Here is a 72,089-nt window from a genome sequence, read left to right as displayed (position 1 = left end):
ATTGGGCATTAGATACTGATATGACGGCGGTCTGTTCAACATAAAAAGACTCAGGGCAAAAACACGTACAAAATTTATCACAGAACTTCAATACGCTGACGACTGCACTCTAGTTGCAAACACGGTACAACAATTACAAGAAATGTTGAACACATATACCTGGGCATACGAGGCTTTGAGCCTTAAGCTAAACATCGACAAAACTAAAATCATGTGCACTCACCCGGAAGATCACAACAATGCTATAAAAATCGGAGAAGAACTATTGGAATATGTGGCGGAATTCAATTACCTTGGCAGTTTGATTTCGGAAAAGGCCAATATTGACTCTGAAATTCAGCACAGGATTAGTAGCGCCTCAAGGGCATTCTGGAAATTAAAAGACAGGGTTTTCTACAATCATGACTTGAGTACAAAAACAAAACTTGCAGTATACCGAGCAATTATAATCCCCACCATGATATATGGGAGCGAAACCTGGGTGCCTTACCGCCGACACATGAACGCATTGAACAAGTTGCAACAGAGACACCTTAGACAACTCTTAAGAGTCCGGTGGTTCCATCATGTCTCAAACGTATCGGTCCTTGAAAAATCTAACTGCGAGAGTATTGAAGTCATGGTCACAAAATCCCGCTTAAGATGGGCTGGTCACGTATGCAGAATGCAAGAAAACCGCATACCAAAATCTCTGCTTTACGGTGAGCTTGTGGACGGTAAGAGGAGGCCGGGTGGACAACTGAAAAGATACAAGGACATTTTCCACGAAAATTTAAAGGGAATTAACATGCAGAATGAGTGGGAAAAAGCAGCTCACAATAGAACTCAATGGAGAAGGGTTGTAAACTCAGTTAACAGCGGCAACCAAAAAGTAGAGAGGCAACAAAGCAATGAGATTTTTGAATGTCCGGAGTGCGGTAGGCAGATAACATCACGTATCGGGCTTTTCAGTCACAGAAAAGCTCATGAAAGAAAACGCCTTGCGTGACCATTTTCTTTATGTGTGTCAAATACTCGTCAGCGAGTAACGGCTGTATGTATGTATAAAATATTTTCCTGAAATACATCCTGGTACACACTTTAGGTTTGCACTTAAACAAAATTCTCAAGTTTTTTATTCTAGGAGCTACAGATGCCCGACGCACTATCGCCGGACCCTGTATGCAATAATTTTGGCCATTGGTGTATATTTAGAACGATTACATTATAAGATCATCATGAATGCCACTTCAAGCACTTGCAAATTGAATAACCATTACGAAATAACCGTCATCTACAGACCGAGCATTTACGTTTAAGCAGTCGTTCACCTAGACTCAAACACGCATTTCGTAAATGAAATATAGAGGCAGGACCTGTCGGGATAGCTTTATGCTCCCCGGGTCTCGTTGTGGATCCCGAAATATCATAAATTAGAGATCTCCTGGGAGATTTCAATTCGTATTACGAGCGCTATACCTGCTGGCTCGACTTTGGCCTCGTATGTTACTGCCATTGTTGGTAAAAGTTGTCGATAAAACGTGTCAAAAAACTTGTTTGCTTGCCACACAATTGTACACTTTTCAGGTAAAGCCAAAATCCGTGACTAGTTTTTTTTTTAATTTACTCCACCCCATGTATTCAATAATAGATCATAGGGTTTACAAGTAAATTTGAGAACATTCCAATATTCTCCTGGTTTATTAATTAATTTAATTTTTAATTCTCTTATTTTTTTACAGGGCACAGGGCAGATTTTAACAATGCAAAAATTATAATGACAGAAGCCATAGCCTCTAAAAGAAAAATAAAAGAGTCTTTTTTAATACAATCTAATAAAAATAAATGTATTGCTCATGCATCTGTAGATGTTAGTAATGTATGGCAATCGCTTTGGTTTAAAAAAAACATAACAAAAATAAACATAACATACGTAAAAACTAAAAACAAATTAAAAATAATCTATACTAATATATAAAATTTTTAAGTGACTGACATACTGATTAATCACGATCCTGCTCAAACCACTCAACGTAAGAAGCTCAATTTTGGCATACAGGTTGATTTTAGGCTGTAGAGGTTCGATAAGAAGGGATTTTTTGAAAATCCAGTTCCAAGAGGGTGAAACCACCCCTCAAATATTACAATATTTTTTATTTAAAAAACGGTCAAGTTTTCGAAAAAACGCTTAAACACGTATATTTTATTTTGTTTTTTACATATTTTAAGATTTTTTAAAAATGTATACAGGGTGTTTCGAAAAATCTGGTCATTGATTAATCACGATCCTGCTTAAAGCGCTTGACGTAAAAAGCTGATTTTTGGAAAACAGATTGACTTTAGGGTGTAGAGGTTCGATAAGAAGGGATTTTTCGAAACTCGAATTCTAAGGGGGTGAAACTCCCCTCAAATATTAAAATATTTTTTATTTAAAAACCGGTGAGTTTTTCGGAAAAACTCTTAAACACGTATATTTTATTTTGTTGTTTTACATATTTTAAGATATTTTATAAATTTATATAGGGTGTTTCATAAAATATGACCATTGAGTAATCACGATTCTGCTTAAACTGCTTGACGTTTAAAGCTGATTTTTGGCAAACGAATTGACTGTGGGGTGTAGAGGTTCGATAAGGAGGGGTTTCTCGAATCTCAAATTTTAAGAATTTCTTTTTCAGAGTAGACTTACAAAATATCCAGGCAGTTCCAATATTCCATGGACATAGAACAACTACTTATTTTTGAATGAAAATAAGTTAATTGCATTTATTTTCCATTATGCATCGTTTGTCCGTTAGAGCCCTCTCAATTACAAATACACTCGAACGTTAATTAATTTAAAACTTATTCATTTCTTTAAGATTTTTATGAAGTTTATTGTTAAAAATATGACCTTGTGATATTAACATAAAATTCCATATTTTCGCCAACTAGATTTATTAGGGCATAAGATATTCTATGCGCCTCCATAGAAGCTTGATGCGACAAAAAGATTTTTTGGTCAGTTTTGAAAAAACACTCTTTTTGCTCAAAAAGTATGCGCGGTGGCGTTTATTAGAAGAGGCAGGAAATGTAGTAAATACTAGAAAGACCATTTTACGAAAAAAAAAAATCGGTAGTAGGTGGTGTTGGAAAATATTTAAACAAAAATTTAGGCAGTGGTGGGGGTAGTTTCACCCTTTACGTACTTTTTCTTGATTTTTGTAAAAGTCAAATGTTAAAGCACTTTGCAAATCACAGACACCCAAAATCTTATTCAAGTCGGAATAACGATTCTCAAAATATCTGAAAAAATGTGTTTATTTTATTAAAGTTTAATGCCTTCTAACGGACAAACGAAGCACTTTTATAGAGAAGTAAATTCTGTCTAATAAACTTATTTTGATTCCAAAAATACGCAGTAGTTCTACGTCCACGAAACATTGGGACACCCTGTATATTCTATAAACATTTTTTTATTTCATAGTTCTTAATTTTATTGAATACGTTTTACAATTAATAGATAATTATTCATAAAATTATCTATTTATTATTTCGCATTATTATCTTTAATTATCCGATTTAACATCAGAGCGGTTTGGTTCTGCATTGCTTTCAACAACACGATCGATGGAACATATCGAAAATTTACTTCCGAATTAATTGGCTCGTAATGGGAATTAGATGGGATTTTGGGGTTAATTTGTGGATACTGCGGTTGTAATTTTGCTTACACTTTTCACTGTAACCATTTTGGATAAATATACTTCAATATTTATAAAATGATTTTGAAAATAACGATGGTTCTAGAATAATAATGTATTTCTTTTATATATGTATATCTTTATATTGTTAATTTTACTGTGTCATAAATCCACATTTATCTTAGGTTTGGTCCTTGAAAATAATATATTAATGATGTACAAAGTGTTTTAAAAAACCTGTGCGATATCTCGTGGGGAGATTTCTCACGTAAAATTAAGATTTATTTTTCCTAACAGTTAATCAACATAGGTCCGATTTTGCTTTGTTTCGTAGCTACAGTATGCTAAATCCTTTTAATCTTTCATTATTATTATTTATTTTTAATTATTATTTTCTTCCAAGTACTTTTAGTGATTCGAATGAAATTTTTAGGGTAAAAGTTACTATAAGTGAGTTATATTTTAATGCCAAAAAAGTGTCGACATATTCACATTGGACGTGCATATCGTCACCCTAGAAGTAGGTTGTTCTATATCCACTTTTGGGGTAAAATGAGTTACATACACCATTTTTTTTATGCAGAATTAGCTTGTTCTATTTCCACAAAAACAATATAGCCAAATTCACAAATAAAGAAAAAAAAGCTAATATTTTGTACTATATCCATATTAATTTGAAAGTCGCGAAACCATATAATGGCCTACATCCAAAAATCACTATTTAAAGCTACAGTAAAAAAATAGAATTATTGTGTTCTTTATCCTAAGAAGTGGATATGGAACGAAAATACCAGATCAAAAAATATGTTACTATGCATAAAAATTAGATTGTTCTATATCCATTTATTCTCGATCCCTTTCTCTCTAACATACAATGGATGTATCTGTTTTTATTTAAATTTAAGGCTTCTGTTTTAAGCGGGTGAAATTGCACCACTAAACGTTCGTTTGTCAAATAGGCGGTAAATCGGTTCGTTTGAAAAGCACTGATTGCCTGATTTGTTAGCAAATTCGAATGCTTCACACTTTGCAATTTCGTGAAACCAGCTGCTTCAGCTCAATTGACTGCTCAATCGTTCGTTTGAAAAGCACTGATTGCCTGATTTGTTAGCAAGTTCAAATGTTTCACATTTTGCAATTTCGTGAAACCAGCTGATTCAACTCAATTGACTGCTGAATCGTTCGTTTGAAAAGCACTGATTGCCTGATTTGTTAACAAATTCGAATGTTTCACACTTTGGAAGTTCGTGAAGCTGCTTCAACTCAATTGACTACTCAATCGTTCGTTTGAAAAGCACTGATTGCTTGATTTGTTAACAAATTCGGTTGTCTCACACTTTGGAATTTCGCGAAACCAGCTGCTTCAACTCAATTGACTGCTCAATCGTTCGTTTCAAAAGCACTGATTGCCTGATTTGTTAGCAAATTCGAATGTTTCACACTTTGGAATTTCGTGAAACTAACTGCTTCAACGCAATTGACCGCTGAATCGTTCGTTTGAAAAGCACTGATTGCCTGATTTATTAGCAAATTCGAATGTTTCACACTTTGGAATTTCGTGAAACCAGCTGATTCAACTCAATTGACTTCTCAATCGTTCGTTTGAAAAGCACTGATTGTCTGATTTGTTTACAAATTCGAATGTTTCATACTTTGGAATTTCGTGAAACTAACTGCTTCAACGCAATTGACTGCTTAATCGTTCGTTTGAAAAGCACTGATTGCCTGATTTGTTAACAAATTCGAATGTTTCACACTTTCCAATTTCGTGAAGCTGCTTCAACTCAATAGACTACTCAATCGTTCGTTTGAAAAGCACTGATTGCTTGATTTGTTAACAAATTCGATTGTCTCACACTTTGGAATTTCGCGAAATCAGCTGCTTTAACTCAATTGACTGCTCAATCGTTCGTTTGAAAAGCACTGATTGCCTGATTTGTTTTGGTTTGGTTGTGACTGCTTAATCGTTCGTTTGAAAAGCACTGATTGCCTGATTTGTTAACAAATTCGAATGTTTCACACTTTGCAATTTCGTGAAGCTGCTTCAACTCAATAGACTACTCAATCGTTCGTTTGAAAAGCACTGATTGCTTGATTTGTTAACAAATTCGATTGACTCACACTTTGGAATTTCGCGAAATCAGCTGCTTCAACTCAATTGACTGCTCAATCGTTCGTTTGAAAAGCACTGATTGCCTGATTTGTTATCAAATTCGAATGTTTCACACTTTGGAATTTCGTGAAACTAACTGCTTCAACGCAATTGACTGCTTAATCGTTCGTTTGAAAAGCACTGATTGCCTGATTTGTTAGCAAATTCGAATATTTCACACTTTGGAATTTTGTGAAACCAGCTGCTTCAACTGAGTTGACTGCTCAATCGTTCTCTAATACTATCAATACTTGAGATAGCTGAAAAAACATTTAAATAATCCAATGTAAGTTAAAAATCAGATTTAAAATCTGAATGACTTATTCTAACACTGTACATACTAAACAAATAGGCGGAAAAATGATAATTTTTAATAAAAAATGCAAACGAATAATTACTATTATTCTATTTTAGGTTATTATTTTTTTATGTTGTTTTTAGTTAATGTCTTAATGTCTCCACTTCAGATATTTTGTGTTGAAATAATATTTTGAAATACAAATAAATCAGCTTAAAATTAGTATTATATTATTCTATATCCCCTTATTTTGTTCTATATCCCTAAAATCGGCTCAATGCACAGCTAATAGACACATTTGTTCTATATCCAAATATAAAATCACTAATATTTTTTAAATAAAGCTTCTAAAAGTAAAATAAATACATATGATTGATAGGTTTTTATATTATCTTTAATTTATATGTTTAATAGAACCATTTTGGTAGATAGTGTTCACGGATATCCAGTTTAAACTTTAAACCTTGTTTTCTCAGTTTCATCGAAATGGTCTATGGAACAATCTTATTCTAGGGTGACGATATGGGTTATCACTGGAATATTTTTCAAAAAAAAACATGTGCGCCACGGACTTTTTTTTTCTTTTGTTATCAAAATTGTGTAGGCCGTTTAATGCGAGTTAAAAGTTATCCTTTGATATTTTGTCGAATTCGGCCTCCTTGATGAGATAAACGCAATTTTATTAATCACAATTAATAGAATTAAAATAAAAATAATAAATTATATATTTTACCTAATTTATTATTAAATATTATTACTCAGTAAAAATTACTTAGTAAAAATTATTACTATTAGTCCAACCTACAGCAATTCCAAATAAAAAAATAATGATATTTAAGGTACTTAATTAAAAAAACTTTTAAAAAGATTTAACATTCTGTAACTATAAAACTATGCATTTCCATACCCATGTTTGTAAGAACTTTTTTTCATATTTTTTGATGAAGAATTAATGAGTATATATTTAAAACTTTCGCAAGTTAAAAATTAATAAAATTGCGTTTATCTCATCGATGCTGAAGTCGATAAAATATCAAGAGACAACTTTTAATTGACATGCTTACACTATTTCACTAACAAGAGAAAAAAAGTCAGTTGCGTAGGTACATGTTTTTTTACAAAAATATTTTAGTGATACCCCATATGCATGTCACTGGTGAATATGTCGACACTTTTTTAGTTTTAAAATATGTCGCATTTATAGTAACTTTTACCCTCAAAATTTCATTCGAAACGCTAAAAGTACTTGGAAGAAAATTATAAAAAATCAAAAAAATATTAAGACTTTAACACCCTGTAGCTACGAAACAAAGCAGAGTCGGACCTATATTGACATAAAAAACAAATCTTATTTTTACGTAAGGAATCTCCCCACGAGAGATGGCACGCCTTTTTTGAAACACCCTGTATATCTATTAGAGCTTTTAGACTTTTTACTGAAAAACATGGATTAGAGTGTAGTATAACAATCCATTGTCGTTCAACAAAGTTGAAGAGGTAATATTTTGGCTAACTCTATATCAAACAATTTAATTGAAATTGACAGAAGCATACAAACGTTAAGGAAGAAGCATATTATCAACAAACTTAGGGGTGGTTTTTATTGTATGTAATTCCCAGATTTTTTAACAAAAATAGATATACTAATCACACTTTTCCCGTTTTTAAAAAGATCGAAACCACACTAATGACATTGTCACATCTTGAAAAAACTATTATATAAAGTATGTGGTCAAATTCAATTGTAAATAAACAAACGGTCTGTGTGCAATGTGGCTTGTAATCCATATCGGCAAGAGGAGTCTTTGGTCGGAATTTACATGTCTATGAGTGAATAGCTATAGCGATCTTGTAAATCGGAGAGAGAAAAATGCAGAAGAGTAATAAAAAAAGTTTTTATTACTCTTCTTCCTTTATTTAGTACAGCCACCAGGTACAGCTTATTGTCTTGAGCGTATTCACTGTACTTTTCCTACACACGAAAATGGGCACCTTAGGCATCCTAGGTCAGAAATGCCGATCGAGTATGTTGAGACAAAACAGATCAGTGTATGTATATTGGGTTGGTATAACATTTATACATATCTATGTATACTATATACTATATACCAATTAATATATTTGTACTTATTAAAGAAACTCAGATATTATAGTGTTGAAAATTTAATTTATCATTTGAATAACTAGTACAATTATACTAAAAATGCGAATAAAACGCAAATAAAGTATATTTTATAAAACCTTTTCAATAATGCATATTTTTTTCCTACGATCATAAATTAAGCATTTTATTGCCTTGCATACTTTATTATTCTTTTAATTATCGATAGATATATATATATATATTACCTCTTACATAACATTCATAAAACAAAACATGCAGAGCAAAACAAACCATTTAAAAAATTATAATTAATAGTAAGGGAGCCCGAGCCGGGATTTTGGGATATACTCAAGTGCGGCAGTATATACAGGGTGGGTCTTAAATAAGTACAAATATTTTTAAGGGTAGTATATTTGGACCCCAAAAACACGTCTATGAGGGTTTTTTTCGCAATTTTTTTTTGAATATTTGGAATTTTTGAAAAATTTTTGGGAATTTTTTAAGCGTTTTCAGCCTCTTGGAATTTGAGATTCGAAAAACCCCTCCTTATCGAACCTCTACACCCAACAGTCAATCCGTTTGCCAAAAACCAGCTTTAAACGTCAAGCAGTTTAAGCAGAATCGTGATTACTCAATGGTCATATTTTATGAAACACCCTGTATAAATTTTTAAAAAATCTTGAAATATGTAAAACAACAAAATAAAATATACGTGTTTAAGAGTTTTTCCGAAAAACTCACCGGTTTTTAAATAAAAAATATTCTAATATTTGAGGGGTGGTTTCACCCCATTAGAATTCGAGTTTCGAAAAATCCCTTCTTATCGAACCTCTGCACCCTAAAGTCAATCCGTTTTCCAAAAATCAGCTTTTTACGTCAAGCGCTTTAAGCAGGATCGTGATTAATCAGTGACCAGATTTTTTGAAACACCCTGTATATATTATTAAAAAATCTTAAAATGTGTAAAAAACAAAATAAAATATATCTGTTTAAGCGTTTTTTCGGAAACTTGACCGTTTCTTATATAAAAAATATTGTAATATTCCACCCCTCTTTTTACCTCCTTAGGGGATGAATTTTAAGAAATCCTTTCTTATCCCACGTAAACATCATAAAAGGAACCCCTGTGCAAAATTTCAGCTTTTTAGGGTCAAGGGTTTGGTCTGGGCGTTGATGAGTCAGTGATGAATCAGTCAGGACTTAGATATTTATATACAGGGTGAGTTTCCTACGATGTTCTCTATGGGTATCTCGGAAACTACTGGAGATAGAGAGTCGGTTAAATGGGGAAAGAATTGCAGTTTTGTGGGGTCATAAATATGCTCCTTTCAGATTTTTGAAAAAGTTCATGGCTTACTAGATATTTCGAAAAAAACAAATTTCGGATATTTTAAAAATTGTCCCTAACTCCATTATAAGCTATTTTAGACAAAAAGTTTTCAGATAAAACTTGTAGATAATCACATCCTTTATGAGACTGTGCCCTCCGTTTTCTTCTAAAGCCTGCCATTTTTGACATATGACACAAACATATGTTTTTTTAAAAGGAAACCATAGTTGGCCATGACTTCATAAAAAGCGCAATTTTTTAAGCTCTTCAGCGATATAAGCTATAATATGTTTTCTTCGAAAAATTATAGCCAATTCTTATCATTTTTAAACAATGTCACTTAGTTAGCCATGGAAACAAGTTTAATCGTCTTTACTCTCCGAAATGTGAAGCTGTCACATCCAAATTTTGTAAATTAAAACAAACAAAAATTGTAAATATGATTTTTTCACATGAAGAAAAGCGTGTAGATACTCCGGCATCAATAGAGTGGTTCCAACATGACTTTTATTTCGACCCCCCCCCTCATAATGAATGAAATGTTAAAAATTATTTTTATCATAATTATGCAAACTCAGGAATAGAAAGAGGTGGACCATTTGCATGGGCCTCCTCGATGACCTGACCTATCCATTTTAGTTTTTTTATGCGGTATGGCTAACAATAAGGTTTACAAAAGAATTTGTGAATTAAGAGAGGCACTCGGAGTGGCGGTACGAGAGAAGTTTAATTAAGTCCACGGGTCCTTCTATGAAAATAGATAGTAATTCAGTTTTAAAAAGATGCAACTCAAAACAGTGGCGGATTTTCTAAAATAACTTAAGTGTATGCAGTGATATTATTTTTTAAGTTTTAGTTTGTGTAATGTAAATTGTAAGGAATCGTTTAGTAATATATTCTAACTTTTTATAAGTTTTATAAATCAGAATAGAATAAGAATACCATGGGCAATCCAATTTAAATTAATCAAGAAAGATCAGAATTGGCTATAACTAAATGTAACTTTTCTAACATGTCTTGAAAAAAAACCGTTCTCTAAAAAACGGAACATTCACCGGTTAACGTATCCTCGAAAATGTATGGTCAAGAAAAGTTGAACCAATAATCCTACATGCTTTTCTTCATTTGAAAAATTTATTTTTACAAATTTTGCCAATTTTAATTTACAAAGCTTGGATGTGACAGCTTCACATTTCCGAGAGCAGAGACGATTAAACTTGTTTCCATGGCTAACTAAATGAAATTGTTTTAAAATTATAAGAATTGGCTATAACTCAGTAATTTTTCGAAGAAAACATATTTTAGCTTATATCGCTGAAAAGATTAAAAAATGGCGCTGTTTATGAAGTCATGGCCAACTATGGTTTCCATTTAAAAAAACATATGTTTGTGTCATATATCAAAAATGATAGGCTTTAGAAGAAAACGGAGAGCACAGTCTCATTAAGGATGTGATTATCTGCAACTTTTATCTGAAAACTTTTTGTCTAAAACAGCTTATAATGGAGTTAGGGACAATTTTTAAAATAGCCGAAATTTGTTTTTTTCGAAATATCTAGTAAGCCATGAACTTTTTCAAAAATCTGAAAGGCGCATATTTATGACCCCACAAAACTGCAATTTTTTCCCTATTTAACCGAGTCTCTATCTCCAGTAGTTTCCGAGATACCCATAGAGAATATCGTAGGAAACTCACCCTGTATATAGATTTATAGTGAATGTATAAATATTAATCATCCTTATTTCTATAATAATTATAATGACTTGGTGCTCTACTGTTTCCGTTACTAAGTAAATTTCAATAGTGTACTTAGAAACAAAGTATTTTAATTCGTAGAATAAGTTGTAATTACTACACACTCACTACAAACTATACTAGATAGTTATTATTTTTATTTTCTGAGCAATGCAAATTAAGTTTGCTAAAAATGGTTTTATGTAATTAATGCCTCCTTAAATAAACTCAAAAAGATACTCAACAAGGCTCTTATTGTCACACTGAATGACAAACATCGGCACGAATGGAGAGTAAATGATTGTATTTCGATTACTTTTAAACTGAAATTATTGACAGCATAAATCCATTAAATCCATACACATGTTATATGTTATCTTTGTCAGATCAAATATATCTGGAAAGTATTTAGCACAGAATGTTACAATAAGAAAAAACTATATATTTTAGTTAATTTAGTTAAATAATGAGTAAACATTTACTTTGTAATATACAGGGTGTTTCAAAACAAATGCGAAAAACTTCAGGGGGTGGTTCCTTGTTCAAAATAAAGGGTAATTTGCTTTATAAACGTTGGGTCAAAAGTCAACCATTAGGGAGATATAGTGGTACAAAGATGGCGGAAAAATAATGTTTATATTTTTTATCTTGAAAACGAAAAGAGATAGACTAATGAAATTTTATGGAAGCATTACTGTTATAAAAACACACTTTCTGGTAATTTTTTCACTTTTTTAAAATGAGTGGAAGGGGTTGAAATAAACTACCCCTATCATACTTGTTAACGAAATTTAAAGAAAAATCTTATCGAACACATGAAAAAAAAATAATTTGGATAGTTTAGTTTGTCTAGAAACTTTTTTATCTCTTGTGTTTTTTTGATAAAACTCATCGATTTGAAATTAAAAAATAAAATGTAAAGCATTACATGTCAGGACAAAAAGCATTTTTAGATAAAGAATCTAGTGGGCTGCTGTAATTTTTTTAGGAAAATTTAGTCGGCCTCTGTCACTTTTTAGGATGTTTCTAATGTTATTTTATTTGACATTACTCTACTGCAATATGTACTACGTTATTATCTTACGATCAATTAATTATTCCGAAGCCTTTTTTCTTTATCTAAAAATGATTTTGTTTTATTTTTTAATTTCAAATCGGCGAGTTTTATCAAAAAAACACAAGAGATAAAAAAGTTTCTAAACAAATTAAGCTATCCAAATTATTTTTTTTTCATGTGTTCGATAAGATTTTTCTTTAAATTTCGTTAACAAGTATGATAGGGGTAGTTTATTTCAACCCCTTCCACTCATTTTAAAAAAGTGAAAAAATTACCAGAAAGTGTGTTTTTATAACAGTAATGCTTCCATAAAATTTCATTAGTCTATCTCTTTTCGTTTTCAAGATAAAAAATATAAACATTATTTTTCCGCCATCTTTGTACCGCGATATCTCCCTAATGGTTGACTTTTGACCCAACGTTTATAAAACAAACTACCCTTTATTTTTAACAAGGAATCACCCCCTGAAGTTTTTCGCATTTGTTTTGAAACACCCTGTATATTAATTATAATTTTGTATTTGAAATTCTTCTTTTAATAAAATTTTTGAATTCTGGACCCTGATAGTGATTTCAATTAGAAAGAGGCCTTTGAAATATTTTTATTTTGACGGATTTTGAGCATACCTTGGACACAAATAGTCGGCTGATGAAATGCCGGCTGTAGAATTCGAACCCACATCCTTGAGATTGGTAGACGAGGGCTGTACATCTACGTCACCGGGCACCCCATCAATAACATAAAAACTCAAAAATGCAAAGTCTAGCAACGCAGTCTTTCCGCTATTCACTTGTTATATGACAATTATATTTTATAATTTGTTAGTATACGATACTCGTTTTGATAATATTTCCGTTTTTATAGTTTTTGTGTTTTTAAGTATAATAGAAGTGTGTCACAAAGGAGTTGTGCGATCTCATGTAAAACCAAGTCAGTTATTTAAGTTAGTATCTCTGGATACCAGTACAGAGTACCTAATTCCGACTTGTCGCAAAGTAGCGGTAAGACATCAAGTCCCGCAAGTTGTTGTTTCGCTCTGCGCTGTGTTTGTTATTTTGTGGAATTGACCCAAGTTCACCTGATGATGGAGTAGAGCTCCGAAACCGGTAGTGAGAACAGGTTGACAAACACACCACACCATATTATGACAAACACAGTGTAGAATTAAATTTCTATATCGTCTATCGTCAGTTAAATGGCAAGAATTCTTAAACAATACTATTATATACTGCAAGAAATTTGTGGTGGACATACGGATGCTGAAGATATCTTGGACGGAGCACATTTAAAGAGAGAGAGAGAGAGAGAGAGAGAGAGAGAGAGAGAGAGAGATGTGTGTCACAAAGGAGTTGTGCGATCTCACGTAAAACTAAGTCAGTTATTTAAGTTAGTATCTATGTCAGCAGTTATTTAAGTTAGTATAAGTTGTTATAAATTATTATCTAATATAGTGACCGTATAAATATTAATCATCTTTATTCCTATACTTAATAATAATTATAATGACTTGGCACTCTACTGTTTCAATTACTAAGTAAATCTAAATAGTGCACTTAGACATTTATTTAAAGTCAATTAAAGTTTAAGTTACGTAATCGAGAACGCGATTTTTAAAATCACTGTTGCCAACCATGGACAAATTCGGCGCCGCGTTGACTAATGGGAATTTAAATTTCGCGCTGGACATTCAGGTGGTAGCCCTGATGTAAAAAATGCAAAGTTGCTGCATTTATTTATTTATTTCCTGATATTGTTATTTGTTTTGACACTTTAGTTGCTTATTACGAGTTTTTGGTTTAAATAAATAGTGTTGTGAAACTTTAATAGAATAATAATTAGAATATTTTGAACGGGAAAGCGGTAGTAATGACCCTTTACGTCCCTTAAGTGGTGTTAAGAAGGTGAGCTTTGTTGATATAAATAATCTTTATATATTTATAATTAATTTATTTTTGTTTCCTCATACATTTGGTTAAAATAAAATATATATAAGTGGACACGCTGTACCGGTCAAGCTTAACTACGTGACTAAAAGTTTATTTGGTATGAACTGTAGATTTCAATTATCCTATATGCTTATTAATTTTATTTTCTGAGCAATTCAAATTAGTACAAATTAGGGTTGATAAAAATGGTTTTATGTAATTAATGCCTCCTTAAGTAAACCCTTATCCATAATTAACCCCCTTCATTACGTTCCCGTACGTATTTCCTCCGCGTCGAAACGGGAGAGTTCATAACTTAACCTCTTAAGTAAACAGGAAAATTGGAAAGCAAATTCGGTCCTTAGCCCGATTTGACACGAACCGACTGCCGGCTGGCAATCATTTCGAGTAATTTAAAGAGGCGATAAGCGGCGTGTATAAATTGTAAAATTTAGTCTCGGGTTGCGTGAGAAGGGCCGCTCGCGCTCGCGACACATACGGAATCATTAAATGCGCCTGATTGTTTTCCGTTTTGGCGGCCCGCTATATTCGAGTCGGCCGTAATGCTATGTTGTGCTACTCCATTTGGGTACTTCTATTCACCTGCCGAGTTTGGTTCCAATCTACCCAAAGTTAGGAAAAATCCTTAAAATTTCGTCCATTTAAAGGTATCGATTCGAAACGTCGAGGTTGTCATCCTATAGCCCGTCCCCAATTATGCTGAAATCGATTCACATTTTTTTCAATATCAAATTGTTAGTCCCATCAAACATTAAATATCATCATTAAAAAAACGAGCTCTAAATGCACTCGAAATGGACTATCTAGACTGGACAGAATTAGGAACTAGGAAATTAGAGTCACAGACAATAGTGGATAGAATCGAGGAAAGGGGCCTTAAGTAGTTTAGATATCTGCTGCGCATGGCTCCATCGGATCGACAGCTGGTCACCGCCTAGAAACAAAAAAATAGGAAGTCCTAGAAGATCATGGAATGAGGCCATTAAGAGGGCAATGGCGGACCATAACTTGGAACAGAAAGACATTCTTTCGGCGTTTAAGCGTGGGTATGCGATGTTAGTCTCGACAAACCTTGTAATAGATAGATTAGCTATTACTGTTTATATTCTTTGTGTCACAAGGGGTTAGGGTTTTGTTCTGGTTTTCTACGAAGCTCTCTATGGATATCTTGAAAACTACTTGAGCTAGAGATTTTGGTCAAATAGCTTGCATAGTTGCTAATGCTTGTAATGGTTGCAGTGGTTGCAATGGTTGCTAACTTGCATGTCTAAATAATTTCACTTATTTAGCCATGGAAACAAGTTGAAGTGCCATTAAGTAATTTTGTAGAATTGGAAATTTAGTTTCTTCCGCATCGCCAGACGGCGCAAAAGACATTAAAATACAGGTTTCTAATTTACATATGAAGATGACATGACAGTCTCTATGTTGACTACCGTATATGATCAGATATGGTCTAGTTTTGGTCTAGTTGACAAAATGTTGGTGATTCGTCAAGTTATTTTTAAATCATTATTTAAATAATTGTTAATTCGGATATTCCTAAAGTTCGGTGATTTGTGTTTATAGTTTGTGTTTTTATTAGTTTATGCATTCTGATATTTACAGTCGATCATCATTTTCGTGTTAGCTACTAAAGTTTTTTTATTAAAGTAATTTTGACATTTTAGAAATGATACATTTATGAACCAAATAAAAAAAAATAGTTTAATCATAAATAAGTAAGTACCTACATAGTCGGTAATGTATAGTATTTGTAGTAACAGTTAATAAGTAGTGTATACTACACACACCGGAAAAATCCAGGGATATCATTTTATTCATTTTATTAAAGTTAAAAATAAATGTTTTGAATAAACAACCACATATTTGTAGGCCGATTCTTTCTACTTCAATTGAAATGAAGTAGTCACACTAGTTATTTCTAAATTTGGGATATTTGCAGAAGTGTTTGTGCATTTTTTGTGAAATGTATAAAACGCACCTAGCATCAATTGTTCGAATTTTATCTGTACTGGCTATGTTTTTATAATAACTGGCCAGAATTCATTCAAATAACTCTGTTTAGTATTAAACGACATTATGGAGCGTAGACATCTTAACAGAGACGAAATGCTAAGGGCCATGGGTATGCTCGAAGCTGGAATGCGCCAAATCGACGTAGCTAGAGCATTAAATACAACGCAAAGTGTAATATCGCGATTAAGTGCACGCTACCGTGAAAGTGGTGATGTTGCTGAAAGGCACACAGGGCGACATCGCATTCCTACCCCCCAGCAAGATCATTTTTTACAATTAAATTCTCGACGCCGCGCCGACCGATTCTTACAGCACCAGAGCTTAGTTTAATTCTCCAAGAAACACATAATGTAACCGTTAGTCCTGACACTGTTCGCAATAGATTAAAAGAGGTCAACTTAAGAAGCAGACGCCCCTGGAGAGCTCAACCCTTAACGAGAGGAAATCGAGAGGTACAATATTTGTGGGCTCAAGATTATGTTCAATGGTTGAATGAACAATGGGCCAATGTTCTCTTCACGGATGAGTCACGCTTTGGAATTCATCCGGATTCGAGAATGCTTAGGGTATGGAGAGAACCGGGAAATCTTATTCGGTTAAACCATGTTCAGGAAGTGCACCCTTATCAAGGTGGAACATTTATGGTCTGGGAAGGAGTCCAGTTAGGCCGAAAAACCGATCTCGTTTTTCTTGAAAGGTTTCTAACAGGAATCACATATCGTGATTTAATTCTTGAGCCTGTCGTGCTACCATATGCCAATGATTTTGGGAGAAACTTCATTCTCATGCATGACAATGCACGGTCTTTTTTACCCTGGCCGGCACAATCTCCTGACCTCAACACCATTGAGCACGTATGGGACGCGGTCCAAAGAAGAATTTTGAGAATGGGTATGCCTCGTGAAACTCGTAGAGATCTGGTTCGGGCCGTGAATGCAGCGTGGCAGGCTGTACCTCAAGAAGAGATCGACAACCTGATCAGGAGCATGGAGAGACGATGTAGGGCTGTAATGAACAGTAGAGGAGGCCATACCCTTTTTTAAGTAAAAATGGTTTTATCTTTTTTTTAATTCACAGTTTAGAACAAAAAAAAGATGTGTGTATTTTTTTCAGTTCAATAAAAATCAAGGTAAATTTGAAAAATTCGGTAAATTTCGCATTTTTATTTCCAATACATATAAACTATTTGTCTATTTTAATTTTATTATATCAGAAATGCAAATAATAAAATTACTGACGATGGCTGGATAAAATTGTAATATCCCTAGACTTTTCCAGTGTGTGTATTTCTACTATATTATAATTTATTTGTTAAATAAAAAATGACATATATTAATAGTGGACCCTAAAATCTACATAAACATAGTTCCAAACTGCAGCAAAAGTTGCTTCTTCCTATATAAAATTCAGTACAATACACGTTACTGCAGCAAAATCCATCTTATCCACTTATACCGTATGATCGAAAAAAAACCGCGTCCAGTTGACTTGGAAATGACGATCGATGACATTCCCAATATAATTTTACATATAAAATGACAGTGATGTCAGCAATCTTCGTTTCGTGGCCATCGCCGACGCCGTTTTTTCTCGATTATATTGTATTTGCTTTTTATTGTCATTATTGTTGCAAATATCGCATTTCTTACAGGCTCTTTACACAAGTACAATATTACTCTTGACGTCTTATCCGTTTCAAATCCTTATTTAATTTTAACAAAATAGCATATTGAATAATTCCAAGCTGAGATGCCAAATTGCTGTAGCAAAACCCGCAATGTGCATCATACTGCAACAAAACCCGCTTTATCCGAATTATTTCTGCTTGAAAAATAAATATTAATTTTTATTTCTAGAAAAACGAGATTCAAAATAATGATTTCACTTAATCATATTATTTATTGTTGTATTTTGTAAAATAACGCATGAACAACATTTGCTGAAACAGTTTTGGCGCATTATCTCGAAAAAAAGTTTTTGGGATGAGACGGATTTTGCAACTTGACGTGTCATATTCATTTAATGTTTCGCTATTATTTTTCCCTTTTGTCTCGACAATGTGGTGAGGTGATACTGGTTTTCCCGTGAGTATTATTTATCGTGAACCACCCTCGAAATATGTTACTGGGTGCCAGTATTTTTGACATATGGTACCACCTAGTACAAAACCGCAAAGTAACCTCGTGTTAATAACCTTACTATCATATTATTAGTAGTAGGTACAGTAGATTTTGAATAATATAAGTTAATATTATTCATAATCAAATCGCACAAGTTGAAGCATAGTAGGCCGATCTAACCTAAATTAAGAGCCAAACAAGAGCGTAATTAAATATCGTTTAATTTAGATCAATTTATGTACCCCGATTGTTCGGGAAACTGATGGGACAGGATATTAGAAAGTGTATTTATGCACCTGCCCGACTGGAAACGCGTATCCATTTGCTTAATTATTTTCTCGGGGTGCTAGCAGCCAGCCACCGTCTCCCCCTCATTCGAATGCCGCTCTTGTACTTTATATTATTTTTGGTTTATGCCGACTTAAATGGAACCAATTCGCGTGCAAGAAATTAATATGTAACTTAAGTAGTAATGAGTCCTAAGTTTAGTGGTATTAAGAAATATTTTAGAACGCTACTAAAAAACGTTATAGTCAGTGGTAGTTTTTCAATAAGCGCAAATGTATTGTGCAAAGAAACCCTAAAATTTAATGGGTCTTCTTGAAAAAAAAAATTATGATTATCACGCCGTTATTAGTTTTACCGGGTCGTACATAGTCGTTGGAAAAATAAAATTTCCATGCAAATTTGGAACTGTGCCAATATTGGCTTCCCTGTGAATTTTGCACCGAAGTCTTAAATAGTTTTTTTAAGGTCTGCGTATACACAAGCCAAATTTTGAATAATTTTGGACAAGCCGATTTTAAATTAAGACTAAATAGGTAACAATGAAAAAACAGGAAAATGTCAATATACAGGGTTGTTCACCACATACGACACGGAGTATTGTAGCTAAACGATGAGATTTTTACAAATTGTAAGTTTGGGGTTCGTTGAAGGACTATTAGAGCTACAATTTAAAAATATTTTTACAAGATACAGAGTGTCCCGAATAAATAAAATATATCAAAGTTGTATTTTTTTAAATGGAACACCCTGTATATTATTACATTTTTAGTTTCTACGATTAAAATAAAGGTAAATTTGATTAAGGTTTATAATACTTAAACCTTACCGTTTTTGAAATATTTTCAATTTTGTGAAATTGCAGTAAAAATTTTAAAGCTTCATTTCTCCAAGGGTATCAATGTTTTTAATACTAAATATCTAATGAAGTTTATTTATTGATCAGTTATTATGTTGCAATAATAAAAATAATACTACCTTATACAGAGTGTCTAAAAATTTATTTTAAATAATTATTAGATTCAAACGGCAATAACTTCTTTAATTTAAATAGAATGCCATGTATATTTTAGGAGAATCAGATGCACAATTAAATTGTCTATCAAATTGTATTATACCATTTTTTACCTATCTCTTCAAGTTTTCGTAGAAAATGCATTTTCTTATAATTTAGACCTCATTTATCAATATATCCATGGAATATTGACATTTTAGATTGTTTTTAAAGCAACAAATGTACAAAATGTACAGACTAGTAATATTATCGTTTTTAGCAAAACGATAATATTACTAGCCCATTTGTATGCAAAATTTTTTTATAAAAGAGTATACCATTAATTAAATATAACACCATTATTTCCGCCCATATACTAATTAATTACATACTTAATTGTATTCGTTAATAAATTATTATAAATAAATGTGGATTTGAGTCAGAAATCAATATAATAATAAGTTATCAAATTAAAGTCTCTGTTGTTATAAATAAGCATTTATTAAAAAATTAAATATCATTATTAAGGTGTTACTTTTTATCACACTGTCTAATGCCCATACAAAATTCAGTTTTTTAGTATTTGGAGCAATTATTATTAATCAACGCAGTCAGTTAATGTAGTTTGAATACTGGAATCATATTAATTGGTCCTTTTTAACAAATATTTAAACAGTTTTTTTTTATTTTTTAATGAAATAAACGAAATATATCGACAATATTAGTATCTGTACTCTTTAAAAATTTGGTACATCTTTAAAAATAATCTCAAATGTCAATAGTCCATGGGTATATTGATAAATAAGTTCTAAATTACAAGAAAATGCATTTTCTACGGAAACTTAAAGAGATAGGTAAAAAATGGTATAATATAATTTGATAGATAATTAAATTGTGCATCTGATTCTCGTAAAATATACAGGGTGTTCTATTTAAATTAAACAAATTATTGCTGTTTGAAGCTAATAATTATTTAAAATAAATTTTTAGACACTCTGTATAAGGTAGTATTATTTTTATTATTGCAACACAATAACTGATCAGTAAATAAACTTCAGTAAATATTTAGTATTAAAAACTTTGATACCCTTGGAGAAATGAAGCCTTAAAATTTTTACTGCAATTTCACAAAATTGAAAATATTTCAGAAACGGTAAGGTTTAAGTATAATAAATCTTAATCAAATTTACCTTTATTTTAATTGTAGAAACTAAAAATGTAATAATATACAGGGTGTTCCATTTAAAAAAATACAACTTTGATATTTTTTACTTATTTGGGACACTCTGTATCTTGTAAAATTATTTTTAAATTGTACCTCTAATAGTCCTTCAACGAACCCCAAACTTACAATTTGTAAAAATCTTATCGTTTAGCTACAATACTCCGTGTCGTATGTGGTGAACAACCCTGTATACTCTGTTTTTTTTTTTCTCAGGTAAGATTTAGACAGACGATGACAGACGTTTAGACACCCGATGACGTCCCATACCAATCTATTTATTTTACTAAAAAAAAGTCTCTAATATTTTTTAAGTTAACTATGGACGGGTTTAAATATAAATCCGTCATGCGTCGTCTCTTGTTGTTTTTAACCAGTTTTATTGGTTTATTTAAAAAATGACCGATCATGTTCCAATTTTATTAGTTTGATGGAACGATGAACGACAAACGGACGCCGATGCGTATGAACTCGCTTTTAGATTTTTGAGGCTTGTCAAAGTCTTGCAAAATTATAGGTTATAATTTTGTGTCAACTTATGTCAAATATCTGCGTTTCAGAAGATGATACATTTTGATTCGTGTTATTACGTTTTGTGTCTTTTGAAGTCAAGTGGAGGAAAAATCGAGGGAAAATTAATTGTAAGCCCAGAGCACAGTTTATAGTTAATACTGGCTGCCCAGGCAGAAAGTCTTATACACCAATAAAGTTACCATCAATAAAGTTTACCATCTCGTCGTAGAAAAGTGCATCTCGTATATTGCTACAAGGATCGTACTAAGTACTACTGGAGTAGCTGTAAAATATCGACATCACACGATAAGTAAATAATGAATTTTAGTACGGCAGAAAAATAATACCAAAAGGTTAATTAATCAATCTTTAAGGTATAAAATTTGGTAAGGGTTATTATTAATAAAATAGTTTGTTTTATTTATGTTGTTTTATTTATTCCTGTGGAATATTACAAATTTTTATTTGTACGTAAGTTTTATTGATTAATAATAAATGCGGGAAGTTTCTTGAAGCTTGAAAGTAAGAAATATTTTTTTGGTATGTGGTGTTTTGTTCTTGTTTGTTTTGTATTAACACATACTGTTTTTTTTAAATAAAATAACTCGATTAGATTTTTTTAGTTTTATACAGTTTTTTTCACAATATTTTGAAGTAATCAGTCAAATTTTAAATATATTAATTTCCTGGCTATGCGTTCCAGTTGTACCAACTTATTTCTTTGTAAAATAAAATAAACTACTTTGAAATTTAAATGACACACACATCTATCACTGTCAAGGATCTTGTCGTTGGACAGACTATACCTTAAGTTGTCAACCTGTAATTTCATCATTGTCAAATGTAATTTGTTGTGTCGGGGCAAAAGCCGTAATGATGAAAAAAATAAATGGGGTAAAAACGTATTCAAAATATAATTGGACATTCTCAAAATCATAGGTAGACAAACTTAAGGTGTGTTGGTATTTTACTTGTTTTGCACTGATACCTTTCAGTTCCAATTTAAAAATAAATACAGTTTTTCATAAATTGGTTAAAATGGGCTTGTTCAAAATTGTTCATATTTGGCATGTGTATTCAGCATACGCAGACCTCTAAAAAACCTGTTTACGACTTCGCTTTAAAATCAACAGGAGAGCCAATTATTTGGGTAGTCCAAAGTTTCCAACGACGATCTACCATCCGGTATACACACACATTGCCAAAATTATTGCATATATCGTTTAAAAATATACGGAAAGGAATTTGAAGAATATTTTTTTATACATAGCTTTGATAATCTGTAATAAACATTTTTTTGTTAAAATAGATATGGTAAACAATATTTATCGTTCAGACCCAATATTATTACAAATTCTTGCACATTTCGATTTGTGGTCTCTTGGGTTTCAGAAGAAATTTGACAATTGTTTTAGCCTTAAAATGACTAGAAACATTATTTCACAGTTTAATAGAGTCAGAATAGTAACACTGTCTCAACAGGGCTACCGGCAAGTTGCAATTATTACTAATGCTGTGCAAGACCGTCAAATATCCCTAATTGCACGACGCAATTCCCTGCTTTCTAGTACTGCTATTAAAATGAGTTAGCTCGCCTTGAAGGAGTAAATGTTTGAAGAAAGGCCATAGCAAGAACACTCCATGACAGAGGATTACATTTAAGGAAGCCCTCTACGTGTTTCGAAGCTTAATTTACAGCACAAAATTACGCCACTATAATGGGCTGAGGAGATGAGAGCAAATGGACCTAATTGGAATTTCGTCATGTTTAGTGATGAAACAAGAATAGGCCTAGTGTCAGACTCGCGACGAACTTTGGTCTGTAGAGCATCTGGAAGACGAGCACGCTTGAATGCAGCTCAACCCCGTGTCCCGTTTCAAGAGGGAAGCAGTATGGTATGGGCAGGTATAATGAAACGTCTCTAAAATATGTGCGATTTAGAGCCTATTGTGCGTCCATTTCGAGGGGCAGTGGGGGATAAATTTGTTTACATGGACGATAATGCTCCTCCCCATCGCACTTAAGCGGTTCGCGAATTTTGTGAGGAAGAGGGTATATTACAGTTGAGGGTTCGAACCTTTGGTGTTACACAGCAAAATAAAAACAATAAATAACCACAATACACTAAAACACTTTTACTTTTACACTGGACGCGCGTTTCGCTAACCATGTTAGCATCATCAGCAGATGATTATAGTGATTTAGTGTTTTTATTTTGAAAAGGGTATAAGAAAACTGATGTGGTGGCCACCGATGTCTCCAGATATGAATGTGGTCGAGCATTTTTGGGACATGCTAAAACGCCATATTGCTAAAAGAAATGAGCTCCCCGTACCTTAAATGAATTGAAAATTGCTGCGCGCGAAACATGGGAAGCCATTCCTCAACATCTTCTGGACAACTTAATTGAGAGCATGCCACGTCTTCTCACAGCTTGCATTGAGGTTCGAGGAGGCAATACAAATAGTTGTGGGAAATAATTAAAATTGTTTTCAATATTATCTGTTTAAAATGAAATTTGTTTTTGTTGATTTTCACTCATCTATACTAATACTAAGGGCTGGCAAAGGTTAGTCTTGGGTCGAGATTTCCGTATGTAAGAAGAGTACAATGCGTTTATAATGTACTGAACACACAGAGGACAGTAAACACGTTGTCAAACGTATGAAATAAACTGAGAAACTGTGCACATCGCTAAGAGACGTGGAAGGGGATATAGCAGATTTGTCGCAGTTGACCGGTCGACCCAATCAATACCTCTACCAACTTAAAGTTCTAGGGAAAGGTGTACGTCATGCGTTCAGCTTCACGATTTAATTACGTCTCGTGATAGTTATTTTGTTTATTTATTAACGAGTCGTTGTAATTTTCCCTATAGCTTGAATTTTTTTAAGTGCAAGCTAGAAACACTTGCATTTTTGGTAAAAATAAGTAGAATTGAGTGGGTGTTCGATAGTGGTCGCGCTATTAGAACTCTGAATTCAAAAATCGATATCTCGAAATCTATTAGAAATAATAGATTGTAGTTTTTTCAAGAACTTTGTTAATATTTCTTATCAATAAAAAATTACACGATTGCTGAAAATTGCTATGCTCTAAAAGTAAATGGATGGATTGTTTACAATTTTTGAATGGAAAAAACAACCTTATCGAATTTTTCTGATGTAAACATATTGTAAAATATCCGATCTTGAAAATAAAAAAAGTTTCAATATCTAAAGTGGTTCTTGAGCTTTGGCTTGTTATGTGTTAAAAAGTTGAGTTTTTAAATTATCACGATTACTGACGTTTACTAGTCATAAATTCAGATTCTCATTTCAGATGCTCTGAAACATGTCTAATGATTTTATCTAGTTATCTCTTGAAAAAATAGTCTTTTAAAAATAAAAGATTTGCGATCGGGATTTTACTTTACTTGATAGGGAACGCCGCAACAGCACACCGTCGCGCGTCGCGTCTGTCGGTCGCATTTCTCTCACTCCGCTTAATAAGATCCCTATGCGATTTACTTCTACACATGTAAATGCCGACCCAAAAGTAACAGTTGCCAGCACGGTATATAAAATCCTTAAGTAACTGACATACTGATTAATCAGGATCCTGCTCAAACCACTCAACGTAAGAAGCTCAATTTTGGCATACAGGTTGATTCTAGTGTGTAGAGGTTCGATAAGAAGGGATTTTTCGAAATTCCAGTTCCAAGAGGGTAAAACCACCACTCAAATATAACAATATTTTTTATTTAAAAAACTGTCAAGTTTCCGAAAAAACGCTGAAACACGTATATTTTATTTTGTTTTTTTACATATTTTAAGATTTTTAAAAAATGTATACAGGGTGTTTCGAAAAATCTGGTCATTGATTAATCACGATCCTGCTTAAAGCGCTTGACGTAAAAAGCAGATTTTTGGAAAACGGATTGACTTTAGGGTGTAGAGGTTCGATATAAAGGGATTTTTCGAAACTCAAATACTAAGGGTGTGAAACCACCCCTCAAATATTAAAATATTTCTTATTTAAAAACTGGTGAGTTTTTCGGAAAAACTCTTAAACACTTATATTTTATTTTGTTGTTTTACATATTTTAAGATTTTTTATAAATTTATACAGGGTGTTTCATAAAATATGACCACTGAGTAATCACGATTCTGCTTAAACTACTTGACGTTTAAAGTTGATTTTTGGCAAACGGATTGACTGTGGGGTGTAGAGGTTCTATAAGGAGGGATTTCACGAATCTCAAATTCCACGAGGGTGAAAACGCCCTTCAAATATTACAATATGTATTTGTTATTTAAAAAACGGTTAGTTTTTTTAGTTTTTAGTAATTTTTAGATAATTTATTTGGTTTTTTTACATATTTTGAAATTTTATAAAAATAATACAGGGTGTTCCAAAAAGTTGGGTAATTTCTTAACCACGATTCTGCTTAAACGTAAAAGGCTTATTTTTGGCAAACGGATTTTTCGAAAGTGAAATTCCAATGAGATGAAACTACCCCTCAAATATTACCAATTTATATAATAATATCGCCATATTGTTTTTTCTCATGCTGACATAAATGTGAGAAAATTTTATCCAGTTTGTATGTTAATGGAAATTCTGCTTTATCATCAAAAAAAAATTTCCTTTATCATCACCCTTACAAATGATTAAAATTCGACGCGAACGAAGTCGCTGGTACACGCTAGTTATGAAATAATATTATAACAGCCTAGTTGCACTTAGATTTTTAATTTTATATTAGTTAGTCGTGTAGTAAGCCAATATGTTTAAAAATATAAAAATACTCATATTAGGTCCAAAATAAAATAAAAATATCGTTATATGCAATTATTTTGGCCATGTGTGTATTCTATAGCCGATTCATCATAGACTTGAATTTAGAAATAAAAAATTTCTAATTTTTTAATTTTCTAATTTTCTAAAAGTCTTGAATTTAGAAATTTTGGGAGGGGAATTTCTTATCTTGGCGGTTATAACTCTAGGCATAGAGTCTCAGATAATATACATGTCTCATTCAGGTTATACAGGGTGAGTCTTAAATAAGTGCAAATATTTTTAGGGGTAGTATATTTTGACCCCAAAAACACAAATTATGAGTCTTTTTTCGCGAAAAGTATTTTTCCGAAAATTTGGACTTTTTTTAGTTTTTAGTTAAAAAAAACATAATTTCTTGATAATATGTCATACGTATTGGATTAAGTTATCCTTTGGATTCTACTAGTAGTGTATAAAAAATATAACTTTTTTATTTAATACATTTTTGTGTCAGTGGCAAAACACCCAGGCTCTTTTTAGGAAACGAATCAGCTACAAAGGTTATTTGCATCAGAGTTGGTATAGAAATGATCTTGATTATCATTCCAAAAACAAATGTCACGGCATATTTTTCAGTTGTATGGTATCTCATGTAGCTGTATAAAAATGAAATAAAGAAAAATAATAAAAATTTCACATCAGTTTCAGTTTTCTTCAGATTAATTCCTAAGCATAAATCCTTAGTCTCATTAAAGTGTAGAATATATTTCTCTCATATAATTTATTTTCTCTCTTCGCCTGGAGGAAAAAAAAACTATGTAAAATACAGGGTGAGTTTTCTACGATGTTCTCTATAGATGGAGATAGAGAATCGGTCAAATGGGGAAATAATTGTGAGGTCATAAATGTGCGTCTTTCAGATTTTTGAAAACGTTCATGATTTACTAGATATTTCGGAAAAAACAAATTTAGGCTATTATAAAAATTGTCCCTTATTCCATTATAATCTATTTTAGACAAAAAGTTTTCAGATAAAAGTTGTAGATAATCACATCCTTAATGAGATCATGTCCTCCGTCTTTTTATAAAGCCAGTAATTTTTGACATAATATGACACAAACATATGTTTTTTTTTAAATGGAAACCATAGTTAGCCACGACTTTTCAGCGATATAAGCTGTAATATAGTTTTTTCGAAAAATTACTATAATTATAATTTTTAATATAATTATAATTTTTAAACAATTTCATTTAGTTAGCCATGGAAACTAGTTCAATCATCATTGCTCTCAGAAATGTGAAACTGTCACATCCAAACTTTGGAAATTAAAATAAACAAAAATTGTAAATATAAATATTTTAAAAGCCTGTAGGATTATTGGTTCAACTTTTCTTGGCCATACATTTTTAGGATACGTTGATTATGAGGATACGATTGATTTTGAGGATACGTTGACCGGTGAACGTGACTTAGTTTTTTAGAAAACGGTTTTCGAGACATGTTAGAAAAGATACTCGCGCACCAATAGAGTGGTTTCAACATGATTTTCATTATAACACCCTCCCCCCATAATGAAAAAAATGTTAAAAATTATTTATATCATAATTATACAAACACAGGGATAGGAAGAGGCTGACGGATAGCATGGGCCGCCTCGATCACTTGGCCTATATATTATTCCAAACTTTTTTTATGCGGTATGGTTAACAACAAGGTTAACAGAAGAACTTACGAATTAAGAGGGACACTCGAAGAGGCGGTACGGGAGAAGTTTAATTAAGTCGACCGGTCGGTTTGGGAGAATAGCTAGTAATTTAGTTTTAAAAAGATGGATTTTTTTTGAATATTTTCTAAAATAACTTAAAGTGTATGTAGTGATATTATTTTTTAAAGTTTTAGTTTGTAGAGAACCGTTTAATAATATATTTTGTCTTTTTATAAGTTATAAATCATAACAGAATAAGAATACCATGCAAACTAAGTGAAATTAGTCAAGAATTGGCTATAACTAATATATTATAGCTTATATCGCTGAAAAGCTTAAAAAATGGCGCTTTTTATGATATCATGGCCAACTATGGTTTCCATTTAAAAAAACATATGTTTGTGTCATATGTCAAAAATGACAGGCTCTAGAAGAAAAAAAAACGGAGGGCATAGTCTCATTAAGGATGTGATTATCCACAACTTTTATCTGAAAACCTTTTTGTCTAAAATAGATTATAATGGAATTAGGCTCAATATTTGAAATAACCAAAATTTGTTTTTTTAAATATCTAGTAAACCATGAACTTTTTCAAAAATTTGAAAGGCGCACATTTATGACCCCATAAAACTGCAATTCTTTCCCCATTTAACCGACTCTCTATCTCTAGTAGTTTCCGAGATACCCATAGAGAACATCGTAGGAGACTCACCCTGTATTAATAACTTTATTTTTTTTTACTTTTAGAGATATTACTAAAACGTTAAGAATTTCGGTTGAATTAAACCCAAATTTGTATACGAATAAATTAGAAGATATTGTGTCAGTGGATTCTAAACTCATTGTAGACACACTATAGGCATGTTTCATGTTTTTCAATTCCCACGTAATTATGCAGATTTCAACCTTATTAGTGCTTGCTACTTAGCCTTTTTTATATAAAACTTAATATAAGGCCAAAAAATGAGGTAAAAGTTTGAATTTCACACTTACGCGCGCTGCGATGACGTATGTAGCCCTCGCCAATATGATTGGTTGGTTTTCGACTCGAAATAAACTTGATGAATTTTATGATGTTGGCAGCATTGCTGTTTATTCAATGTCAAAATGACATTGTTTATATATTTTTGATTTTAAATTAAATTTGCATTTAAATTATTTTCAATAATGTTAATAAATTAATTGTTCTATTGTTCGATAACATTTACCAGTAACTGTAATAAAATGTTTTTGCACGCGCCGAAAAAGATGGAAAATCGTAAATGCTGTTTTTCAGTAAACTTCTCTTAAGCTATGAATGTGATTTCAAAGCATTTCAAAGTGAGTTTATATTATGTTTGATTTGTTAAATCATTAATGGTCTGTTTTTTACATGTGGAAACTGTCCACCCACTTTTTCATAGCCATTTTCCCCACCATAGCGCCCACCGCTTTTTCATAGTTTTGAGCCATTTAGATAAAATTAAAAGTTATAACCAAGAAAATTTATCGCTGAACTGAAAAGCACGATGAAAAATAATAACAAAATCCAAAATGGCTGCGCCCGATACCCATGATCCAGGCAATCAGTCGTACCAACATATGACATGAAACTTCCCTTTCTACGATCTGAAACGTGATTGGTGAAGGCTATACAACTCAGCCGGGAATGTTCAAGTTTGAAATTATAATTTAATTTCTAAAAAGATATCATGGAATTTTTCCTAATTTTCTTTGTATTGTAAGTAATGAAGACTTAATCTATGCAATACAATGATTTATTTTAGCGATGGGAACTATCGAATGAATTAGACTATCGAATGGTTACTGAATGAATGATTTCAACTATCGAATGGTTTCATTCGAATAAAATCATTCATTCATTTGTATACTAAAGCATATGTGACAACCTCGCCGTGCAACTAAATGGTTATCGTTAAGCCACGACTATCGAATGCTTTTGATAAATGAAATTTAGTATTCGTTTGATTTTTGTCTGCGTCAGTGCATTATAAATCCTTCCAAATTTTTATAACTTGCCTTCTAAATACTGTGCTATTTTTGCGTTTATTAAAATATTTAAAATACTAAAGTAGTAGTGTTTTTTTTTAATTGACGATTGTGTACGTGTGCAAGGGGTCAAAATTTTTTCCGAAAATTTGTGTGATTTTCCGATCTTTCAATTATTTAATTTTATACGGTATATGGTCTATTTTTTTAATCGAAAATTTTGAGAAGTAACAATTTTTATGAGAGATGAGGCGAACTTACAATTAATTTTAAAAATACATATGTATTTGTATTTTAGATGTTTTAGTAATATTAATTAGTTGAACTTAATAATCATATTTAAGTAAAGTGGTAATGTGGTTAAGTAAATGGTTATCGAACTCAAATTTTGGGATGAGAAAATTAAATTGATTGATTAAAGTTTTACACGTGCCAATTTAAAAAAAAAGTTAACGATATTTGTATTTTATTTGTTTGTGCTAATTCTCTTACATGTAGATTTTTGCGGAGAGATATTTCATTTATTTTTTAAAGTAAATGCCAGTAAAAGCAAATATTATTTTTAAATACTAATACAAAGTAATAAAAAGTAATACACATATATAATTTTGATTTCTAATTTTTTATTTATATTTTTCTTCTATTACACTGCATGCTTAGAAAATTAATAAATGTTTACATTTCATGATTTTAAAATTTGTTGTTAATATAACGAATTAGTTCTGTAATTATTATTATTTAAGAAACCAACGTTACCAAAAAATTTAGAGACTATATTATTTTTAAATAGGATCTAATATAAATAATTTTGACTTCTAATTTGTTGTTTATATTTTGCTACTACTTAAAAAAATGTTTATATTAAATGATTTTAAATTTTGGTGTTAATAAGTATAACAAATTATTACTGTTGTTATTATTTATTAAACCAGTTTTGCTTAAAAACATTAAAAATAATTTTCCTATATCCAAAATAAAAAGTATTATTGCAGTATAACAACAGAATATTAATAAAAAAAACATGCAAAATATATAGTTATACTATCCCTAAGTAACTATAATACCAAAGAATAATATTCTTTGCTAATACCAACTAATACGAATATACGGCAACATCGCCGTTCATAATGTATTTTCTGTGTAAATACTAGCACCTCAATAAAAAAAATAATGTGTCCTTATCTTTATCTGACTCAAAATCAAAGATGCCGGCTTTTTTCATACCATTGCCACAGACCGCCGACAGCTGTCGGGTTTCTAAGAAAGAAAACTACGTCGCCGGGCGACAACTAAAATCCAGTTTATATTTTATTATAATCGATCCTGACGAATAAATGAATTTTACAAATGAATGAATTTTATAAATGAATGGTTTTTGCTGCCGAATTAATATATTTCAAGGCAGATGACGCATCTATTCGATATTTTTATTCGAATAGTTTTCGACGAATGTTTTCTTACTAGCTATCGAATTATTCGAATGAATTGCAACTATCGAATGTTTCGATAGTATTCATTCGATAGTTCCCACTACTAATTTATTTGCGAATTTATATTTTTTGGAACATACCTATTATTAAAACACATGTGTATTAAAAATAATTTATTTATATCTTTTGAAATTTTAATACACCTTAATATTTTATGTAAAAAAGATTTATAATTTACTAAGGAAATAAATAAGTATAAAAAATAGCTTAATACCACAGCTTACTCAGTACCATGACGCTGACCATTTTTGATTGTTATTGAGTGTCCGCGTTCTACATGCCTCTTCTCGTACATATACGTTCAGTAGGGTAGTCATAAGTAGGTAAGTAGAGTTACATCAAAATTATCGTAAGTCGGCAAGCTGGTTATGAACAGGCTGTGTTAAAATTAAATTAATGAACCTAATATCATTTAAAATGAGCAAACAACTTAAAATAAATGTATAAGATAAATAAAAGTTAAATAAATACAAAGAAGGAAATTGTCTCAAGGAAAAATCTTAAAATATTTTCTATTTTTATAATTACTTAAAATAGTAAATTAAATAAATAAATAACTTATATCAATACAATATAGTCAATAAATACAAATATTATAATATAGAAAATAAATTATAAAAATTATATATAATGTATTTTAAATAATAAATAAATACATTAAAACAATAGGATATTTAAAATATATCTGTAAATATTTCTAAATGTCAGATGTGAGGAACATTATAAAATTTTTTGAGTAACAGCAAGTATATTTTTTTAGGATGTGTCTCCTGCTCTTGTAGGAAAATATACGTTGCGGTACTTTATCTCTGGTGCAGAAAATGGCGAACCAAAAGGGTCTTCCCAAGGATCTACTTTTATGTCATCATAATATAGTGGTTGTGCATCATTTATTCTACCATACGTCATTGTTTCAACCTTAATTCTGTTCTCTTCTGTTACATAGCTTGGTAGGGTTGGTCTAAGTACAAATGTGCGACTACCATCCTCTATAGCGGAATACAATTTGTTATCTTCAAACGATGTAAGCGTATTAGGTTTTGTATCAAAATCGATTTTTCTAAGAATCCATTTGGAAACATCTACTTTTTTGTCACTATTAAGCTGCTTTACTGGGGATAATATGGGCACATTAAATTCCTTTGCTGTTCTGTCTGAAGCTGTCGGTGGAAGATTATTGTTAGTTACTTGATATAACTTTACTGAATTGATTGCTTTAAATTTGTAAACAGCATCATTCTTTTTATTATTGTTTTTATTATCCAGATCATTAGGAGTATCCGTTGTCTTTAAGCTATTATTGCCAGTCAATGAAGTTTTTGAAGTAGAATTATTGCTTTCTGGCAGTGCTGGTTTATGGTGTTTGAACGTTTGAGCCAGTTGCTTAATTCTTCTATGTCTTTCTGCCTCCAGTTCTTTTTTCTTCTGTAGTTCCTCTTTCATATTCATCGCAGGATAGTACGGTTTAGTCTCTACGGGACCGGATTTGATTTTGCGAGGTGCCATTCTAGAATCAAAAGAGGTATAGATTAACATAATAATGTATTACACACTACAAAAATCGACTTATAATAATAGTAATCAGTTGTGGCTTTGAAAGGATTGTGAAATTTTACACCTATTTCAAATAAAGATACTATAAAATTGTTAGAAAAACTGGTAAGATTATACAGGGTGTCAAAAAAATAGTGTATCTAACATCGGTTGGTGATTCTACTGATAAAAGTAAAACAAAAAGTTCCTATGATGCCCTAAAATGCTTTCCGAAATCTTAAAAAAATTCTTAAATAAAAATAATATATTTTGTTTAGTTTTAAGAACATTGGTAAACCATTTTTTAGGGTTTGGTACCCAAAGGGTAAAAACGGGAACCCTATTACTAAAACTTCGCTATCCGTCCGTCTGTCACAAAGGTCTATCTTACGAACCGTTATAGCTAGACAGTTGAAATTTTTACAGATAATGTATCTATGTTGCCGCTATAAGAACAAATTTCAGCTAAATCGGAAAAAAAGTTTATAATAATATAGTGTCTAATGTTGTATAGATAATGAATTGTACGGAACCCTTCGTGCGCGAGTCCGACTCGCACTTGACCAATTTTTAATAATATCTCTGAAACTATCAAAACATATTTAATAATATCCCAAGTAGCATCTAACTGACTTCGAACTAAATCTGACCTGAAGCGACGTCAGACTTTGTGCAAATTTAGGTCGGGTGCTCGTGATACGACCTGTGACGTCGCTTTCCTATTAAAAGCGACGTCGTTGAATCCGAGTCGGTAAATCCAACGATCTGTCGACGTACAAAATAACAACGTACCATTTTTATTAATTTCCCAACGTCGTTCCCACGTTGGCTTGCACGTTTATTACATATACTTGAACTAGCCCGACGTCTACCCGTTGTCCGAATAGGATACGTCTCACTGATAATCCCTAAACTAACGTCCAATTATATTTTGTTGTATTTTATGTTCATATTTATAACCTAATTTACGTATCTCTATTTATGTCCGTAAATACAACCCATTAAGTAGCATTTGCGACCTAATGAACATCATGAACATAACCTAATAAAAAGTTTTTGTAAACAAACTTAATTTTTTTATTATGCCTAAAAAACACTAAAAAGGCATTTAGACATTCATCTACATTTTACAGAAAGAGGTCGAGGCTTTTGCAAAATAATAATAGTAGTAGTGATGTCTTGCCTCCACCCGTAAATGCTTTTTATCCGGAAGAGATGCTGCATTACACTGGCGCATCTTAATTTCATTTTTTAGCTTAGGAAACCAGCAGACCCCATCCTCCTCTGACATGTGAGGTTAGGCTTAAAAAAGTGGCTGCCCATTTTTTTTAAGGAGAAAACAAAAACTAAAATATAGTTGCACAAATCCACAAATCACTGATAAACAAAGTGAGGTTACGTGGCGTACGTTGGAATTATATACGTCATAATACGATTGCCGGTCTTCCGGTTTGATGACTTCGGTCGTGTGAGACGACTAATGTTGGAGACCCGGTCGGAATTGGTATATTGGTAGTTCATATTAAGTCGGACTCAGAAATCCGCCATTCTTAACACGTATCCGATTGTCAGCCATTTTAAAATCGTTTTTTGTTTTTAAAATTTATATTAACATTTCGATTTCTAGTAGAATAATATCGATAAGGTTGAGTTTGGGGGGAACCACAGTACAGTTTTATGATTAAACCAGCTAGAAAATAAAAAAAAAATTGTGAGTTACTTTTTTATAGATATTTTTATTTCATAAATCTACCTAATTTTGAAAGCGCTCGTTGTTTTCCGGAGTATTTTAATCAAATATATCAAGAAAGTGACTTCCGTTGACAAAACTGATGTCTGGATTAATGATTCAGAATTACTATAATACGAAATTAGATAGGCACTTATAGTTATATTCGAGGAGTGATTATGAATCCATTTGTAATTAGGTAGTTTGGTTAGGTTTTTATGTATTCTTGGTAGCGAATATGAAACCAAAAATAACGTAAGTGCTTAGCGACGAATTTTAAGTAACTAAAATCCAACGTAATATGACGTTGGTAATTGGTAGAATTACATTCCCTATTAGGTCAGATACCGACGTCGAGGCGACTCGAATCTGTATTCCCCATTTAGGTGCAAATAAGGGTCGTCAGGCGGTCGAACAGACGTTGGTACCCGACGTCGGGTTTATTGAACGCGACGTATACCCGACGTTAGATAACGTCCAAATGCTACTTGGGATCTTAGGATTATATAAAGTGACTAGCGTGTACCAGCGACTTCGTTCGCGTGTACCAACAACTTCGTTCGTCGAATTAATAATTTGTAATGGTGATGATAAAGCAAAGCAAGAATTTCCATTAACATACAAACTGATGGATAACATTTTCTCACATTTATGTCAGCATGAGAAAAAACAATATGGCGATATTATTATATAACTTGGTAATATTTGAGAGGTAGTTTTATCTCGTTGGAATTTGACTTTCGAAATATCCGTTTGCCAAAAATAAGCTTTTTACGTCAAGCAGTTTAAGCAGAATCGTGGTTAAGAAGTTACCCAACTTTTTGGAACACGCTGTATAATTATGCTTGTCCAAGTGCTTTCCCGAAAGACTAACCGTTTTTTAAATAACAAATATTGTAATAATTGAGGGGCGTTTTACCCTCTTGGAATTTGAGATTTGAGAAACCCCTCCTTATCGAACCTCTACACCCCACAGTCAATCCGTTTGCCAAAAATCAGCTTTAAACGCCAATCAGTTTAAGCAGAATCATGATTAATCGATGGTCATATTTTATGAAACACCCTGTATAAATTTATAAAAAATCTTAAAATACGTAAAACAACAAAATAAAATATGTGTTTAAGAGTTTTTCCGAAAAACTCACCGGTTTTTAAATAAAAAATATTTTAATATTTGAGGGATAGTTTCACCCTCTTAGAATTCGAGTTTCGAAAAATCCCTTCTTATCGAACCTCTACACCCTAAAGTCAATCTGTTTTCCAAAAATCAGCTTTTTACGTCAAGCGCTTTAAGTAGGGTCGTGATTAATCAATGACCAGATTTTTCGAAACACCCTGTTAAACAACATTTTTAAAAAATCTTAAAATATGTAAAAAAAACAAAATAAAATATACGTGTTTAAGCGTTTTTTCGGAAACTTGACCGTTTTTTAAATAAAAAAAATTGTAATATTTGAGGGGTGGTTTCACCCTCTTGGAACTGGAATTTCGAAAAATCCCTTCTTATCGAACCTCTACACCCTAGAACCTTTACAACCTGTATGCCAAAATTGAGCTTCTTACGTTGAGTGGTTTGAGCAGGATCGTGATTAATCAGTATGTCAGTCACTTAAGGATTTTACATATTAGTAGAGGTAGATTATTTACAGAAAGGAAGCCAAAAATGCAATAATATACAGGGCTAATGAGAGACTAATATACAAGTATTTTTATGTTCCATTTAAAAAAAAGTATCCCGATCCACTCACATTTTTTTGTGCCACCCTAAGTAAAAATATCTATACAAACTTAACAAAATTCCTAAGTTTTTTATTATAGGAGCTCAACGCTCTGTTGGGCTCCTAGGAAAAACTCTAATTCTCCTATTCATAAATATACGTAAAAATTAGGTTTTCATTAAAAATACGATGAGCTTAATACTCATGCATCCTGTACTATAAAGACATCTACTATCAGTCAAATATGATTTTTTAGATTAATATTTTATGTTGATTTATTAACATTTGTTTATTTCTGCTGAAAATGATGTTACATGTAACTTGTTAAATAACGAATACCACAATCTTGAACTAATAAATCTAATAAACAGAAACCTGCATCAAATTTAAAAATTTATGTACCACTAAATGCATTTTTTTCTTCATTAAGGAAATCCTAGGCATGAATTAAAAAATTCATGCCTAAAAGAATTACCGTTCTGTAATAGTTCGTTTTGTTGTATATTTAGTTGCATATTTAGAACATTACAAAATAATATTTACCAATACTGATAAAATATATTTTACAAAGTGGATTGTCGATAAGCGGGATATCAATAATAGGAAGCACGAGGTTTTATTTAAAATGTATTTTATGCCTTCTAACTTTGATAAGTTTAGTTATAAGGTTAAATAATAATTTTTAGAATTATAGCATACATAATGAGTATCAACAAAACTTTTATAATGAAACTGGAATAAAATATAGTGCAAAGCTTTTTATTGATATATTTATGAATGCAGGTTTAAGTGAATCAATTGTGAGGATTTCTTTTTTCAAAACTTTTAGCCTAGTAGTCGGGTAAGTTAGAAAAAACAATAAACTTTTTTTTCAAATTTTTTATTTGACAAACATATATTTCTATCAATTTATATAAACTGTTTCTAATAGCGGATAAATAATTAGTAATATCTATTAATAGAACTTTTAATTGCAATATCCAGCTGATACCAGTTTTTATTCTCGACCTGTTAGAACTTGTCTAATTAAAAATTGGGCCACTCCCTCCATATAGTGTGTTGCATCGTCCATCTGCACATAGGAAATCTCATGTAAATTTTAAATACCTTGAATTTCCCTTTCCAATTTGAATCTTTATTAAAATGAAGCAAATTGGAATGTAGCATTTTGAATTTTTACTAATTTTTTTTTTGGTGATGAAAAAGAAAAATTTACGATTTTTTATTAATAATCTTGATAAATGACTGTATCCAGTTTAGGTACAAAATATAATTTTGTATGATTTTCATATACCGGATGTTTTTCAAAAGTGTTTTTTAGATAAAAGACGAGATTTGGTATGTTAGTATATTACATAAATAAAACACAAAATAATGAGGAAAATGAATAATACATAAATGAGGACAGTTTGTCTCACCCGAAATGATTAAAACTTTTAATTTTTAACGTGTATTCTCGGTATTTTTTACTTTATTTAATAGAAAATCATATTCTGAATACAATGATATATCATATGTCATTTTTTGACATTCTCAATTAAGAAAATAGTATTTTAAATTTAAACCTAGAGTGCCAGAAAAATGAGGGTGTTGAAATACGAAGTTTGTGGTACCAAATTATTCGTAATAAATGCTTTTACCAAATATGCTAATGAGCCATGGGAGTATTTCATTTTTCCGGCTTTCTTTCTTGTAGTACCCTGATGCAAATAATGATTCTCTATTCAATTAAATACGATATGCTGATAAATATGTTTGGTTTTGTTAGGCGTTTTTTTCTAATATTTCGCTGTTATACAGGGTTGTTCACCACATACGACACGGAGTATTGTAGCTAAACGATGAGATTTTTACAAATTGTAAGTTTGGGGTTCGTTGAAGGACTATTAGAGCTCAATTTAAAAATATTTTTACAAGATACAGAGTGTCCCAAATAAGTAAAAAATATCAGTTTTATTTTTTTAAATGGAACACCCTGTATATTATTACATTTTTAGTTTCTACGATTAAAATAAAGGTAAATTTGATTAAGGTTTATTATACTTAAACCTTACCGTTTTTGAAATATTTTCAATTTTGTGAAATTGCAGTAAAAATTTTAAAGCTTCATTTCTCCAAGGGTATCAATGTTTTTAATACTAAATATTTAATGAAGTTTATTTATTGATCAGTTATTGTGTTGCAATAATAAAATAATACTACCTTATACAGAGTGTCTAAAAATTTATTTTAAATAATTATTAGCTTCAAACGGCAATAACTTCTTTAATTTAAATGGAATGCCCTGTATATTTTAGGAGAATCAGATGCACAATTAAATTGTCTATCAAATTGTATTATACCATTTTTTACCTATCCCTTCAAGTTTTCGTATAAAATGCATTTTCTTATAATTTAGACCTCATTTATCAATATATCAATGGAATATTGACATTTTAGATTGTTTTTAAAGCAACAAATGTACAAAATGTACAGACTAGTAATATTATCGTTTTTAGCAAAACGATAATATTACTAGCCCATTTGTATGCAAAAAGAAAACTATTTAAATCTTTATAAAAGAGTATACCATTAATTAAATATAACACCATTATTTGCGCCCATATACTAATTAATTACATACTTAATTGTGTTCGTTATTAAATTATTATAAATAAATGTGGATTTGAGTCAGAAATCAATATAATAATAAGTTATCAAATTAAAGTCTCTGTAGTTATAAATAAGCATTTATTAAAAAATGAAATATCATTTTTAAGGTGTTACTTTTTATCACACTGTCTAATGCCCATACAAAATTCAGTTTTTTAGTATTTGGAGCAATTATTATTAATCAAAGCAAACAGTCAGTTAATGTTGTTTGAATACTGGAATCATATTAACTGATCCTCTTTAACAAATATTTAAACAGTTTTTTTTTATTTTTTAATGAAATAAACGAATTATATTCGACAATATTAGTATCTGTACTCTTTAAAAATTTGGTACATCTTTAAAAATAATCTAAAATGTCAATAGTCCATGGGTATATTGATAAATAAGTTCTAAATTACAAGAAAATGCATTTTCTACGGAAACTTAAAGAGATAAGAGGTAAAAAATGGTATAATATAATTTCATAGACAATTAAATTGTGCATCTGATTCTCGTAAAATATACAGGGTGTTCCATTTAAATTAAACAAGTTATTGCCGTTTGAAGCTAATAATTATTTAAAATAAAATTTTAGGCACTCTGTATAAGGTAGTATTATTTTTATTATTGCAACACAGTAACTGATCAGTAAATAAACTTCAGTAAATATTTAGTATTAAAAACTTTGATATCCTTGGAGAAATGAAGCCTTAAAATTTTTACTGCAATTTCACAAAATTGAAAATATTTCAAAAACGGTAAAGGTTTAAGTATAATAAACCTTAATCAAATGTACATTTATTTTAATCGTAGAAACTAAAAATGTAATAATATACAGGGTGTTCTATTTAAAAAAATACAACTTTGATATTTTTTACTTATTTGGGACACTCTGTATCTTGTAAAATTATTTTTAGATTGTACCTCTAATAGTCCTTCATCGAACCCAAAACTTACAATTTGTAAAAATCTCATCGTTTAGCTACAATACTCCGTGTCGTATGTGGTGAACAACCCTGTATATGGAAACGGTCGATTATATTAGGTAAAATATAGTAGGTACCGCAAAAAGTTAAATACAAAAGTTATAGGAATTTTAAATATCTATTAACGAGTAATACATTTAAGTATACAGGGTTGGTCATAAAGTCGTGGCACATAAAAGCTTTATTTTTTTTTCAAATAGAACTCCCTGTATATTATTGCATATTTCAATTCTTCCTTCAATTCTAAGCAAAAATCGAAATACACACAATGTACCTTAAACCAACCGTTTTCGAGTTATTGACTTTTGAACATATCACTTAAAACATTTGATTTAATTAATTTCGATCTGTTCAGTTTCATTTAATGATGCCATTCTGCCGAAATTGTGATACTGTTGTATTGCGTTTTTAAATACCTATTAGCTACTAGTAAATTTAAGTATACAGGGTCGGTCATAAAGTTGTAGCACATCAAATTTTTTTTTTAAACGTAGCCATACAGGAGGCTACGTGCCACGTCTTTATGACCGACTTTGTATACTTAAATGTATTAATTGCTAATAGATATCTAAAAATCCTATAACTTTTGTATTTAACTTTTTGCGGTACCTCCTATATTTTAACTAATAATCGACCGTTTCCATACATAACAGCGACCCTGTATAATAACATTTCTTTTTAGATTTGTATTGTGCCACCATGCAGCTGTGTAAAAATGTATAGATATTTTAATTTAGTTAATAATATAGAGCTATTAATAATGCATAAATATTATATTTATAAAAATAGGTTTCAATTCTTAAATAACAGATAATAGTTTTTAAAGTTGGTATATTTAATATAAAATATTCGTAAAATAATAAAAATAGTTAGTTAGCTGGTTATTATTTTAAATAAATTTACTAACATAACTTGAAAATTTGCAATAAAGTTCTCAAATTTAACAGTTTTAGAAATATTTATTTTTAATTTTAAATAAAGAATGACATTTGAAGAACAAACAAACCAAACTAAAACCATTTTCGGCATTGATTCTTTTTTACAAATTTAAGATGTCTATCTACCTATCCGGAAAATTTCTCAAAAACAAACAGCGAAAAGAAAATTGACCGAAAGCAAATTACCGAAACGATGATTGCCCCTAATGGAAAATTAATCAAAAAGATAATTCCCGTAAAAAGCAATATTTTTTTGGTATAATGGTTTAGTTTTTACAAAAATCGAAATTTCGGTGAAATTTTATTTTAGTCAATTATTATAATTCGTGATATTTTTATCGGGCAATTATTTGTTCGGGTAATTTTATTTAAAGTCAATTGTTTTCGGGTAATTTTTCTTCTGTAAATTATACTATTTATTAAATATTAAACAGGGTTAAAATTACATTAAAAAATGACAATTTTAAGTGAAAATCTTTCTTTAAATTAAGGCAACTAGATATGTATAAAACCATACCCAAATCTAATAATTGTAAAGAACCATGCTAATTCTATGTAATATATTCAAACATGAATAAGTATTAATTAATCATTTACTTATATGAAATAGCATTTAATAATAGGTAAAAAGTTAATAGGGAAATATTAAAAACATCAGAATTAGGGGGTATTGGAAATATACGAAGTTAAGGACATTTCTTTAGCGTTAGAGGTTAGCGTTAGAGTTATTTTTTGAAGCTAAAATATTTAGATATCTATGAAAATTAGGTTCTAGTGTTTTAAGTATCAATGAATTTATCTATACAGAGTGGCGCACCTCATTCGCCTCGGTTGATTATACGAAAACGGAAAGATGTAGAAACAAAATATTTTATGGGTACATGTGTGAAGGCAATGTGCATAATTTAAAATTATTTTGAATTGTACAGGGTGTGTCAGAACTGAGATCCATACCAAAGTTTTATTTTTTCTTATGGAACACCCGGTATTTTATTTCATTTTTGGATTCTTGGGCCCAAAAAAGGCATTTATTATAAGGGTTAAATATGTTTAAAATCTTTAGTTTTTGAAATATTGAAAGATATTTAAATTTGCATGCTACAATAGAATAGACTATTACCACTATATAAACTATAAAAACTTTGTTATTTCTAATGTAACACCTTGTATTTTTTAAATAAATCGAAGCAGACTCGAATGCTCTTTCAAATTATATTAGGGTTTCCTATATCTATCTAGCTCAGATTTTGAATAAAAAGCGATTTTTAAATAAAATTGTAATCAAGATGGCTGGTGTCGCCATGGAAATTTTTTAGTGACAGTTAGTAACTATTTTTACAGTCGACATTAGTTTATGGACATTATTATTTATAATTTATAACAGTTTACTTAAATTTACCTACAATAGTTTAATAAGTAAGTATTCATTATTTTATCAAGAAAAATAAAGCAGTATCTGCTGGCGGAACGAATAGATACTAGTGATACTATTTTGTGAGGAAAATTGCTTCTTGGCCTCAAGGGCTTATGCTCAAAGATATCCAAATAAGAATATCTGATAAGAGTTTTTTGAAAAACTTCTTGTCCTATTTCGCCTGGTAGTGTGGTTTATAAAAAACTTATTAGGCAGAAACTTGTCGTTGGAAGTGACGAAAATGAATTTGCCGTAATTGGCTCTTTTATAGAAAATCCATGTATCTACAAGTCATCGTAAAATAATTTAAAGACTACTTCTTCGTTTTTCTTGATAGAATAATAAACACATGTTTAATAAATATTATTTATTAAACTTTTGTAGGTAAATTAAGTAAAAGTAAACTGGTATACATTTAAATAAGTCCATAAACTAATTTCGATTTTGAAAATAGCTACTAACTGTCACTAGAAACTTGCCATGACAACACTAGCCATCTTGATTACAATTTTATTGAAAAATCGCTTTTTATTCAAAATCTGAGCCAGATAGGTATAGGAAACCCTAATATAGTTTGAAAGAGCATTTAAATCTGCTTCGACTTATTTAAAAAAATACATAGTGTTGCATTTGAAATAACGAAGTTTTTATGTAAAATAAATATTTAAAATAGACCAACACTTTTTGATACCCCTGTATACATTTAAGGAAGAAATAACATTTTTCTGTAAAGTTTATTTCTCTACCTTTAAACTCAGTACAAGAACTAATTCTGAAAAGTAATGTACAGGGTGTTAATAACTATTCTCTTGTAGCATGCAAATTTAAATATCTTTCCATATCTCAAAACCCAAAGATTTTAAACATATTTAACCCTTATAATAAATACCTTTTTTTGGGCCCAAGAATCCAAAAATGAAATAAAATACCGGGTGTTCCATAAGAAAAAAATATAACTTTGGTATGGATCTTAGTTCTGAAACACCCTGTACATTTCAAAATAATTTTAAATTGTGCACATTACCTCCCCACATATACCATAAAATATTTTGTTTCTAGATCTTTCCGTTTTCGTATAATCAACCGAGGCGAATGAGGTGCGCCACCCTGGTTTTGTGTGAAAAACCAACTATTTAATAACGAAACAACTGTTTAATAATAATATTTATAAAATTGAGTAGATTTAGATAAAAACAGCTCTTAATACTGATATCCAATTTGTTGAATTACTCATATCATATCTATAATTCCGGAAAAACATATGAACTCGGCTTATTAAGTCAGTTTCATGATGTGTTATATCAGTGCTTGTTGTGTTTTCAAGTTTGTGATATTTTGGATATTTACCATCAAATTGTTTAATATTTCAAAGGTATGAAAGTTTTAATTTCAAATGTTGTCATTACTTATAAACCCTGTAAATATTACTATAAATTATAATTTGAAAAATTATAATAACTAAGCGAATGTGCAGTTGTCCTTGTACAGATGAGATATTTTAGTAAATGCATTAGATAAACAAAATATCAAAATTTATAAACAAATAGGATAAAATAGATTTCAATGAAAATTAATATTTTTGAATAATCTTTTTATTTTATTTGTTAGACAGTAATAATCTATATAAAATTTCGATTCAAAAAATAATTTTTCTATAAAAATTTTCGGAAAACAGAAAGAAGTTATAGAATTAAACCACAGTTTAGATAATAGTAATAATATAACCATGATAACTAATTCATCTCTTACCAAATCTAGTATAAAAAGAAAGCAATTTGTATTTTTTTTTATTCTACCCTTTTTAATTTCAAGGCTATTCACAATCCTTTTGGAAAAGTGAGGCAATATTAACTGATTAAGAGTGATGATGTTTACTTACCTGTGTCTCCTATTACACTGACTGGATGATTAAACGAAGATCCAGATTTAATTGACTCCGTGAAAACTTACCACTGATATGGATAGAAAACTTATAGGGGTAGGGGGCGCTGTTTGTTAAATTTATTTCCGTTGGACACTTTAATGTTATTAAAAAAAATAATAGAAATATTTAGCTGAAAGATAAATATTAAGGTGTTTTTGTAATTGCTGTTATAGTATCTATATATTTTAGCACAGGTTACTGGAATACAGTAGTAACTGTCATTTTATGTTTAGGCGGGAAACATTGCCGTCAATTGTTAGATAAGGAAACCACCATTGCTGACTCATTTAAGCTAATTCGGAGTATTGCCTTGTTCCTAAGGGTGGTCTGATTTAAAAAAAATGTCTAACAATTAATAACATTTAGGGTAATATTATATCAAAATCATTATAATCAAAGTTTTTAGTGTATTATATTAAATGAAGAAATTATGTATGACATCATTTTATTGGCGGGAAATATTTCTGTCCAATACTAGATAAGGATATAGTTGTTTTTGTCTCCTTTGGAATATTCTGGAATAATTTTATCATTGATGTAACAGAACTTTTTATTCGTTTTTGTCCGATTTTTTAATACCTGAATATTTTAATATTGTTAGGCTCTGTTTTCTTTGAAAGTTTATAAGAATTACAGTAATATAGTTTTATTAAACAACTAATTATGTTATAATAAATTATGTACATATAGTTGGTGGGATATATACTTCTATCTCACTGATTTGGTTGTGATCATTTTCCGGATCATTTGGTCCGGATCATTTTCTTGTTTAGCGTTTTTTTGTTCTCAATCTGCATTGTGACGTAGGTAAATTTTGGTTTTGGCAGAGTTTTGGTTTTCATATTTTGGTAAAAAATTATATAATTAGTGTAATATTTATCCTAACAACGCAATAACATTATAATAACATTATAACAAAATAATAACAAAATACGAGTACTATACAGGGTTGTTCACCACATACGACACGGAGTATTGTAGCTAAACGATGAGATTTTTACAAATTGTAAGTTTTGGGTTCGATGAAGGACTATTAGAGGTACAATTTAAAAATAATTTTACAAGATACAGAGTGTCCCGAATAAGTAAAAAATATCAAAGTTGTATTTTTTTAAATGGAACACCCTGTATATTATTACATTTTTAGTTTCTACGATTAAAATAAAGGTAAATTTGATTAAGGTTTATTATACTTAAACCTTACCGTTTTTGAAATATTTTCAATTTTGTGAAATTGCAGTAAAAATTTTAAGGCTTCATTTCTCCAAGGGTATCAAAGTTTTTAATACTAAATATTTACTGAAGTTTATTTACTGATCAGTTATTGTGTTGCAATAATAAAAATAATACTACCTTATACAGAGTGTCTAAAAATTTATTTTAAATAATTATTAGCTTCAAACGGCAATAACTTGTTTAATTTAAATGGAACACCCTGTATATTTTACAAGAATCAGATGCACAATTTAATTGTCTATCAAATTATATTATACCATTTTTTACCTATCTCTTTAAGTTTCCGTAGAAAATGTCATTTTCTTGTAATTTAGAACTTATTTATCAATATACCCATGGACTATTGACATTTTAGATTATTTTTAAAGATGTACCAAATTTATAAAGAGTACAGATACTAATATTGTCGATATAATTCGTTTATTTCATTAAAAAATATAAAAAAAACTGTTTAAATATTTGTTAAAGAGGATCAATTAATATGATTCCAGTATTCAAACTACATTAACTGACTGCGTTGATTAATAATAATTGCTCCAAATACTAAAAAACTGAATTTTGTATGGGCATTAGACAGTGTGACAAAAAGTAACACCTTAAAAATAATATTTCATTTTTTAATAAATGCTTATTTATAACAACAGAGACTTTAATTTGATAACTTATTATTATATTGATTTCGGACTCAAATCCACATTTATTTATAATAATTTATTAACGAACACAATTAAGTATGTAATTAATTAGTATATGGGCGGAAATAATGGTGTTATATTTAATTAATGGTATACTCTTTTATAAAGATTTAAATAGTTTTCTTTTTGCATACAAATGGGCTAGTAATATTATCGTTTTGCTAAAAACGATAATATTACTAGTCTGTACATTTTGTACATTTGTTGCTTTAAAAACAATCTAAAATGTCAATATTCCATGGATATATTGATAAATGAGGTCTAAATTATAAGAAAATGCGTTTTCTACGAAAACTTGAAGGGATAGGTAAAAAATGGTAAAATACAATTTGATAGACAATTTAATTGTGCATCTGATTATCCTAAAATATACAGGGCATTCCATTTAAATTAAAGAAGTTATTGCCGTTTGAAGCTAATAATTATTTAAAATAAATTTTTAGACACTCTGTATAAGGTAGTATTATTTTTATTATTGCAACACAATAACTGATCAGTAAATAAACTTCAGTAAATATTTAGTATTAAAAACTTTGATACCCTTGGAGAAATGAAGCCTTAAAATTTTTACTGCAATTTCACAAAATTGAAAATATTTCAAAAACGGTAAGGTTTAAGTATAATAAACCTTAATCAAATTTCCTTTATTTTAATCGTAGAAACTAAAAATGTAATAATATACAGGGTGTTCCATTTAAAAAAATACAACTTTGATATTTTTTATTTATTTGGGACACTCTGTATCTTGTAAAAATATTTTTAAATTGTAGCTCTAATAGTCCTTCAACGAACCCCAAACTTACAATTTGTAAAAATCTCATCGTGTGGCTACAATAGTCCGTGTCGTATGTGGTGAACAACCCTGTATACTATACTGAAAAAAAAATCGGTAAGTATCATTTTCTTATCATGGCGGGAAAAATTGTTGTGCATTGATAGATAAGGATATAATTATTTCTGTTATTAACACTTTGTTAATTTGTATAAAATTAACTCATTTATATCGCTTTTTTATTTTCCTGTTCTGTTTATATTTTTGCCGAAATTTATATAGCATAAAATAATGATAAAATTATTATTATACAATAATTGCAATTAAAATTATTACTTTATTTATTTTATTATTATTGTATTATCAATTATACATATTATAGTAACATTATAATAAGGGACATATATTTTGCTGTATAGAAAACAAACTGTAATAATAGTTAAGTGTCATTTCAATATCTTGGCTGGAAATATTATCGTTTATTGTTAGATAAAGGATATAAATATTTGTGCCTAACTCTTAGAAAATTTAGAATATTCTAGAACATTACGTCAATTTTATCTTTTTGTTTTTGCGCTATTTTTTATTTTTGTATAGTTTTATTGCTCATATATTTTTTGTATAAATTTATATAGCATTTATTTATAACCTATAAAACAACCTTCTTAGTATTTTGTATGTACATACATTGCACAAGCAAAAACAGAAAAATATATTCTGTAATTAGCTATAATTCCTACGTTAATGATGAAAACGAAAACAGTATCTATGAAATCTATAACATTATATACATTATGCATTTGTCTGGTCGTTCCCGAACTGTCCTGAAATCAGAACAAATTAATTAGTTGCATATTTATTTTATACCTATTTATTGTTGTCATGACATAAGTGAAAATGTTTTATCAGATTTTCTGGTTTGAGATTTTCACTGCAATTTTTTTGAAACACAAAAAACAAGTCAAAATTGCTAAAAAGAAGTGAACAATTTAGAAAAGGTGTGAAGTAAATACCTTGTATTAAATTCACACCTTTTCTGAACTTTTCATCCCTTTTCAGCAATTTTTATTTGTTAATTGCATATTCTCAGATAAATAATTAGAAATATAAGTCATTTAGGAAATGGCAATGTTGCATCCCTTTTAGTGCCGTAACCATAGTATTTGACTGTCGGAAAATTTCCGGTGAACAGGCAGTTTTAAAAAGTTTTCGAAAAATATACAGGGTAATTTTAAAAGAAAATACACGATTTTCAACATCTTTTTTACAAAAAAATAAAGTTGTTTTTGTAGTCGAAATATATAATCCCTGAAAATATTTGCACTTATTTAAGACTCACCCAGTAGATTAAAGAAAAAAAATCCTGTTGCTCAAATAGTTGGAGCTGACTGTAATGTCTAAAACCTCTTTCCTGTTACAGGTAACAAAGGTTGGTTCGAAGCCTATGTTATTAAGTACTAACCCTTCACCTATTAAGTAATTAAGAATTAAGTCACCTCTGGAGTTGGTGCCCGTGCTTCCCCATGTCTCGTTGTGGCCGTTGGCGTCGCATCTGTAGATTTCACCAGCTGTAGATTTTTCCTCTTGCAGAAGGAGATCTCCCACTTCCTTTGGAGGAGGTAGATCTGCTTATAACAGTGAGTTAAGAAGCTTATTTATTATAAATGTTAATGATACAGGTTGAACAATCTTTCAAGTAAATGCGTTATGAAGCATATACAGAGTGGGCCACTGAAAACTTACAATGGCTATAATTTTTAAACCAAAAAAGATATAAAAAAAATAAAAAATACCGTTTCTATGATATCGAAGGGGAATACATATGACGTATTTTTTGAACCACCCCGACCTACCCCTTAGGCGGCACCCCTACTCGCTTGAAAATCTTAAATGGCAACACCCCACTTGTGGCGCCTTTTTGGAAAGCGCATGCACTGTTCGGTTTTTATATGATTCAAAATAAAAAATATATAAAATGTAAAATTAGTAATTTTTTAATGGCCATAATGCCTTCTTTCAAAATCATCGAACAACTAAATCATTTCCATAGATCCAGTGACGTACCATGACTTTGAATATTGAGACCAAAAACTGAAACAATAATTTGTCAAAAAAATCATATTACAGCTATATGTTTTATTTTGCATAAAAATGTTAACTAATAAGTTAGAATAATTATAATTCTTCCCTAACTAAATGGTTTTACCTCTAAATTTAACTAAAGCTAAGTACAACACAAATCTTAAATACGTGGACTATTATAACAACAAATACATCGTATAAGACTATTTTGGTAGCATTCTGAACTAGAATTCAAGTTAAAACATTTTAGAAAACAATTTAAAGGAAAAATGTTAATTCAGTTAATATTAATTTTTGTATACTGCTCAGATTTATCTGGTCTTCTATCATATATTTTGGAAATTAGAGAATTACCTGAAGATTTTCATCTAAAAATTGGCATAGATAGTGGTGGTGGATCACTTAAAGTTTGTCTGAATGTGCTCCCTGAAAATGATCCCGAATATTTCAAGAAATATAAAAGTGCTGGAATTAATAAACTATTCATAATTGGCTTAGGACCAAAGTTGTCTGAATCTTATGCTAACATTAAAAGCCTCTTTGAGACCTTAGATCTGCAGTCCATATGTAGAATTTGTTCCTATACTTTTGCCGCCGACTTTAAGCTTATTATGATTTTCCTTGGTCTTTTTCCAGTCAAATTCATCCACTCACACTTGCCCATGGTGTGATGTAAATGTATAAAGGAAATGAAAATTAAAGGATCATTCAGAACTATAAAAAGTATTACAGAAAATACAAATTTATAACAGTGAGGCAACAATCTGGAGGAAATATAACAAAAGCCAAAGATCTTAGTAAGCGTTTTTGTTTGAAATATTTTTTTTGTATTTTTTAAACTGTTGTTCAATGAGCCATATAAAAAAGGGCAATTATTTTTTAGAAAACTGTATAAACATACCTTTAATCATTGGCGACGAAGAAACACCTGTCTTAAAGGATATTCCCCCTCCTGAGCTTCACCTTTTGTTAGGTGTAGTTCAAAAACTATTTGATTGTCTTGAATTGAAGAATACCAATGTTGCAACAGAATGGATAAAAAAAGCGGGATTGAAACTAGACCATTATGGAAAATGTAACGGAAATAACGCCAGACAACTTTTAAAGAAAGTGGATATTTTGAAGACGATATCGCCCGGTAAAGAATCCTATTCAAAGTTTTTAGAAGCAAAAACCTAAACATCTTTTTTTTAGGAATATATATATATATATTACAGTGTTTTCTGCATTCAATCAAGTAGTTTCGAGTTGTTTTGGTCAAGCACTAAACAAACATTTTAAACATGACATCAAACAATTTAGATTGGAAATACTCAACTTAGGTATTAAGATAACTCCAAAGATTCATGCAATTCTGCATCATGTGCCAGAGTTTATAAAAGCAAATCATAGAGCTCTAGGATTTTACTTGGAACAAGCATCTGCGAGCAGGTTCATTTTTCCTTTAAATTATTTTCTAAAAAGTTTAACTTGAATCCTCGTTCAGAATGCTACAAAAATTCTTTTACGATGTATTTGTTGTTATAATAGTCCACGTATTTAAGATTTGTGTTGTACTTAGCTTTAGATAAATTTAGAGATAAAACCACTTAGTTAAGGAAGAAATATAATTATTCTAACTTATTAGTTAACATTTTTATGCAAAATAAAACATATAGCTGTAATATAATTTTTTTGACAAATTATTTGTCAGTTCTTGGTCTCAAAATTCAAAGTCACGGTACGTCACTGGATCTATGGAAATGATTGAGTTGTTCGATGATTTTGAAAGAACGCATTATGGCCATTAAAAAATTACTAATTTTACAATTTATATATTTTTTATTTTGAATCATATAAAAACCAAACAGTGCATGAAAAATGCTAAACGATGATCATAACGTTTTTGGGGTGAAATTGAAAAACTATCCCTTACACGAAAAATTAGGTGGACATTAATGAAAAAAGTAAGGTTTTTTAGCATAAGTTACAAATTGGGACCCAGCTAAATGAGGCAAATGAGGCATTTTTTAAACCACCCCGACCCACCCCTAGGTGCCATCCCCTCACTTCTAATCTCATCAATGCCATTTTTAAACCATTACCATTTTAAAGTTAAAAATAAAAAATGTAGATAATAAAAAAGGCAAGAGAAAGATGTTTTACTAATTGTTCAGCCTAATTTTGCGATAACGCAAATTCTTCCTTATCATCTATTTTTTGACTTTCAACAAACAGGAATCTTAAAACGGCATATCTTTGCGTTTTTGCACTGTCTTCTATCGATTTTCCATCGTTTGCAAATTTGGTGGTATTATATTAATAACGTTTATTTGATTCGCTTATTTGAAAGAAAAATGGTTTATACTGTGGAAGAAAGAATTCAAATAGTTTTTCTTTATGGTGCTGAAGGTATGTGTTATTTGAGAACTGCTTTCAATGGGAGAAATCCGGACAAAAACGTAAGTCACGTTTATGTTAGAGATTTGATTTTAAAGTTTCAAGAAACTGGGTCGGTCAAAAATAAAAAAGGACAGGGCCCAGGGTACTGAATGAAGAAATGCAGATGATAGTTATTGGTCAGGTATCGGTCAATCCAGAAGCATCAACACGCCAGTTGGCATCAATCACAGGTATACCTCGAACATCTGTCAGGAGAGTATTGAAAATGCACAAATTCCATCCCTACAAAATGAAGATTCTGCAGGAACTTGGCGCCGACGATCCAGATAGAAGGATTCAGTTCTGTGAACTAATGACGGAGAAAATTCGAACGGAACCTTCACTCACTAAAAATATTTGTTTTAGTGATGAGTGCTCATTTTTTTTAAACGGAACTGTGAATAAGCAGAACTGCAGATACTGGAGCGATGAGAATCCGCATATTGTTGTTGAAGGACACACTCAACATCCCCAAAAGCTCAATGTTTGGTGCGGAATACTAGGCGATAAAATTATAGGTCCATTTTTCATCGACGGAAATTTGACTGGTTGGATGCTTATGTGGAAAATGTCACATATATGAATATGTGAACAATTTGATAGAGCCAGCCATTGTAAATGAGGTAGAAAATCAAAGAGATTTGGAAGGAAATTTAACTCTTAATGAAGACCTCAGACACTTTCAGCAAGATGGAGCCCTTCCGCATTACTCTATTGTCACAAGGCGGTGGTTGGATAGATATTATCCAAGGCAATGGATTGGCAGAAGGGGTCCAATCGAGTAGCCGCCAGTCACCTGATCTCACTCCTTTAGACTTTTTCTTGTGGGGTTACACTAAATCGATAGTCTACAAGACAAAACCAGGTTCGTTGCAAGAATTGCAGCAGAGGATAACTGAAGCATGTCGAAATATTCCAAGAGAGACTTTCCAAAGTGAGAGAAAAAATTTGAAAATCGTTTGTATTTTTGTATGGAACAAAACGGCTGTCATTTTGAGCAATTGTTAAAATAAATTATCATTTTAAATTTCTTTCAAATTGTCACACCGACATTTCTTATCACTACTTACCAGTAATTGTTGAAAGAAAACAGAAGTTGAAATCTGTATGATCATCGTTTGGCAATTTCAATTAGCTTTCCAAAGAAGTGTCACAAGTGGAGTATCGCTATCTTGAGATTAGAAGTGGGGTGGGTGCCTGGGTGGCACCTAGGGGCGGGTCGGGGTGGTTTGAAAAATACCTCATTTGCCTCATTAAGCTGGGTCCCAATTTGTAACTTATGCTGAAAAAATAACTTTTTTCTTAATGTCCACTTAATTTTTCGTGTAAGGGGTAGTTTTTCAATTTCACCTTAAAAACTTTATGATAATCGTTTAGCATTTTTCATGGGCTTTCCAAAAAGGTGCCACAAGTGGGGTGTTGTCATTTAAGATTTTCAAGTGAGTAGGGGTGCCGCCTAAGGGGTAGGTCGCTGTGGTTCAAAAAATACGTCACATGTATTCCCCTCGATATTATAGAAACGGTATTTTTTATTTTTTTGATATCTTTTTTGGTTTAAGAATTATAGCCATTGTAAGTTTTCAGTGGCCCACCCTGTATATTAATTTTAATAGATATCATAGAACGTATCATTGAATAGAAAGCCCAAAGAGACGAAGGCTTATAAGTAGCGGATACATTGGAAAAATATGTTATGAGTAACTTTTCATTTCCATAGTTGTCATTTTTTATACTTAGAGTATGTAAGCAATCCAGAAATGACTCTGAATGCCTCTTCTTCAATGTCAGAGGGAATACTTTCCGAATCGCTCATTTTTAATGGTGTTATTTGAACAAAGGTATTAAGGTAATTGATTTTTAGGATAGGTACATTATAGTTAAGTACAATAATTTTTAAAATTCTTTGTGTGTTTTTACAGTTAGACGTAGATAAAGTATTGTACATACACGCGAGTTAACTCCATTAAGATACTTACGCGGTTATACAACTCGTGCTACGCACTCGTGCAACTTTCACACGCGTATCTTAATGATGCTGTTAACTCACTTGTATCGTAAATATCTATTATCTACATTCAAAACAGTTCAAAATTATTATATTGGTGTTATTAATAGCACTGGTTCATGTCTGTAGCTATATTGTCCATAAAGATAATTAATTTGCAAATGGCTGTGCTGGGTGTAAATGACACTCTTTTGCGGTCCACGTTTGTGCAAGGCTAGACTCCACCAAATTTCGGTAGCACTTGCGCCGTTATAGCTGATCAGAAAAAGTCGTAACATTTAAAATTAGGTCCACATATTTTACTGTGTACAACGACTATAGTGAATCATCAATCATCATCATCAACCAGCCTGAAGTGTCCACTGCTGGACGTAGGCCTCCCTCAAATCCTTCCACTCTTCTCGGTCCTGTGCCACTTGGATCCAGTTTCCCTAAATCTCTTCAAGTCATCTGACCATCTTGTCGGAGGTCTGCCTCTGTTTCTGAGAGCATCTTGTCTTGGCCGCCATTCTAGTATTAGCTTGATCCATCTATCATCCGTTCTTCTGCAATATGCCCAGCCCAGTTCCATTTGAGTTTTTTAAGCAGATATATAGCATCTGTTATTCGTGTACGCTGTTTTATAACTGTACTGGGTATCTTGTCTCTTAGAGATACACCAAGCATTGCTCTTTCCATAGCTCGTTGGGCTACACGGATTTTTTCTATGGACTTTTTCGTCAGTGTAAGTGTCTCTGCGCCATATGTAAGTACTGGCATAACGCACTGATGGAACACCTTCCTCTTTAAGCACATTGGTAGATCTGATTTTAACACATATCTTAGTTTGCCGAATGCTGCCCATGTTAGTCCTACTCTTCTTTGTATCTCGTGCGTCTGGTTATCGCGGCCAATTGTTATTTCGTGCCCCAGATATTTATATGAATATACTTGTTCTATATTTGCTCCGTCTACCGAGACATTTCCACTAATAACAAGATTAGTCATTAGTTTGGTTTTTGAATAATTTATGCGTAGTCCAATTTGATCTGACGCCCGTTTAAGTGTTTTTAGCATATTTTGAGCTTCGTGTATTTTGTCTGTAATCAGCACCAAGTCATCAGCAAAACGCAGGTTATTGAGCATTTCCCCGTTAACATTAATGCCCATTTCCTCCCAGTTTAGTCTTTTGAACATATATTCTAATAGTGCTATGAACAATTTGGGGGAAATTGTATCGCCTTGCCGTACTCCTCTTTTAATACGGAATTTATTTGTGTTTTCGTGTAGCGATACAGATGCTGTTGCATGGTCGTATATATATTTTAAAAGGTTAGTATAACGGGTGTCTATACGACATTCGGCTAGGGCCTTGAATAATTTGTGTTGATCGATAGAGTCGAATGCCTTTTCGTAGTCGACAAATATTAAAATGAGGGGTTTATTATACTCAACACATTTTTCTATTAGGGACTTCACCACCAACAGATGGTCATTTGTACCGAAGTTCGATCTAAATCCAGCCTGTTCTCTTGGTTGATATTGTTCTAGTTTTAGGGAGAGACGATTTGTGAGGATTTTTGTGAATAATTTGTATGTGTGGCTCAGTAAACTAATAGGCCGATAGTTGGTAAGGTTTGTTTTGTCCCCTTTTTTATGTAATAGGATTATATTGGCATTATCCCATTCTGATGGCGTTCTTCCTTCGACAAGACATTTGTTGAATAATATTTGCAAAGCCTTGAGAACCTTTTCTCCTCCTTCTTTAATGGCTTCAATAGCTATATTGTCGTCACCGGGAGACCTATTATTTTTCATAAAGTTTAATGCCGCCGATATTTCATCTAAAGTAATATCTGGGATTTCTTCTGAGCCTTGATTCATCACAGTTGGTATGGTACTATACGAGTTTCTAGGGTTTGGGTTGTCATTAACTGCTGGTAGAAATTTTCCGTAACAAGCAGAATATCTGCTCTATTTGATGTTATCTGTCCTTCTGCATTTTGCAATTTATGAATTAGTGCTCTCCCTATGATTGCCTCTTTTTTGAAAACTTTTAATCCTTGATTTCTCTCAATGAGTTGCGTTATTTTGTTGGTATTGTGGGTTCTGATGTCTTTCCTTATCTCTTTTGATATCTTCTTGTTAAGTTTCCTATAATCATCTTATTATGTTTGTTTATCATAACTCTACGTTCCTTTATCAGGTCTTTATTGTTTTGGGTTAGTTTTGTGTTTCCCTGATTATCCTTTTTAGGACAATTTTCTTTAATAGCTTGCGTTAAAATAGTTACAATGTGATTATTTATATCTTCAATTTCCATATTTTCCATTCTTTCCAGATTTCCTAAATTTTCAGCTGCCATTGCTCTATATTCTTCTGGCTTTTCTGGTGTTACCCATTTTCTCATGGTCCTCTTCCTTATCATTTTTTGTCGTTCAGATTTAAGGTACAATTCAATTCTAGTTCGAACTATTCAGTGGTCACTTCCTATGGAGAATTCGCCCAATACTTGTACATCTCTAATTACCCATTTTTTATCAGTCATGATGAAATCTATCTCGTTCTTGGTAATTCCGTCCGGACTTGCCCAGGTCCATTTTCGATTTGGATCTTTCTTAAAGAAGGTGTTCATTACATATAGTCCATTTTGCAGCGTGAATTCGATCACTTTCGCTCCTCTCTCATTTCTTTCACCATAACCATACGTACCCACGCATATTTCTGCTTTATCTTCTTTTTGTCCAGCTTTTGATCCACTATAGTGGATGAACATACGAAAAAAATATTTTTAATTTCGATTTTTGTGAAGCTAAACATAGCATTGTGCCGTATGTGCGCCGATGCACCACATTATAAAATTTTGAATATAAAATAAATCGTAACATTCCGGACTGCTCTAAAAATATTTCCGAAATATTTATGGAAAAACGGTATGCTAGGAATGCGCCATAATTGTTTAGCCGCAAACGTTAGAAGAGCTTTTAGTGGACGAATGATAAAACTGTGTACGTCAGAAAGCGACTACGCTCCCCTCGCAGTTTTTTTCCCTTAGTCGGCCGACTAACGGCTTTTAAAACTCTTTTAGTAATTTACACGGAAAAAGCTTAAACGCTTGTAAAAAACGGAAAGCTTTCTGTTGATTTAATGTGCATTTTAGAAAGGCTTGGATCATTTTAATAAATTCAATTCAGACTGTCATTACGATATAGAAAAATATGATGATAAAACTTCTAAATAGAAGAAGGAAGAAGATTATAATAATAATAATAGCTCCAGTATATAGCGTTTAACGCCTGGGGAGTAGCAAGGTACAGCCTGCTATACTAGAGCCATAGTAGTTTCACAGTGTTTTGGCCCTTTGTTATTCTCACATCTAAGCGTAGCCGACATCGGACGGCGTCAAGTCTGGTTCACACCTGGTGTTTCAAATTACGAGGCCGGAGCGCGAGTAAGGCATTCGAGAGTTTTTACGAGGGTTGCGCTATAGGAATCTTCAGAGAGGAAAGCACAGGGATACAACAGATTATAATATAGTGGAAATGTCTCGGTAGACGGAGCAAATATAGAACAAGTATATTCATATAAATATCTGGGGCACGAAATAACAATTGGCCGCGATAACCAGACGCACGAGATACAAAGAAGAGTAGGACTAACATGGGCAGCATTCGGCAAACTAAGATATGTGTTAAAATCAGATCTACCAATGTGCTTAAAGAGGAAGGTGTTCCATCAGTGCGTTATGCCAGTACTTACATATGGCGCAGAGACACTTACACTGACGAAAAAGTCCATAGAAAAAATCCGTGTAGCCCAACGAGCTATGGAAAGAGCAATGCTTGGTGTATCTCTAAGAGACAAGATACCCAGTACAGTTATAAAACAGCGTACACGAATAACAGATGCTATATATCTGCTTAAAAAACTCAAATGGAACTGGGCTGGGCATATTGCCAGAAGAACGGATGATAGATGGATCAAGCTAATACTAGAATGGCGGCCAAGACAAGATGCTCTCAGAAACAGAGGCAGACCTCCGACAAGATGGTCAGATGACTTGAAGAGATTTAGGGGAAACTGGATCCAAGTGGCACAGGACCGAGAAGAGTGGAAGGATTTGAGGGAGGCCTACGTCCAGCAGTGGACACTTCAGGCTGGTTGATGATGATGATTGATGATTCACTATAGTCGTTGTACACAGTAAAATATGTGGACCTAATTTTAAATGTTACGACTTTTTCTGATCAACTATAACGGCGCAAGCGCTACCGAAATTTGGTGGAGTCTACACTTTCTGGAGAGAGTGTTAGCCTTGCACAAACGTGGACCGCAAAAGAGTGTCATTTACACCCAGCACAGCCATTTGCAAATTAATTATCATTATGGACAATATAGCTACAGACATGAACCAGTGCTATTAATAACACCAATATAATAATTTTGAACTGTTTTGAATGTAGATAATAGATATTTACGATACAAGTGAGTTAACAGCATCATTAAGATACGCGTGTGAAAGTTGCACGAGTGCGTAGCACGAGTTGTATAACCGCGTAAGTATCTTAATGGAGTTAACTCGCGTGTATTGTACAATACTTTATCTACGTCTAACTGTAAAAACACACAATGAATTTTAAAAATTATTGTACTTAACTATAATGTACCTATCCTAAAAATCAATTACCTTAATACCTTTGTTCAAATAACACCATTAAAAATGAGCGATTCGGAAAGTATTCCCTCTGACATTGAAGAAGAGGCATTCAGAGCCATTTCTGGATTGTTTACATACTCTAAGTATAAAAAATGACAACTATGGATATGAAAAGGTACTCATAACATATTTTTCCAATTTATCCGCTACTTATAAGCCTTCGTCTCTTTGGGCTTTCTATTCAATGATACGTTCTATGATATCTATTAAAATTAATATACAGGGTGGGCCACTGAAAACTTACAATGGCTATAATTCTTAAACCAAAAAAGATATCAAAAAAATAAAAAATACCGTTTCTATAATATCGAGGGGAATACATATGACGTATTTTTTGAACCACACCGACTTGCCCCTTAGGCGGCACCCCTACTCACTTGAAAATCTTAAATGACAACACCCCACTTGTGGCACCTTTTTGGAAAGCTCATGAAAAATGCTAAACGATGATCATAAAGTTTTTAAGGTGAAATTGAAAAACTACCCCTTACACGAAAAATTAGGTGGACATTAAGAAAAAAGGTATTTTTTCAGCATAAGTTACAAATTGGGAACCAGCTTAATGAGGCAAATGTGGTATTTTTCAAACCACCCCGACCCGCCCCTAGGTGCCACCCAGGCACCCACCCCACTTATAATCTCAAAATAGCGATACCCCATTTGTGACACTTCTTTGGAAAGCTAATTGAAATTGCCAAACGATGATCATACAGATTTCAACTTCTGTCTTCTTTCAACAATTACTGGTAAGTAGTGATAAGAAATGTAGGTGTGACAATTTGAAAGAAATTTAAAATGATAATTTATTTTAACAATTGCTCAAAATGACAGCCGTTTTGTTCCATACAAAAATACAAACGATTTTCAAATTTTTCTCTCACTTTTTGGAAAGTCTCTCTTGGAATATTTCGACATGCTTCAGTTATCCTCTGCTGCATTTCTTGCAACGAACCTGGTTTTGTCTTGTAGACTATCGATTTAGTGTAACCCCACAAGAAAAAGTCTAAAGGAGTGAGATCAGGTGACTGGCGGCTACTCGATTGGACCCCTTCTGCCAATCCATTGCCTTGGATAATATCTATCCAACCACCGCCTTGTGACAATAGAATAATGCGGAAGGGCTCTATCTTGCTGAAACTGTATGAGGTCTTCATTAAGAGTTAAATTTCCATCCAAATCCCTTTGATTTTCAACCTCATTTACAATGGCAAAATTCAATATAATTTTCTAACTAAATAGATGTCCTCTAAAATACAGTTATTGGCAACGCCGTGTCTCGTTCACGAGGGTTTCCGCACGAAATTTAATAAAGGTGCGTATTCATTATCCGCACGAACGAACGAACGAACGAACGAACGAATGTTCGCTAGTGGTATGGACGGAGACCGCACGATAGGACCGCACGAGAAGACCGGAGGCATTTGTTGGCGAACGCCTTTGATGTACCGACTCGAAACGGATGGTCGAGCGAACGAACGAACGAACGGCTGTATGTGTTCGGTCCCCGTCTAAATATACAGCACTTTCATTCGTTCGTTCGTTCGGATAATGAATACGCACCTTTAAAGTTTACGTGTGCATTGATATCTTTTGGCCGGTTCCAGCCGTCCCATTTACGTGGGTTATCTATTCGTAGTAGAATTATCTTTGCCTGCACTCTTCTTAATTTAATTCCTGTCGGCTTTACAGTGCAGCGATTTCGAAGCCCTATCGTGCCGTTTTTTTTTATTGGCGTAGAACCAGGTCTAACATGGTAAGTTTTGTCAAGGATATCACAGGTTATATGAAATCGAGTTTTACGACATTTTTTCGTGGTCGAGGCATTTTTTATCTCCAAAAAACTGAGAAAAATCGATTTATTTGCGAATCATGTTTCTCAACGTCTCCACTGTCATATCTTGGGAAATAAAAGTGGTATCGGGCTGTTCTTTTTTTTTAATTAAAGTAAAAACCATAGCGCTCTTATCAGTATACATGGTTTTTACGCAATTCGCTTTTTTATTGTTTTAAACATCAGAAAAACCAAAAAAAATAATTTTGTGTATTACAATTTTCACCAATCGAGAAACTTTTTTATTTTTAACTTTTTTTATGTACATCCAGCGAAGCAAACGAAGCCAAAACATTACAAAAGTTTTTGGTAATATTACTTTTTTCCTAATATGTATCGTTTGGCATCAGCGATTTTTTTATTAAGCGAGTCCGAGCGCAATGTATCGCCGTAGCGTCGTCGCTGCCCATAGCAGCGTATGCAGGATAGACGAGCTGAACTATTTAGTTGCCGTGTTAAAGATTCCCAGATTTTAAGTGTTTTCTTTATGAGGTGGTTATAATTATTGGTAATTAAAAATTGACAGATACACACGTTTGACATGACTTTGAATGTCCAAGTTTTTTTTGCTCGCAACAATACGTATTTTCCAGTATCCGATTTTTTTATTTTTTAATACAAACTGCGATGCTGTAAACGAATAAAATAATATTCTTTGCAGGTTCTTAAGAGTTTTACTAATATTCTACATAATATGTATATACAGTGGTACTAATATTATACTAATAGGTACTATATTATGTTTTTTCTTATAAACTAGGTACTTATTTAATACGTTATTAAGCATTTATAAGTTTTGCACCATTAAAAATTGTCTAATTCGTCCTTATCTTCTGTATTTCCCTCGAAGTCTTTAATAGTGTTATTAAAAAACGACATTTACACATATTGCAACACTTTAAGCCTTCTTTATTACAATTCAAGAAAATCTGGTGAACGTTCAAGACGGGAGGATACAATATCCATTTCAATGTTATTGGTAGCCGAAAAATTCAAAAATATCGATGTTTTTTAAAATCGTCTAATAACAAAAAGTCTCTTTTAATTTTTTTGACAGAATATCTGACATTAAATGCGGCACAATTCTTAAACGAAAACGAAATATTAATAGTAGTTGGAGGATTTAAATTATTAGAAAAAGTAGTATCACTACATAAACATCATTCGAAAATTCTTAGAGATTTATATAGCACCCAGGAAGAGGCAGATACTAGGATAATTTTGCATGCAATATACGAAAGTAAGTGTAGTAAACACATTTTAGTAAAATCAGTTGATATAAATATTATATTAATTTTACTTATCCACTTTTTCTGTTCGGACTTAAGAGGAATTGATGTTTTTATACAACTTGGACACGGCTCTAATAGAAGATTTATTTCAATAAAAAAGGTGGTTCAAAGTTTGAGAACTAAAGTTTGCTCTTGCCTTCTCTGGCAGCTGGCACTCCATTGCCTTACTGGTTGTGACACCACAAGTAATTTTTTTTTTAAATAGGCAAGAAATTTGCATTTCAAATTTTAACAAAAAATATTATCATTCTTCAAAAACGGTCTGAGTTGCCACAGCTGTCATATGACGAAGCTTTTGAAGTCGTTATAAAATTGGTTGTTTTACTTTACAAAAACAAAGACAAGGGGAATTCAAATATTAAATGACCTAAGAATAAAACTGGCGACAACAACAAAAAAACCGTGTTCGGAGCTTCCTCCAATTGAAGGTGCTCTTTACCAGCATTTCTGAAGGTATTTATATTTTCTATAATTTTAAAATAACCTTAATAAACTATTTCAGGTTTTTTTTACAACTTAAAATATGGTACAAGAGCTTAGATTATAAGAAAAAATGCAATATTATAGTACCTATTAGTATAATATTAGTACCAATGTATATACATATTATGTAGAATATTAGTAGAATCCTTAAGAAACTGCAAAGAATATTTTATTCGTTTACAGCATGGCAGCTTGTATTAAAAAATAAAAAATTCGGATACTGAAAAATACGTATTGTTGCGAACAAAAAAAGGGACATTCAAAGTCATGCCAAACGTGTGTTTCTGTCAATTTTTAATGACCAATAATTAGTACCACCTCATAAAGAAAACACATAAAATCGAGGAATCTTTAAAACGGCAACTAAATAGTTCAGCTCGTCTATCTTGCATACGCTGCTATGGGCACCGCGCGACGACGACGCTACAGCGCGGCGATACGTTGTCTCCGACTCGCTTAATAAAAAAATCGCTGATGCCAAACGATACATATTAGGAAAAAAGTAATATTACCAAAAACTTTTGTAATGTTTTGGCTTCATTTGCTTCGCTGGATGTACATAAAAAAAGTTAAAAATAAAAAAGTTTCTCGATTGGTGAAAATTGTAATACATAAAATTATTTTTTTTGTTTTTCTGATGTTTAAAACTATAAAAAAGCAAATTGCGTAAAAACCATGTATACTGATAAAAGCGCTATGGTTTTGACTTTAATTTAAAAAAAAAGGACAGCCCGATAGCACTTTTATTTCGCGAGATATTACAGAGGTGACGTTGAGAAACATAATTCGCAAATAAATCGATTTTTTTCAGTTTTTTGAAGATAAAAAATGCCTCGACCACGAAAAAATGTCGTAAAACTCGATTTCATATACCCTGTGATATCCTTGACAAAACTTACCATGTTAGACCTGGTTCTACGCCAGTTTTTTTTTCTCGGAAACTAAGCGACTTAGCTTCCTGATTTCGCTGCACTATTAAGAAAATTGTAATTTGTATTCATATTGAGCAAAAATGGGTTTTAAATGGTTTAGTTTAAAATTCGAGAAAAAAAAATTGAAATTGGTCATCTAAGCCGAAAGAATTATTGTACTCGACCAATTGAAATTAATTACAATTTTTTAATGAATTTATAAGCAGGATAGTCAAATTGTTTACATTTATTTTCTTTAATTTCTGATTCTAATTTTTAGGTAGATCTGTTATGATGAAATGGCAATATAAACACATATGAAGTTTAAAGAGAGAATTGTGGGATTACCAAAAACTCTCAAGAATTATTAGTTATATTAAAACATGTCGATGCTCCGATATACCTCTTTACTAAGAAATTAAGTTAAAAAAGTATTGAAAATGCCTGGAAAGTACAAAAAATAAAACTTAGTTCAGTTAATTAAAATACACAAGTATGAACATACACTAGTACTACAGGAATGGTACCGGACCAAATTCATCTACCTTCTGAATCACTGGCATATGGTAAGTGCTATTAAGTTTCTTCTATAATATTGGAGTACTGTACATTTTCTTTTTTGAATTGAAATATTTGGTTCTATACTCATAACTTATCTTATATATATATACAGAGTTTCTATTATACAGGGTGAGTCTTAAATAAGTGCAACTATTTTCTGGGGTGGTATATTTCTATCCCAGGAACACGTCTATGAGGTTTTTGTTTCGCAAAAAAGATGTTGAAAATCGTGCATTTTCTTTTAATTTTCCCTGTATATTTTTTGAAAATTTTTTAGAACTGCCTGTTCACCGCAAATTTTCCCATGGTATAATTTCTTAATCTCTGATATTACCATGGTTACGGCACTAAAAGGGAGGTAAATACAGAAAAAATCCACTGGCTCCCAAAATTTAAAAAAAAATCAATTTCTTTTTAATTTTCAAACTTAATAACTCGGTTATTTTGGAGTTATTTCAAAACGGCAAAGAGAAAATATGTTTGTTTTATCGAGGTCTACCAGCCCTGAAAATATTTGCTCTTATTTAAGACTCACCCTGTATATAGAGTCGTTGAATATGTGCTTCCATAGACACTAATAATTAAAATAACTGGCTCGGTTTTATATGAATCTCACAACTTTTGTAGTGAAAGAAATAGGTTGCGAGAGGGTTGAAATATAGGTCATCCTTTTTTTCTCGTGTAGTATATCAAAATAATATAAATAGGTAAATAAATAAGTTGATCACAGCCATGAAAGTAATAATATTATATATTCTTTATATACAGGGTGAGTTTCCTAGGATGTTCTGTATGGGTATCTCGGAAACTACTGGAGATAGAGAGTCAATTAAATGGGAAAAGAATTGCAGTTTTGTGGGGTCATAAATATGCGCTTTCAGATTTTTGAAAAAGTTCATGGCTTACTAGATATTTTGAAAAAAACAAATTTTGGCTATTTTAAAAATTGTCCCTGATTCCATTATAATCTATTTTAGACAAAAAGTTTTCAGATAATGGTTGTAGATAATCACATCCCTAATGAGACTGTGCTCTCCGATTTTTTCTAAAGCCTGTCATTTTTGACATATGACACAAACATATGTTTTTTTAAATGAAAACCATAGTTGGCCATGACTTTATAAATAGCGCCATTTTTTAAGTTTTTCAGCGATATAAGATATAATATGTTTCTTTCACAAAATTACTGAGTTATAGCCAATTATTATCTTTCTTGACTAATTTCACTTAGTTAGCCATGGAAACAAGTTCAATCGTCGTTGCTCTCAGAAATGTGAAATTGTCACATCCAATCTTTGTAAATTAAAATAAACAAAAATTGTAAATATGAGTTTTTCAAATGAATAAAAGCGTGTAGGATTATTGGTTCAACTTTTCTTGGCCATACAGTTTCGAGAATACGTTGACCGGTGAACGTTACTTATGTTTTTTAGAGAACGGTTTTCAAGACATGTTAGAAAAGTTAATTTTAGATACTCGCGCATTAATAGAGTGGTTCCAACATGACTTTCATTAGGACACACCAACCCAACAATGTAAGAAATGTTAAAAATTATTTCATTATCATAATTATGTAGACTCAGGGATAGAAAGAGGTAGACCAATTGCATGGGTCTCCTCGGTCACCTGACCTATCCATTTTAGATTTTTTTATGCGGTATGGTTAACAACAAGGTTTACAAAAGAACTCATGAACTTATGAGAGGCACTCGAAGAGGCGGAACAGGAGAAGTTTAATTAAGTCGACCGGTCATTCTGTGACAATAGCTAGAAATTCAGTTTTAAACAGATGCATTTATGTACTCAAAACAATTGCGGATTTTTTGAACATTTTCTAAAATAACTTAAAGTGTATGTATTGATTATTTTTTTAAGTTTTAGTTTGTGTATGTAAATTGTAAAGAGCCGTTTAATAATATATTTTGTCTTTTTATAAGTTATAAATCATAACAAAATTAGAACACCATTTTAAATAAAAAAAGAGCAGTAAAAGTTACTTTTACTGGTCTTTTTTATGTATGTATGTAATGTATGGTCAAGAAAAGTTGAACAAAAAATCCTACACGCTTTTCTTCATTTAAAAAAAATTATTTACAATTTTTCTTTATTTTAATTTACTAAGATTGGATGTGAAAATTCCACATTTCTGAGAGCAATGACGATTGAACTTGTTTCCATGGCTAACTAAGTGAAATTATTCAAGAAAGATAAGAACTGGCTATAACTCAGTAATTTTGTAAAAGAAACATATTATATCGCTGAAAAGCTTAAAAAATGGTGCTTTTTATGAAGTCATCGCCAACTATGGTTTCATTTAAAAAAACATATGTTTGTGTCATATGTCAAAAATGACAGGTTTTAGAAAAAATCGGAGAACACAATCTTATTAGAAACGTGATTATCTACAACTTTTATCTGAACATTTTTTGTCTAAAATAGATTATAATGGAATTAGGGACAATTTTTAAGATAGCCAAAATTTGATTTTTCCGAAATATCTAGTAAGCCATGAACTTTCTCAAAAATCTAAAAGGCGCATATTTATGACCCCACAAAACTGCAATTCTTTCCCCATTTAACCGACTCTCTATCTCCAGTAGTTTCCGAGATGCCCATAGAGAACATCGTAGGAAACTCACCCTGTATACTCTTTAAGGCAAAATAAGCTTTTGCTGTTGCAACTTAGATATGAAATGGAGATCTACCTAACTCAAAACATACACCCTCAGACCTACCATCTTCTGGGGAAAAGGAGTAGTAAACTACCCCTAGCTGGCCGAGAACGTAGCACAAGGGAACTATCGTCGCGGTCCTCACTGTGCCATAGCCATTATTATTATATTATTATTAGTTGCAGTTAAAACTGTGCGGCAGCGTAACCGCCACAGTTAAACCTTTTCACGCAGCTTACACACAGCAATGTTGGAACATTCGAGTGGGACAAAATTATCGTCCAGGGGTAAAATACCCCCTCAATCGGATCTCCGGGAGGGGGTGCCTACTCGAGCAGTATCATCGAAGATACAAAAAACATCAATGTTTCAGTTTGCGGCGTAGAACGTCCGCACTCTACAGAAAGAAGAACAGCACTGGTCTCACAGAAACTCCACCGATTAAATATAGATGCTGCCACTCTAAGCGAAACCCGCTTTGCGGATGAAGGTAGTCTCACTGATGAGCATTACACCTTACATGCGTAGGCATTGCGATCAAAAACGAAATCGCCACTAAATTAACAGAAGTACCTATTGGTGTCCCCGAACGTCTTATGACCCTAAGGTACCCCATATCAGACAAAACTTACGTCAACATCATTAGTGCCTACGCTCCCACCCTAGACGCTAAAATTGAGGATAAGGATAAATTTTACCAAGCTTTACAAAATGCCCTCCATCGAATTCCAAAGCACGAACGAATCATCTTGCTAGGTGACTTTAATGCCTGTGTTGACAAACAACAGGAAATATGGCTTAACGTATTGGAAAAACATGGAATGGGAAACGTAAATACGAATGGTGAACGCTTATTAACAACATGCGCAGAGTATAATATTTGCATCACCAATACGTGGTTCATGTTGAAGGACAAGTTTAAAGGTACCTGGACACATACTAGATCAGGCCACTGGCATCAATTGGACCACGTAATCGTTCGAAGGACGCATCTAAAAGATGTTAGGCTCACAAAAGCCAGAATAGATGCCGAATGCGGCACTGACCACCGACTTTTAATTTCAAAAATGAAAATCCAGTTAAAACCCAAACATCCACACTGTAAAAACCAAAACAACTTGACCAGATTGAACGTACGGGGTCTAGAGAACAACAATACTGCCGATGTCCTCCGGGAAGCCATCAAAGAATCACTTCCACCGATAACTTCAATCTCAATCTTGGAAGCTGAACAAGGCTGGACACAATTAAGGGATGCGATTTATAAAACCAGCGAAGCAGTACTGGGAAAGTCGAACAAAAAGAAACAACCATACTGGTTTAACGAAAATCAACCGCATATACTGGCTTTGTTGGAACAAAAGCATAGAGCACATCAAGCAGTCACTGCAAGTCCACATAATCCAAGACTGGTAGACAACTTCAAAGCAGCCAGCAACACGCTTCGAAGAGAACTGCGCCAAGTAAAGGATAACTGGTGGTCACAAAAAGCGAATCAGATTCAAGAGCCACGCATCACGATTATCGTAAATTCTTGGAGGCTGTAAAAGAAGTATACGGCCCAACCAAGAAGGTTTGTAAGCTGCCCAATCATGGCACAAAATGGCGAACTCCTAAAAGGGGAAGAACAAATCAGAAATCGCTGGAAAGAACATTACCGCCATATCCTTAACCAAGAAAACAACCCCAAAATGGAAGCACTAAACACAATACCTCAGTATAACAGCCTCGATGTATTAGACATCCCAATAACAGAACAGGAAATAAAGACCTCCATAAAACAGCTTAAAAACAACAAATCAGCTGGCTGTGACGCGATTCCGGCGGAAATCTATAAGTGTGCAAGTAAAGAACTTATTGGTCATCTTAAAGCTCTCTTCGATGTCGTATGGGAAAGTGGAGATGTACCTCAGGACTTTCGCAACGCGAATATAGTGAATATATTTAAGAACAAAGGAAGTGCATCAGACTGCGGAAATTACCGGGAATTTCACTATTACCTATCGGGGTATCGTACCAACCGCGGTACCGTCGATTCCATATTTTCCATCCGCCAACTACAGGAAAAAGTAAAAGAGCAGCAGTCTAAACTTTATGTTGCATTTATCGATCTAACAAAGCCTTTGACTCTGTGAACAGAGCTGATGTGCTTTGGGCAATTATGAAAACGTTCGGAGTACCCAACAAATTTCTTGCAGTGTGTAAAAGCCTCCATAACAACAACAAATCAAAAGAGTGTCACATCATGGATCTGAGCGACCCATTCCTAACAAAAACAGGAGTTAGGTAGGGATGTGTCTTAGCGCCTCGACTATTCAACATATTCATGGCAGCGCTCTCCATTATAGTGGACAGCAAACTGCAGCAGAGAGGATTGAGCATTAGATACAGATACGTCGTTCTGTTCAACATAAAAGACTCAGAGCAAAACACGTACAACATTCATCACAGAACTTCAATACGCTGATGACTGCACTCTAGTTGCAAGCACAGTACAACAATTACAAGAAATGTTGAACACATATACCTGGGCATACGAAGCTTTGGGCCTTAACCTAAACATCGACACAACTAAAATCATGTGCACTCCCCGGAAGATTACAACAATGCTATAAAAATCGGAGAAGAACTATTGGAATATGTGGCGGAATTCAATTACCTCGGCAGTTTTATTTCGGAAAAAGACCAATATTGACTCTGAAATTCAGCACAGGATGAGCAGCGCCTCAAGAGCATTCTGGAAATTAAAAGGCAGAGTTTCCTACAATCATGACTTGTGTACAAAAAACGAAACTTGCAGTGTACCGAGCAATTATAATCCCCACCATGTTATATGGGAGTGAAACTTGGGTGCCGTACCACCGACACATGAACGCATTAAACAAGTTGCAACAGAAACACCTTAGACAACTCTTAAGAATCCGGTGGCTCCATCATGTTTTAAACGTATCGGTCCTAGAAAAGCTAGTTGCGAGAGTATTGATGTCATGGTTACAAAACCCGCTTAAGATGGGCTAGTTACGTATGCAGAATGCAAGAAAACCGCATTCCAAAATCTCTGCTTTACTGTGAGCTTGTAGACGGTAAGAGGAGGCCGGGTGGACAACTGAAAAGGTACAAGGACATTTTCCACGAAAACTTCATTCTGCATGTTAAGCAGAATGAGTGGGGAAGAAGCAGCTCACAATAAAACTCAACGGAGAAGAGTTGTAAACTCAGTTAACAGCGTCAACAAAAAGTAAAGCGGCAAAAAGCAATGAGATTTTTGAATGTCCGGAGTGCGGTAGGCAGATAACATCACGTATCGGGCTTTTTAGTCACAGAAAAGCTCATGAAAGAAAACGCCTTGCGTGACCATCTTCTGATGTGTGTCGAATACTCGTCAGCGAGTAATAGCTGTATGTATGTATGTATGTATGTATGGATCTGCAATGCCCGACATTCATTGTTTCACCTATCTGCGTATGTTTTTTATGTTTGTCAAGTCTTACATGTTACAAGTCTCACCGTACTCGCAAGGTACCTGGTACCAAGGTTACCACTCTTTCTCTTGGTTTGATGATTCAGGTACTGTTTTTGTTAGGACACTTCTTAGAGTAGTCCCAGATTTAAAAACAATTTTAATTTTATATTGCTTAGCTATTCGCCTGATCTTCTCCGATGTTCCTTTCACATGTGGAATCATCAAGAGAAAGAGAGCATCCTCCTCAGGCTGGCATACCAATCAGTTGGTTTGGTGTGGTTACAATTGAATATAATATTGTCTAGGGATTTTGCAGAGTAACCCATTCTGAATCAAATCGGTTTTAATATTATTTATTTAAGCATTTTTTACATTTGTTTTGATGTGATTTTCCTTTTTCAGCCTCGATGTATTAGACATCCCAATAACAGAACAGGAAATAAAGACCTCCATAAAACAGCTTAAAAACAACAAATCAGCTGGCTGTGACGCGATTCCGGCGGAAATCTATAAGTGTGCAAGTAAAGAACTTATTGGTCATCTTAAAGCTCTCTTCGATGTCGTATGGGAAAGTGGAGATGTACCTCAGGACTTTCGCAACGCGAATATAGTGAATATATTTAAGAACAAAGGAAGTGCATCAGACTGCGGAAATTACCGGGGAATTTCACTATTACCTATCGGGGTATCGTACCAACCGCGGTACCGTCGATTCCATATTTTCCATCCGCCAACTACAGGAAAAAGTAAAAGAGCAGCAGTCTAAACTTTATGTTGCATTTATCGATCTAACAAAAGCCTTTGACTCTGTGAACAGAGCTGATGTGCTTTGGGCAATTATGAAAACGTTCGGAGTACCCAACAAATTTCTTGCAGTGTGTAAAAGCCTCCATAACAACAACAAATCAAGAGTGTCACATCATGGATCTGAGCGACCCATTCCTAACAAAAACAGGAGTTAGGTAGGGATGTGTCTTAGCGCCTCGACTATTCAACATATTCATGGCAGCGCTCTCCATTATAGTGGACAGCAAACTGCAGCAGAGAGGATTGAGCATTAGATACAGATACGTCGTTCTGTTCAACATAAAAAGACTCAGAGCAAAAACACGTACAAAATTCATCACAGAACTTCAATACGCTGATGACTGCACTCTAGTTGCAAGCACAGTACAACAATTACAAGAAATGTTGAACACATATACCTGGGCATACGAAGCTTTGGGCCTTAACCTAAACATCGACACAACTAAAATCATGTGCACTCCCCCGGAAGATTACAACAATGCTATAAAAATCGGAGAAGAACTATTGGAATATGTGGCGGAATTCAATTACCTCGGCAGTTTTATTTCGGAAAAGACCAATATTGACTCTGAAATTCAGCACAGGATGAGCAGCGCCTCAAGAGCATTCTGGAAATTAAAAGGCAGAGTTTCCTACAATCATGACTTGTGTACAAAAACGAAACTTGCAGTGTACCGAGCAATTATAATCCCCACCATGTTATATGGGAGTGAAACTTGGGTGCCGTACCACCGACACATGAACGCATTAAACAAGTTGCAACAGAAACACCTTAGACAACTCTTAAGAATCCGGTGGCTCCATCATGTTTTAAACGTATCGGTCCTAGAAAAAGCTAGTTGCGAGAGTATTGATGTCATGGTTACAAAACCCGCTTAAGATGGGCTAGTTACGTATGCAGAATGCAAGAAAACCGCATTCCAAAATCTCTGCTTTACTGTGAGCTTGTAGACGGTAAGAGGAGGCCGGGTGGACAACTGAAAAGGTACAAGGACATTTTCCACGAAAACTTCATTCTGCATGTTAAGCAGAATGAGTGGGGAAGAAGCAGCTCACAATAAAACTCAACGGAGAAGAGTTGTAAACTCAGTTAACAGCGTCAACAAAAAAGTAAAGCGGCAAAAAAGCAATGAGATTTTTGAATGTCCGGAGTGCGGTAGGCAGATAACATCACGTATCGGGCTTTTTAGTCACAGAAAAGCTCATGAAAGAAAACGCCTTGCGTGACCATCTTCTGATGTGTGTCGAATACTCGTCAGCGAGTAATAGCTGTATGTATGTATGTATGTATGTATGGATCTGCAATGCCCGACATTCATTGTTTCACCTATCTGCGTATGTTTTTTATGTTTGTCAAGTCTTACATGTTACAAGTCTCACCGTACTCGCAAGGTACCTGGTACCAAGGTTACCACTCTTTCTCTTGGTTTGATGATTCAGGTACTGTTTTTGTTAGGACACTTCTTAGAGTAGTCCCAGATTTAAAAACAATTTTAATTTTATATTGCTTAGCTATTCGCCTGATCTTCTCCGATGTTCCTTTCACATGTGGAATCATCAAGAGAAAGAGAGCATCCTCCTCAGGCTGGCATACCAATCAGTTGGTTTGGTTTGGTTACAATTGAATATAATATTGTCTAGGGATTTTGCAGAGTAACCCATTCTGAATCAAATCGGTTTTAATATTGTTTATTTAAGCATTTTTTACATTTGTTTTGATGTGATTTTCCTTTTTCTTAATACCTTTACACCTAAGTTAAAACTTTCTAACTAAATATATAACTACGAAATAATAATTTTATTAGGTAAAACATTTTTCTTCCTCTTTGTTTCATGTGAAACAGTCTTAGCCTCTTAATTCCATTAAATATTGAGCACAAATCTGAGATTCCGCGGAGGAA

The 72,089-nt window shown here is 32.3% G+C and overlaps 1 long non-coding RNA gene across 2 annotated transcripts; it reads left to right on the top strand.

Annotated features, from left to right (window-relative positions):
- Window positions 1-36,942: 36,942 nt before the first annotated feature.
- Window positions 36,943-51,024, top strand: LOC115889178. Of its 2 annotated transcripts, XR_004051391.1 has the most exons (4): window positions 36,943-37,206; window positions 48,385-48,601; window positions 49,683-49,843; window positions 49,930-50,192. It is a non-coding gene; the product is annotated as an uncharacterized LOC115889178 (long non-coding RNA). The 2 variants fall into 2 exon arrangements; XR_004051390.1 differs by lacking the exons at window positions 49,683-49,843; window positions 49,930-50,192 and adding an exon at window positions 51,007-51,024.
- Window positions 51,025-72,089: the final 21,065 nt, after the last annotated feature.

This window comes from Sitophilus oryzae, unplaced genomic scaffold (genome assembly GCF_002938485.1).
Source record: "Sitophilus oryzae breed Bouriz unplaced genomic scaffold, Soryzae_2.0 scaffold_811_pilon_pilon, whole genome shotgun sequence".
NCBI lineage: Eukaryota > Metazoa > Arthropoda > Insecta > Coleoptera > Curculionidae > Sitophilus > Sitophilus oryzae.
Note: the sequence above shows the minus strand (reverse complement) of the source record. Positions and strands in the feature narration are given on the sequence as shown.